This window comes from Vigna umbellata, chromosome 8, assembly GCF_029865625.1.
Source record: "Vigna umbellata cultivar VRB3 chromosome 8, Vumbellata_1.0, whole genome shotgun sequence".
In the NCBI taxonomy this organism is placed as follows: domain Eukaryota; kingdom Viridiplantae; phylum Streptophyta; class Magnoliopsida; order Fabales; family Fabaceae; genus Vigna; species Vigna umbellata.
The window spans coordinates 14996199-15067399 of record NC_142172.1 but is presented as its reverse complement, the minus strand read 5'-3'; the positions used below and the strand labels follow the sequence as shown (position 1 = coordinate 15067399).

Sequence of the window (71201 nt, the reverse complement as noted above, 5' to 3'; positions counted from 1 at the left end):
AATAATTGAAAAAGAAAATAAAATTAAAAAAAAAAAAAAAAAAAAAAAAATAGAAAACGTGGAAAAGGGGATATGGGGGACGTGTCTGGAAGGAGGGGACAAGGTGGTTAGAAGGGAATATTTTTCTAAGATTTTGGGGTGGGGGATTTGGTTGGATCAGGGAGAGAAAAAAAGAAAAAGGGAGGCCCGAGATCTTTGGAAGGAGGGGAGCGGAGAGAGGAATCAGAGGAGAAAAGAAAGGTTTTAGAGGGTGACGAGAGGAGATCATCGGAGGGAGGCAAAGGAGATCTGAAGTGACGAATACCAGAGGCATTTTCAGGTATGCAGCTTGTCCTTTATTCTCTTTCTCATGAAGTATGATAAAACACTATAATCTGTTCAAAAACATTATGGTGTGTGGTCATCATCCTTCTCCATGACCGCTTGCTATCATCATTGGTCAGCTCGATTCCATAGTTACCATATACATACATAATGTCTCGTTGGAAACCCAGTAAAAAACACTGCAAAAAAATGCTAACCCAGTAATATCCACTTTATTCATTGCACCATTTTTCGTGAAACCCTTAAGTCCCAAGACTCAAGTGGACCCTCTGAAATTCGAAGTCTCCTCCACTGGAATCGCTCTTTCGGTGAGGATGAACGGGACGATGGAGGCGATGGCTTAATACCCCTACTTTGGGCAGGCTTGAGATGAAGAGAGTGGCTGGTTGTTTCGTGGTTGGCGGGTTGGAAGTGGTAGTCTGCTGTGTGGTGGCGGCAGTGGCGTTGCTAAGGTTGTCCTGGTAGGTAATGGTGGCCGTGTAGGGGGCCGTGGAGGTGGTCGAGAAAGTGGACGAGGATAGGCACGGGGAGCCTTATCGTGGCAGTGGTTGTGGTCGTCGTGGAGGTTTTAGCAATGGTGAAGTTGATGATGATGGGTGTTGATGACATGAAGGGATCGGAGATGAAGGCGGAGGAAGACTCTCCCTGGGAATCGCTGTTTTCGAAGAGAGAAAAGTGGAGACCGTGGCGTCATGATTGGTGGTGGTTCTGGTGGCGCGGGGTGTCGCCGGCGAGGCCAAGGCTTATTCTGGTTGAGGTGACGGTGGCCGGATATGGCAGAGGTGGTGGTGAGTTCATGGTGCAGAGCTTGGGACCTTGGGTCAGAGAAGACGCGAGCTGGGGAATGGAGAATGAGGATGAACCTCCTGAACCCCTAGAAAATTCTAGGTTAGAAAGCATTGGACTGGGCCAAGCCCAGAAATGGGCGTACGTCTGGTGCATTGGGCCTTTTGTGGGGCGCTCGTTAGTTGGCGTCCGTTCACCATTCCCCCACAACGAACGCTCGTTATCCAAACAAACGAGCGTTCGTTAAAACTTAAGCTTTTTCTGACCGTTCGGTCAGCTTCTACCTAACGAGCGTTCGTTATACAAACGAACGACCGTTCGTCCTTAAGCTTCCACATTTGAACGTCCGTTCGTCATGACAATAACGAACGTTCGTCCTTAAGCATCCATTTTTGAACGTCCGTTCGCCATTTCAATAACGAACGTTCGTTCTTAAGCTTCAATTTTTGAACGTCCGTTCCTCTTTTCATACAACGAGCGTTCGTCCTTAAGCTTGCATTTTTGAACGTCCGTTCACTATCTTTACCAATGAGCGCTCGTTATTTTGCTTTCGTTCCAAGCGTTCGTTATTTTGCTTTCATTCAAAACGTCCGTTCGCTCAACCTTCTCACCAACGAGCGCTCGTTATCCAAACGAACGAGCGCTCGTTATCCAAACAAGCGAACGCTCGTTATCCAAACGAGCGAACGCTCGTTATCCTTAAGACTTTTCGACCGTTCGTTCAACATTCCAAACGAACGAGCGCTCGTTATCCAAACGAGCGAACGCTCGTTATCCAAACGAGCGAACGCTCGTTATCCTTAAGACTTTTTGACCGTTCGCTCAACCTTCTCACCAACGAGCGCTCGTTATCCAAACTAGCGAACGCTCGTTATCCAAACTAGCGAACGCTCGTTACCTTAAGCATTCTTGACCGTTCGTTCAAATCTTCTCCCTGAAGAGCGCTCGTTATCCAAACGAACGAGCGTTCGTTTCCGAACCAAAGAACGCTCGTTACTCAACCTTAATTTCCCAACGTTCGTCCTCTCTCCAAACGAACGAGCGTTCGTTTCCGAACCAAAGAACGCTCGTTACTCAACCTTAATTTCCCAACGTTCGTCCTCTCTCCAAACGAACGAGCGTTCGTTTGCGAACCAAAGAACGCTCGTTACTCAGCCTTAATTTCCCAACGTTCGTCCTCTCTCCAAACGAACGAGCGTTCGTTTCCGAACCAAAGAACGCTCGTTACTCAGCCTTAATTTCCCAACGTTCGTCCTCTCCCCAACGAACGCTCGTCATTCTGAATACTGTCCCCAACGTTCGTCCAGCCTTTCCCATTTCTTTTTTTTGTTTATTTATCTTTCTTTATTGTCTTATTTTATTCTATTTATTTATTTTAGACATTCACTTATCCTAAAATATATATTTAATAATACAATATTGATAGTTTAAATAAAAAGAATTTATAAGAAAAGTTTTAAAGGTTTAAAGCGCACGTGTGACCGCTCGCGTCGTCCTTGTGCTAAAAACCTTTTCTTCTTTTCTTAAATAAAATTTCAAAAATACGTTTTAAAGGTTTAAGCACACGTGTGACCGCTCGCGTCGTCCTTGTGCTAAAAACCTCTTCTTCTTTTCTTAAATAAATTTACAAAAATATGTTTTAAAGGTTTAAGCACACGTGTGACCGCTCGCGTCGTCCTTGTGCTAAAAACCTTTTTCTTCTTCCTTAAATAAATTTACAAAGGAAATACGTTTTGAAGGTTAAGCACACGTGTGGCCGCTCGCGTCGTCCTTGTGCTAAAAACCTTTTCTTTTCTTAAATAAAAAGAATTTCAAAAATACGTTTAAAGGTTGAACACTCGTGTGATCGTTCGCATCGTCCTAGTGTTCAATACTTTTCTCTCTTATTTACGTAATATTAAACGAGGGTGTGAGTGCTCGTGCGATCGTCCGCATCAGCCTAGCACTCAATACTCTCAAGTTTTTCTAAATAAGTAAATAATGGTATGTGTGCTCGTGCGATCGTCCGCATCAGCCTAGCACTCAATACTCTCAAGTCTTCCTAAATAAGTAAATAACGGTATGAGTGCTCGTGTGATCGTTCGCATCGGCCTAGTGCTTAATATCGTTATCTCTCTTTTCAAAAATAATTAAAAATATTTAAATATCATTTTAAAGGTATGAGTACTCGTGCGACCGTTCGCGTCGGCCTAGTACTCATTACCTTCTTTTTCTCGAAAATATTAAAAACATAAAAATCTCCTAAAAATTAAAAACATCTGCTTTTTCAAACAAACAAACAGTCTTTCAGCTAGAACTACGTAACCCTGATTTCTCATTTTGAATGAGAATACGTAGGAGCAAGGTCAATCCTTGTCGGGCCCAAAAAACTAAAAAATATATTTTGTTTATTTAGAATTTTATTTTAGGGGATAATTAAACATTTTGAAAAACCACATCATATTCGTGCATTTAGTTAAAGGTACTGCCTTAGGGCAGGCGTTGTGGGGTGCTAACACCTTCCCCACGCGTAACCGACTCCCGAACCCAATCTTTGGTTTTCGTGGACCGTGCTTTATCGTTTTGAGGTTTTTCCGTAGTTTTCCAAAATAAACTATGGTGGCGACTCCAAAATCTCTTTTCAAAACCCGTTTCTTTTTTGGATCGTCGTCCCGTCGCGATTCCGGTTGCGACACTTTTTTTTAGACCATTGTTATCATTTGTCTGTTTTTAAAACACAATACTAAAAAAAGAAAAACAATAATAAAAAATAGACAATTTTGTAATTTTTATGACTAAAATTAGCATCTATGATGGAAGAAGTTGAAAGTATGATAACATATAAAAAAAGGTCACATGAATCACTAAAACAACACTCAAAATACAAAATATCATAATCTTTTCTTTCTATTTAAATAAAAGATAAATATTAGCTTCTCACTACCAAATATATTTTATAGATTTAATTAAAGCTTTTAAGTTAGAAGTGATGCTAATATTTTATGAGTGTGTGGTTGGTATCTTATTAAAATTGTATTTTTCTAATGATTTTTTTCCGAAAAAGATCTATCAAACGTTAAGTTTAACTTGTTGACCAGTTTATACAAAGTCTCATATGGATAAAAACTCTTAATTGTAAGTATTTTTTGTGCAAAAGTCTTCATATGAGTTTGAGATAAATGTGTCATATTATTGTGATAAAACTATTGATAAGAAGGTTATAATTGAAATACATGTAGTTAATAATAGTTGTGCTTGGAGAGATTATGTTAATGTGGTGGAAGAGACTCATTTTAAAGAGAAAATTGGTGGAAATTAGTCCTATTGAAAAAATTGATGTCAATCCTTTAATAAATTATATTTAGATTTTATTGTTATTGTGTCACCTCTTAAAAAATTCAATTAAATTTTAACTATCTTTTTTATTTCCAATTAAGCTTTTATTTTCTATTAAATATTTAAAATATCTTTTTTATTTTCATCTATGTATTTTATCATTGGAATATATAATAATTTTTTTTTCATGAAAAAAAACTTACATTTTTTCTCTCCAATCTTTTATAACTTACTTGTTATTAAAAATAATAATTTTACTATATACCTACCGACCAAATCATACTAAATTAATTGTCTGCATTAAGGTGAAATTTATCGGTGTTGATCAAGATCTAATTTGACCTTTTGATTTAACTAAACAGGTTAATAATCAAATTTAACAAAATTGAATTGTAATTATGTTAATCCTAAATCAAAAATTTACCGTAATTAGGTTAATCATAATAAGAAACTCATGTAAAAACTTTTAAGTTATTGTTAAGAATTTTATAACACATATATTACAATATTAACCATCAAAATACTTTTAACAAATATATGTAATCAATTGAATAACACGAACAATAAAAGAAGAAATTAAGAAATGAGAAAAACTTTTAGAAATAAACTTGACTTAAGTTAGAAGATATTAAAAAAATTGAATTAGAAAAATAAATTGTGACGTGACTTTATTAAGAATAAAACCCAATCTGAAATACATAAAAGTAAATAAATATTTAATTAATAAATAAAAGTTTAATTAAAAATATATAAATTCATAAAATAGTTAAAATTTTATCAAGTGTTCTTTTTGTAGATATGCTTTTTTATTTCACTGAATACACTTCCGTGATCAACCTTCCTGCCTCAACAAAAGTGTATCGGCCGCCGCTGCCTCGTCCAATCACATCTCACCAACTCCAACTACACAAATTTTAACATCTATATAATTAAATCATAAAATACAAAAATTTAACTTAAGATGTATTCATAATAGATATTTGAAAATAAATAAATTTATTATTGTATTGTACAAGATGTTATTTTAAAATGTTTTAATATATGCATATTAAAAAATATATGTAAAAGATACTAACAATAAACCGATTGAAATGACATGCATAGGTAGTGGCTGCTTCAATTTAGATTGTGAAAAAGGCTGCCCTAAGAACCAGTTCTTTTATTCTTTCTCTATTAAAAAAGATACCACAAATAATAAAATTTTGGAATAATTTTTTATACTTTTAAATAACACGATATAAAAAAATGTTTGATTAGATAAATGTTCAATTGTGTCGTATGGTCAATTACAAATATACTATATAAGTATATAATGTAGTTACCTGTATAAACCATTTTCTCTTATTTCAAAACTAGCCTATTGTATATATATATCTCTATCAATATCAAAGTATGAAGACAATTATTTTTTATACAGTACCTGTTATATAAAGAGATGTAAAGTGTCCATGTTTGCTCACCAAGCATATGATAAATTTCCAAGTAAAGCAAATATCATAAGGTTTGTGAAACCATCATGTCTCTAACAAAAATTCCCCAAGTTGTGTTAAAATCCTCTTCCAACCGGTGCAGCATGCAAGTGATAGCACTTGGAACTGCAGCTGATACAAACAAAAGCAGTGCAGAAATCACAAAAGTAGCAGTAATAGAAGCTATCAAACTGGGCTATACACACTTTGATACTGCAGCATTCTATGGATCTGAAGAGGCCTTGGGAGAAGCCATAGCTGAAGCTCTTCAACTTGGTCTAATCAATTCTAGAGAGGAGCTCTTCATCACCTCTAAGCTCTGGCTCACTGACAATTTTCCTCATCTTGTTCTTCCTGCTCTGCAGAAATCTCTACAGTAAGCAAAACTCGTTCCTTTTCAACATCAAAATCGCTGTAATAACATTTTCATTTGTTGTTATGGCTGTTTTAATCAGTAATTTTCTTTTGGGGAGGTTATTTCAGTGCATCAGATTGCTCTATAGTTTATTTACCATTCAAAACAAAAAAATGTGAGGGATGCAATCAATTCTTCAATTTCTAACTCTATCTATGTTTTGTTTCGTTTTGATCAGTTACATGTGAACATAAATTAATTATTCTACCTTAAATTCTCTGTTATATTCTCGGTGATTGTACTCAATTTTCAGTTGGAAATGTTTTCCTTATGAAACATAGATATTAAGAGTTCGATGATCAAATATGTTCTACAGAATATGATGCATATGCAGTGATGCACCCAACTGTTAAGTAGTAATTTAGCTGGATGACCCAGTGGTGAATGATTAGTTTGATAGGTTGGTTCTCTAGCTTCCATGATCCTCTTCTCTGGATTCCATGAATATATTGGTTGTCCAGGTTCCATGATCAACTTCGTGAGTTCTGTTCAGGGTTACATGTATTTGCTTGAAGTTCAGATAAACACTCCTTTTTCTATTATTTTAAGCAACTTAACTAATTTTTTATTCTAACCCATCAACTGTAAATAAATAAGCTTTACATCCCACATCAGTCTTTAGTATTTGTAGTACAATAAAACACAAGATACAACTAAGAAACTTACAGGACCTGTAAAAGTTAAAAAACTGCAGTTGGGACTAACACTGGGGCTCTTATAACAATAACATCAACAAAAGTTTAAGGATAGCTACATACACAAAGATTTAGCACAATAAACCATATAGTATAATGTCCTGGCTCTTGTATGGTAAATACAGGATTATATTCAAAATTGTATATTTCTCACACATAATTATCTATAGAGTTACTAATTAAACTGCAGATGTCATTGGAGATATCCTAAAAAAAATAGCTATATTAACAAACTTTTTCTGTTTATTTGTAGATGAAAGAAGCCTAAGGATAGCTAAATGTACAAACTTTAATGTTTTATGCAGATGAAAGAGGCCACAAGCTCAAGTCAAAAGTCTGTGCAGTTTTAAAATAACTGCAGGGGACCCTCACCCTTAACTTCTTCTGCTTCTGTTTTTTCTGTTTTATGTAGAAGTAGTAAAACCTAACTAAATGTGTTGAAGAAAAATTTAGAGTCTGGATCTTAATTGCGAGAGGTGAACTTAAAAATGGGTCAATAAGAGGGCAAGCCCTGGTGTAAAAGTAAAGTTGTGCCTTGGCGACTGGTTGTGAGATTTTCATTATAGGTATAAGTATATTATCTTGGAATTTGAGTTGAAGTCTAACTCAATATCAAAAACTAGCTCAAAAGGTGTGGAGTATCCTCCATGCACTATCACGAAATTTTCATCATGCATCATGTATATTACATAAGGAATAAGAGAATACAGTGCTGAAAAGATGACACTATGCAGGAGGCTGAAATTAGAATATTTGGACCTTTACTTGATCCACTGGCCTATCAGTGTGAAACCTGGAGATTGGGAAACTCCATATAGTGAAGAGCTAATAACAACATTTGACTTAAAGGGTGTGTGGATAGCAATGGAAGAATGCCAGAAACTAGGCCTTGCAAAATCCATAGGAGTCAGCAACTTCACATGCAAGAAACTTGAAGATCTACTCTCATTTGCTACCATTCCCCCTTCTGTCAATCAAGTAGTCCAATGAATTCATCTTGGTCATTTTCTTTTTCATGTTCATTTAGTTTGATAAGTGTTAACCTATTTCTTTACACTGTTACCAAATAGGTGGAGATGAATCCTGCTTGGCATCAGAAGAAGCTAAGAGAATTCTGTGAAGCAAAGGGTATAATCATAACTGCATTTTCTCCTCTGGGAGCCAAAGGGGCCAGTTGGGGCACCAATGAAGTCATGGACAGTGAAATACTCAAGGAAATTGCACAAGCACATGTCCGAACTGTTGCTCAGGTTACACTTTTAAGATTACTTCATATTCAATCACTTGAATTCATCTTTTCTTACAGCACACAATAACTTAAATAATTAAGAATACATGATGTATATAATCACATCAAGAGACCCTTTTGAAAATAAGGCAACTGCATGAACCCAATGATCGTTGCTGCAATACTGTTTTAGTGTAGATTTTGATTCTTGAACAGATGATGAGCAAAGTTAATTAATGTTATGAGTTGTTGTCTCAGGTAAGTCTTAGATGGTTGTATGAACAAGGTGTGACTATTGCGGCAAAGAGCTACAACAAAGAGAGAATGAAGCAAAACTTGGAAATATTTGATTGGTCTCTTACAAGAGATGACCATGAAAAGATTAATCAAATCAAGCAGATTCGTACTAACAACGGACCAGTGGTGTTCTTTGATAACCTTTGGGACGGGGAAACTTAGGTTTCATGTCTGAAAAATTATTATCATCACTTTCTTGAAGTCTTGAGTACACTCTATGATGTAATTTCTATTTTATAGATATTATGTTGTTTGTCCTACTTCTCACTGGCTGTGGAATACTATACATTGATCAACAATAGCTTTTAAAATTATATTATTAGATGGAAAAATAAATTTAAAACCATTCGATATTCTTATAATTTGTTTTTGGAATTTGGATTCTATGGTGGATTTTTCTTTGTTGTTTATCTGAACTAATATTCTAAAGTAACATTATAGAATTCAAATCTTAAATTACTCTATAAAGGAAAACAATGCACATCGTTCGTGTAAACTAATATTAATAAACTAAGGAGTTTAATTGTTATTTTATTAATAAACATTATAGATACATATCCCTTTTAAAATTAGAGAAATATAAATGTGTTTTAAGAATATTTTAAGAAAGATGAGTCCAATTTTATTTGTTTTTTTTTTTTTATTATTATTATTATTATTATTATTATTATATTTTACATTATGTTATGAATATTAATAAAATGGGCAAATACGTTTATTTGATTTTTATATTTGATCATTCTTTTAAATGCGTTTTCACGGTTTTTAAATTTTAGTCAAATAAAATAATTTAAATGAATATTATAAGTGTCAATCTATTTTTTTAGAATGTTTCACATGGATATTTTAAGAAAGTTAATTTTTATTAATTATAATTATGTATTTATTGAGTTCAAATTCTGTATATTTTATTTTTATTTTTAAAGTTGTATTTTACGATTTCGTAAATTATCCGAAAGGATTTATATATATTTAATGAATATAATAAGAAAAGTAATAGAGAAATTAGTTTTTTCAAAATTTGAGATGGTATAATCTTCTGATTCTGGAAGACTCTTTGGTTGGTTTGATTGCAGTCTTTATTGTTGTATAAACTACAAAATGTAATTTTTATTGCTGTATAAACTCTCTAAAATAGATTGTTGTATAAACTCAAACACAATATTTATTGTTGTATAAATCCTAAAAAGTAGTCTTCATTGTTGAGCAAATCCTAAAAGGCAACATTCATTGCTTATCAAAATCTAAAACAAAATATTTATTATTATGCATACCCTACTTTATTATGCCTCTTTAGTCTCTATTGCAACCTTCAATGTTATATTTTAAATTCCATTGTTGTACTATTTAGATTGTGTCTAGATTAATTAATTTTGTGATTCATCTTGCATCCAAGTTAATTTTGTGTCCAGATTTATTCTTCCTCTTTGTGCCTTAATTGCACATATTTGTAATAAATGGAAAATGTTGACAAGTCGTATAATGCAAAAGAATTACAAAATTCTCTTATTCAGTTGATGGTTGAATGGGAAAAATCATCTCATATTATCACAACTCACTAAACTATTTTGAAAGGTAAAGAAAATGTTATTCATTTAATCGATAATGTCAAGATGATTCTAAATTCAAGTCAGGAAGAAAACTCCATTATGATTATTATTCAATTCTAAAAATCAATAATATATTATGTTTTTCAATTTAGCAAAAACAATATTCAATTCAACAATAAATTGAGAAAATTATACCTATAAAAATAGAAAACACATGTTCACCAGTGTCAAGATATTTTAGGAAGTTTCATATTTAATTCCTGTGGAGATGTTTTATTTTTTATATATTGTTCTTATTAATTATAATTATGTATTGGGTTAATATTTTCAAGGTCTCTATTTATGCATGATAGATCCTTTAGTGTTCACTTGGCCTGCTGAGTTTACAAATGTTAATCACGAAACAGAGTTAGGTGACATTAGGTGGTATAATATGTTTGATTTGGTGGCATTACTTCGAATGTAGTTATTTTAACTTTTAAAAAAGTAAAACTTAATTAAAAAAAATAGGTGTTATGCTTTATTGGAGATTATTTAGGGGTTTTTTCACACATTATGTTCATTGTGCGAAAGTAGCGAAATTAGGGTTTGAGTAGGTTATTGGTTTTCATTCAAAATTGGGGTTCATTGAATGAAATTAGTGTCGAAACAATCGGTACCGTTATAGAGTCGCGCAGCGGAATAAAATACTCGGAAAGCGTGTTACGGTCACAAATCAAGTTATGATGGTCCGTTTTAGAAAATCAATTTTCTTAGAGAAAATTTAACAAACAATTGATGTGCATAAAACAGTAACGAGTGTAAGGAATAGAAAAGTTGACACACTGGATTTTTATCCTGGTTCGATTCAAAAGAATCTACGTCCAGTTGTTAATCACTATAAAAAGTGATTAACGATTTCACTAAAATCAGTTTCACAAATTACAATAAGAGTGAATAAAAAACAAAGAGATAAAACCTTCCTTCGACGAACGAACCGGAAGATGACCACCTTGCCAACTCGAAGAGAACCACTCCGACTATCGACACACGAAACGCGAGCTTCTCCTATTCATGAGACCAGGCAAAGCACTTGAACTAGCTTAGAACTTCCTCAGACACACTGTATTCTCAAAAAGCTCAGAGTTGTCTTCTTAGAGTTTTTGGAAGAACCTTATATAGCCAACTATTCTAAATTCGCAGAGATGAATTATAACTGCCACAGATAATCGATTATTGTTAGTGATAATCGATTATTTGAGTCCGTTACAGGGTTTTTCAAAAGTGATAATCGATTATCCTGAGGAATAATCGATTATTCTAGAGACTTTGGTAGTTCTCATCAGAACCAGTGATAATCGATTATTTGGAGTAATAATCGATTATTCCAGACCAACAAGGTTTTCAGAAAAGCTCAAGATAATCGATTATAGCTTCTAATAATCGATTAAATGCGTAACAGTTCTGGAAGTACAAGTTTTTCTAATTATTACATGTTTAAAGCCTTTCCTAATACATTTATAATCTACAAAGTGCTTTTAAAACAATTAGAACAGTCTATCGTCTTGCAGCATCATCAAAATCATTTATCTTCAAATTTATCAATGCTCCTCATTGGTAACAATCTCCCCCTTTTGATGATGATCAAAAATCACTTTTTAAAAGCAACTTTGGGTTATCTGCAAAAGATACAAACTAACATACAACAAGAAGAGTTAGTAGTAACTACACATATTTCTCCCCCTTTTTTATCATAAGCAAAAAGATTGATAACGCTCCCCCTTAATAAAAGAATAGGTGTATTTTAAACTTTCATAACATGAAAGAACAAAGTTCATCATAGAACACAAAAATTTAGCTCTTAATCAAGAAATACAAGTAAGACTTTAAAAAGGAGGGGTTGAAGAATAATCAGGAGGTAGAAGATGTCAACCAAAATTTTCTCCCCCTAAATGTAATATTCCCCCTTTAAAAAAATTCCAAAAATTTAAGATTTATTCAGTCCAATGTAATGCATAAATTTGTAACAGTCAGTTCAGATTAGGCTTTGTAATTCCAAAAGAGTTTAACATGAAAGCATTACAGCTAGCACAATTAGTTTAAAACTAACTTTGACAGCACAATTTACAACTTTCTAGACAACAACTGTCATACATGCATTCTCATATCACAATCTGCTCAATCCCATAAATTTAGTTATGCATATCAAAACAACATATACAAAAATTCAACCACAAGAGCTGATTCAAGTTTTATCTTTCAACAGTTTTAAACAAAATAATTTACATCAAAATTATGCAAATTTGATCAATTCATTTTTTTGCATCCAGGCTCTCAATGTATATTATCATAGCTCATTCGTTATGCATTTGAACTTAAAAAGAAATCTCCATAGAACCAACTTTGAAATAGAAATGACAATTTAATTTTCACATGTCTTAATCATCCAAAATTGCTAATGAAAATCTGTCAGCCAACTTATTTAAATGACTTTTTCATAGTTTTTTATGCTTGACAGAGATTACACCAAAGGTAACTTCAAAGTACTCATGAAATTGAATACTAAGCCAGTTAAACACAAATTCAATAAACAATTATCAACAAAGCACTGAAATAACAATGCACATGGTTTTACATGACATGAGTGAAATTCAAAACATGAATATCATAAATAGATGAATTTCACTTGATCAAAATGTGTAAACAGACAAGAACGCACCACAGGATGAATGAAATAGTGATGAACATATCATTTGCCTAACCAGAAATGAATATAACAGTAATTAAATAATGGAAGATCAAGTAAAAACAAGATGCAACATCACAGTTTAAACAACACTTAGCTCAAATACTTGGTGCTTGAACGAAGGCTTTTGGATACCACTTGATGGAGTTACATCCTGGCTTGTAGCATCAATTCAAAGAGCAGAATACCATAGAGCTCTCTTATCCTTTTGAAAACTTAACCTGCAAAGTAAAAACAGTATAGTTTTTGTACCCATAATCTCATTTGGGTCCTTTGAGGTTAGAGACATATTACTTTATAACATGAATCCAAGCATATTTCCCATTTGGAACATCAAAATGTTTAATTCTACATTTTTTTGAAGTATGTCCCTTTTTCATGCAATAAAAACAACAAACATCATGCACCTTATTTTTCACAAAAGTCTCTTTCTCAACCCAAACTCTACGAGTTCTCTTAACTTTAGACTTTTTATGATGATGCATGTTTATATTTATAACATTGCTCTTTCTAAAAACATGTTGAACATGTGAGATAGGCTTGATTCCTTTAGAAAGTAAATTTTCCAGTATGTCAATGTCAAACATGTGACTCTTACAAGATAAGCACTCAACAGGTTTTTCATTTAGATTAGATTCAGACAATTTTGTTTCAAGATTACTAACTTTGTTTCTTAATATGACTTCCTCATCTAATGCATTTTCATATTTCCATTTCAATTCTTTAAATTCCTTTTTCATATTTTTATGAGCAACATTCAATGTTTCAGATTCATCAAGTAATTCAAGAAACGCCTTTTATAAATCAAATTCACTAGATTCATAGCTAGAATTACTTACTTGGCTTCCAGCATCATCAAAATTAGCTGTCAAACACAAGTTTACCTCTTCAACAAAATCACTTGAACTAGAGGTGGTTGATGCATTATCCTCCCAAGCAATGTGAACCTTCTTCTTGTTGTGAATTTTCTTTTCTTTTCTTTCTTTACTTCTTTTGTTGCTTGAACAATAAGCCTTCACATGGCCTCTTTCACCACATCCATAACATTTGAAGCTTGAAGAGGAACCTTGATAGTCCTTCTTTTCCTTCAAGATTTTGCTTTCATATGATTTATCGTTGGCCATCAAGCATAGATTTTCTTGCTCATTAGAATCGCTTGAGCTTGAGGAGTTTGATGTAGAGCATGAGTTCGAACAAGTCAACTTAGCCACATTCGATACTTCATCATGAGTGACTCTTAAAAATTTCCACATTTCCTTAGCACTTTTATAAACAAATACTTTGAAAAAATCATCAATGGTTAGTGCAGATAAAATTATATTTCGAGCCTTAATATCAAATTGGGCTCTTCTATTTTCCTCAACAGTCCAGTCAAAATATGATCTTTCTACTTCCACACCATCAACTGTACTTTTAGGAATATATGGACCATTTTGTACGGCTTCCCAGATGCCTCTGTCAATTGACTCTAAAAATATTTGCATTCTTATTTTCCAAAACGCATAATTTTCCCCCGTAAACAAAGGAGGTCTATCAATAGAAGCACCCTCAACATAAACTTGGTTATGACCGCCCATTTTCGAAAAATTTGAAAAACTATCAAAGCAAGCTCTGATACCAATTGTCGGAACAATCAGTACCGTTATAGAGTCGTGCAGCGGAATAAAATACTCGGAAAGCGTGTTACGGTCACAAATCAAGTTATGATGGTCCGTTTTAGAAAATCAATTTTCTTAGAGAAAATTTAACAAACAATTGATGTGCATAAAACAGTAACGAGTGTAAGGAATAGAAAAGTTGGCACACTGGATTTTTATCCTGGTTCGATTCAAAAGAATCTACGTCCAGTTGTTAATCACTATAAAAAGTGATTAACGATTTCACTAAAATTAGTTTCACAAATTACAATAAGAGTGAATAAAAAACAAAGAGATAAAACCTTCCTTCGACGAACGAACCAGAAGATGACCACCTTGCCAACTCGAAGAGAACCGCTCCGACTATCGACACACGAAACGCGAGCTTCTCCTATTCACGAGACCAGGCAAAGCACTTGAACTAGTTTAGAACTTCCTCAGACACACTGTATTCTCAAAAAGCTCAGAGTTGTCTTCTTAGAGTTTTTGGAAGAACCTTATATAGCCAACTATTCTAAATTCGCAGAGATGAATTATAACTGCCACAGATAATCGATTATTGTTAGTGATAATCGATTATTTGAGTCCGTTACAGGGTTTTTCAAAAGTGATAATCGATTATCCTGAGGAATAATCGATTATTCTAGAGACTTTGGTAGTTCTTATCAGAACCAGTGATAATCGATTATTTGGAGTAATAATCGATTATTCCAGACCAACAAGGTTTTCAAAAAAGCTCAAGATAATCGATTATAGCTTCTAATAATCGATTAAATGCGTAACAGTTCTGGAAGTACAAGTTTTTCTAATTATTACATGTTTAAAGCCTTTCCTAATACATTTATAATCTACAAAGTGCTTTTAAAACAATTAGAACAGTCTATCTTCTTGCAGCATCATCAAAATCATTTATCTTCAAATTTACCAATGCTCCTCATTGGTAACAATTAGTTGTTGACCTACAACATTAAAGTTTCGTTAGAAGATTTGATCATCATTTATCGGACGTTGTTCGATGGAATCACGAAGTTCTTTGAGGTCAATTATGTGTAAGGTAGACAAGGAAGTTGAAATTGGAAACAAATCGGAGGTGGCGGTGGCGGCGGCGGTGGAGGAGGACTGAAGTGGAGAAGGAGAATCCATGAAGAGGAGGAGGATGACATCAGCAATGACATCGTCGTTGAAATGGAGAGCTTCATCTGTGGAGGAAGTGGAATGGTTGTCCGCCGTGGAAAATTTTGTTCCTGGCTGTATGGGAGTAGAAACAGGTTGACATCCCAACAATCCCGCATCTTCTAGTAACTCTAGAGCATACTTCCTTTGTGACAAATTAATGCCCTATTGAGATCTTGCAATTTCTAAGCCTAGAAAATACTTGAGTTGACCTAGGTCTTTAATCTTGAACTTTGCATTCAATAGAGCCTTCACAGTTTGGATTTCCTGGATGTCATCACCTGCCAAGACTATATCATCTACATAAACAAGTAAGATAGTGATATGAGCATAATCACATTTGACAAAAAGTGAATAATCTGATTTTGATTGTATGTAGCCCAAAGAAAGTAAAGTAGTTGTCAACTTGTAATTTCATTGTCTAGAGGCCTGCTTGAGTCCATATAAAGACTTCAACAACTTGCAAACTTGCCCTGGTTTTTCTGTTTTGTAGCCAAGAGGAATAAACATGTATACTTCTTCATCTAGATCCCCATGTAAAAAAACATTATTTACATCTAGTTGATGTAAATACCAATGTTTGGAAGTTGCTAAAGCCAGAACCAATCTTACTGTTGTGAGTTTGACAACAGGTGAAAAAGTCTCAAAGTAATCTAAGTCTTGTTGTTGTGTGTAGCCTTTGGCTACTAACCTTGCCTTGTATCGTTCAATACTCCCATAAGCATGGCTCTTTATTTTGTATACCCATTTACATCTGATAGGTTGCTTTCCATAAGGTAGATCAGTCAAAACCCAAGTTTTGGTATTTTCTAAAGCTGCAATTTCTTGATCCATGACATTTCTCCAACAATCATGTTTGATGGCTTGGTTATAGGTTTTAGGTTCACTAACTTGGGAAAGATTAAGGACATATGATTTATGAAGAGATGATAATGCATCATATGAGAGATATGAAGAGATAGGATATAAGGTACCTGTGGATGACTGAGTGGCGGAAGAAGTAGATAACATGTTGCAATGATAGTCCTACAGATAAGATGGTTTATGTTTTGGCCTGGTTGATTTCCTTTGTGGAGTAGCAGTGGCAGGTTCAACAAAAACAGGTTGAGAAGGAAGAGATGTAGGTGGTAAAGAGGGTTGATCAGTAACTTCTGAGAAAAGAGGTGATGGAGAGGAAATGATTTTGGTGACAAAATCCAATGAATTTTGTGTATCAATAGGTGAGTGCTTGTCACTAGTAAGAAAAGGAAATATGTTTTCATAAAATACTACATTCCTTGATAGAAAAATCTCCCTTGAGTTGAAATCTAACAAAAGGTAGCCTTTCACTCCTGTTTTAAAACCAAGTAAAACACATTTTCTTGCACGAGGTTGAAATTTTTTTCTATGAGCTTGAAGAGTTGAAGCATAGCAAAGTGAGCCAAAAACTCGTAAGTAAGTAATGTCAGGTTTAACATTGTGTAACAGTTGAGATGGAGAAAAATATGCCAAAACTTTGGAAGGTAAAATATTAATGAGTTGCATAACATAACGAACAACAAAATACCAGAAAATTATGGGCAAATGGGATTGAAACATTAAAAATCTAGCAACATTGAAAATGTGTTGATGTTTTCTCTCAACAACTCCATTTTGTTGAGGTGTTTCAACACAAGATAATTGATTTTTGTCTATAAAAATCTGTCATTGCAAACTCATTACCATTATCTGATCTAACAACTTTTCCATCAATGCCAAATTGTGTTTTGATATAAGAAACAAAGCCAATAAGTTGTGATCTTGTATCTGACTTACTTGCCATCAATTTAATCCATGTGTATCTAGACCTATCATCCACTATAATTAAGAAATATTCGAAACCATCAACAGAAGAAGTACAATAGGGCCCCCAAATATCAACATGAATTAAATCAAAAGAAGCTTTTGAAACAGTAGTACTTAATTGAAAAGGCAATTTTCTTTGCTTAGAATAGTAACAAGTATCACAATGAATGTATTTTGTATCAGGTAAAGTGGCATACATGGTGCGTAATTTGATATAATAAGAAGAAGAAGGATGTCCTAGTTTAGAGTGCCAAATATCTATAAAGTTAGGTCTTATTGTAGAACAAACAATAGAATTCTCAAGAGTAATAGCAGATGGTGAACCAAGGGGTGTGGATGCAGGAACTATCCTGACATACAAGCCATCTCTTTCTTCAGCTTTCCCAATCATTTGCAGGGTTGGCTTGTCCTGTATTCCACATGAAAATTCAGAAATGGTAATTTTACAAGATAGAGATTTAGTTAACTTTGTGACCGAAATAAGATTGACTAAAAAATTAGGAACAAACAAGACATTATGTAAAGTAATGTGTGGGCCAAGAGAAACTGTGCCAGAAAAATGAGCAAATGAAGAGTTCTTGTTGGGTAGAGATACTGTAATTGGTGATTCTATGATAAGAAATAAAATGAGACAAAGAATTAGATATATGATCAGTAGCACATGTGTCTAGAATCCATTGGAATATATATTACCTTGATCCTGAGAAGAAGTGAAAACATTATGAGAACTCACTAGACCGGTAGAATGTGTGACTGTGGGATTAGATTGAGGAAGAAGTGTCAATAGACCATGAATTTGCTCTTGAGAAAGTCCTAGAGTTGAGGTCTATGACTGCGCCTGAGAATTATTAGAAGAAGGAACAACTGCAGAAGCCATTGAATTTCACAACCTCAAATTGGACAAAAATGTCACAACCCGAATCTCCGAAAACTCCTCTAGATTCCTCAAAAATCAATCTGGGGCTACGAGTGATTAAAACACCCAATTGTTTCTTATTGAAAACCCAAGAAAACAAAGTCAAAACATAAAACATAACGATGCAAGAGTAACAAAGGGAGTAGTCATAAAAGGAGAAGAAATTGTAGGAAAGCCAAGAACGAAAGGTAGAATATGAAGATCTTAGCACTAACAGAATTGGTTGCGGAAGAACGTGATCAATAATTAATTTTCTTCTGATACCGTGCTATGAGAAAAGAAAGGATGAAAATTGTGTATCTTCTTCCATATAAGGAGAGAGTACAATTGATATATATAGCTGTTCAAAACAATATAAAAACGAAATATAAATATAAAAACAGAATATAAATATATGAACATAAATGCACATATATAAACGGAAAATAAATTAAATCCAATAGTACCCCTCACTGGTTAGTTAATCCTACTTGTGCGCCAACTTTTATTTCTTTAAATTCTAAAATTTGGACTATATTTTATTAAACTATTTATTTTTTATTTTAATAATTATATATTTTAAATTTTAATCCTTGTTAAATGATTTTGTACTATGGATCGTCGAATAACAAAGTACCAATAATCATATGAAAATGATGTGACCAGAATTTTCTTATTTCTATTACTTAATAACTACTCAAAATGGCTATAGAAGAAACATATAACATTGACATTTTTAAAATATATAATCCTACTAAAAATGTTGCACTAATTATAAGTAAAATAACACTTCTTCTCTTTAGTATTTTGCATAATCACATATCATAAGTTTTAGATAACTTTTCTACTATACGTATTCGTCACAATAGCATGATCGATAACTCGAGTAGATAGATTTATCTTATTTATTAAACACATACATTTTTCATTATCGAATAAAAAGGTCTTCATGATTCTCAAAGTGAACTGAAACATGTATGTGTCAACTGTTCAATATAGTGATTATGATTTTTATTTGTCTCGAAACTGCTCGTTTGGACCATTTTCATCTTGGTGTTGCTTTGCTGGTATAACACAAAATCTTACCATTAATTTCTCGTCGAGTGATTGCGTTCTTAACTTGTAATGCCTTTATGTATTTTCATACTTCTTTTAAATTTTTTCTATATGCTATTGCATATTTCTTATCATTTCCCTTGTATTAATCTAATTGTTTATAACTTCCTCTAACACAATGTTTGCCATATTCCTAATAGTTACCAGGTAAGCTTTTGTTCGGTTCTACGATGGACGGTAAAATATTTTGAATATAAAATTGAATGTTCACTTAGAACAATTTTCTTGTTATGTATTCTAATGCATTCTTTTCCGTATTAGGATAATATGTTCACCAAAATGTCTTGGTGTAGGGTTGAATGTTCATTTAAAATAATTTTCTTGTCCCGTACAATTTTTTCTGTGCTAAGGTAATATGTTTACTAATCGATACATACTAAAGAGGTTTTGATGCTAAAGTCAATTTAAATTTAATCGGTAAAACAATTAATATTGTAATAAAAGTCTCACCAATCATACTTTTAGCTTATATTTATAACTGTATTTATAGTTTTATCAATAAACTTTTGATTAGATTAACATAATTATGACTTAATTCTCTTTAAATTTGATTAGTTAATTATTTAAATTAATTAGATATTTAAATTATTCTAACATGATAGTTGTCTTCCTTGCTGAACAATCAGTCGTGAATTGATATGTACCTATTCATACAATAAATTTTAATATGATTTTAAAAGATAAATTTTAAATATAATTCATTCTTATTATTGATTTCACTCAGTGTATACAACGTGAAGCCTCTAACGGAATAAACTAGTTTTAACACAAATAAGTTATTTTCTTTTTCCTGTTGAATTGAAAAGCAAAGGATTTTTTTATGGTTTGAGAAATTGAGTGGTCCATTTGAGTCCCTCCAACATTCGATAGCTAGCTCTTTCAGGATTCTTCTAATAAAATTGCATCACATAAAAAATCCACAAAACCATTGCTGCCATTTAAATTTCGTCACGCTCCTTTCATAAACTCATCACTTTCAGATTAATCCTATTCTTATTACTATTATTTTTAGATTGATGAGTTTTCTAATGTTGGAAATTAAATATGAGTATTTCCTTACATATATTGTTTTTTATAATATGTAAAGACAATATTTTGTTCCCGTATGGATACATTCACATTTAACTCAACAAAAAAAGTTTATTTTTTAATTAGATTTTCTTCGATGTAGTTAATCTATTTGGTTGAATTGAGTCGGTTTGTATAGTTTTTATTTTTTATTTTGCTAAAGGAATGTAATTTTAAGACTTTTTGTTCTAGGTTATTTTTAATGAAAAAATGGTATTAAGAAGCTTTATATTTTAAGGGTCTTCTAACACTTATTATTTAATAATTCTTCATTTATAATTTAACTTTTCAAAATCTAACAGTAATTTTTTATTCTTGCAAATCTAGATGTTAGATTTCTTGTAACACCAACTTATTTTAATGAAGGATCTTCCAAAGAATCATCCAACACGTTTTCTGAAATTTCATATTATCTATAACAATGTAGATTTTCTTATTAGTTGACGTATACAATTTTTTTTCTTTTTAAAATCACCCTTAATCGTAATTAATTTTTTCATATATTAAAAATAGTTTGGAGCTAATAATTGCTCTCTCTATTAAAAAGTTATTTACATCTATTTATCTCTTTAAACAAACTCTGAAATATCATAAATATGAAAAAGAAAAGATGAAATTGTGAAGAGATTCCAAAAAGATGATCAGTCATAATATCTTAAAGATTAATTATCACTTATGGAACGCGTATCAATAGGATATTTAACAAAATAATATATCTTCTTTATTCAATTTTCTTTGATATAAACCTACCTTCTTTTACTAAAAACGATTATTTTTGTTCAAGTGAATAAAAGCATTGTAAATGGTAAAACTTTCTTCTTTTGAACATTTAAAAGAAAAGTATAGTATATCCAAATTTTATCTCAAAACCATTTATTAAATAAAAATAATTTATCTGAGTTGATATCCACCACACTGATCCCTATGCCACCATTTACAGTTATCAATAAAAAGGACTAAAATCTCAGAAAACACAAGACAGACACAATAAACAAAGAAACCATGATGTTGTTCTTGAACCCCTGACTTTGTCTCTACTCTTAAGTTCACTTTCCCTTCAGTTTCTCTGTTGTGACTCAACCACAACACACATCCTCACCTATGCTGAATTATCAAACACCTTCCACAAGCCATGACAGAGAGGAGCAAAGCGACTACACTGATAATGAACAGCAAATCAGAGAAATTCATGCCTTGACCCCACCCCCCAGAAGAGAGCCTAACTGGGAAACACACACTCACAGCCACCACTCTTCTTCTGTGTCCATAGAAGGTGGTTCCAGCGAGAACTTCAGCGTGAGTAGGGAATTCAGTGCCCTGGTTCTAGCAGGCTCAAGTATTGATCGCAACACCACCACCCCTAGTCCCATGAGTGTGAATATGATGCATGGCAATGAAGGAGGTGGTAATAGCAGCATTAGCAACGACAACAACAATAGCAACAACTTGGGGAGGATTGGAGAGGATGAGTTGCTGATGATGGAAGAGACTAACCCTTTGGCTATTGTGGCAGATATCAACCCTTTGGGAGCTGATTCCTCATCATCACCTCCGAGGCGTGGAGGGAACTCTTCTTCTTCAGCTTCTGGTACTGCTCTGAGTGAGGTGACAGTGCAGAGGGTGAGAAAGGAGGAGGTTGAAGCAAAGATATCAGCTTGGCAAAACGCTAAGGTTGCTAAGATTAACAACAGGTTCAAGAGGGAAGATGCTGTTATAAATGGGTGGGAGAATGAGCAGGTTCAGAAAGCAACTTCGTGGATGAAGAAAGTTGAGGTATGCTATGTATGAATTATGAAATTACTTTGGATGGAGTCAGAGACTAGTTCTTCAAAATTGAAAAAATTATTAAGGGTTTAACTTCTTTTAACAAGGTGTTTTTCAGTAACTGAGTGTGGGTATATATATATAGTAACTTTAGAACTGAATTTTGGCTACTTTTTTCTTTGGTGGCTGTAAGTGGGTTGGTTAGTGATCATGATGAGTTGATTTTGATTTTTGGGTGATGGTGGTGCTTGTTTATGATGATTACTGTCTGAGACTAAAATTGAGTCGTTAGATTAGTCCATGGATGATCCAATCAATCGGTGAAGGAACTCTTACCTTAATTTCTTCTGGGTCTTCATATGAGTGGGTTTTTATTTTAACTGAAATTAAAGATTGGATATGGTTGACATGCTAGGGGGTAGGGTTGATACCCTTGATGATTGCTTAATTATTGTTGTTTAGACTCTTGGATCATGGATCAATATTCAGCATGTTTTGTGGGAATGGTTGGGGAAAATACTTACTTCTATATATGAAAGTATGAATGCTTGAAGGAGGTCTAGATTGCTTGTCAAATTTCACTTTCTTCTTTTCCCTCTTTTTTATTACTATTTTTCCGTGAGCAAAAGTGTCAGTGGTGGTAGAAGATATCCTTTGAATTTTGATGTGTTTATGGTTTTAGCATGGAATTCAAGGGCTTGATCTTGATCATACCCGGGTTTAAAATCAAAGTCTTCTCAGGTTGAAAAATATGTTAAATGAAAAGTTGAATTAGGATTTTTCTCCATCATGAGCTCTTCCTTTTCCTATCTTTGGACAGGGAGGCTGACATGCCAAATTGAAAGAAAAATATCATCATTCAGCCACAAGCTCTTTCTGCATTTTTTACCATCAAAAGTATATTGTATTGGTTAAAAAGATAATAACATGTTAATATATGAAAGGACTCATTTGGCTTGCATCCATTGCCTTATCTCCAAGGCTACTTTTACAGTGAAAACAGAAAAGAGCTGGAGATATGGTAGCCAGAAAAAAACAAGTGGACTAATGATTTGATTTTGATGCTTGCTTTTCATTTTTCAGTCTACATTACACCAACTCTATTGGACAGTAAAACAGAAGTTTGACTAATAAAGTGCACTTTGTTTGTAATTACAATTTTGTTCATCAATAAGCAAAAGTTTGCTCATTGTGCAGAGGAAGCTGGAGGAGAAAAGAGCAAGAGCACTGGAGAAAATGCAAAATGAGATAGCAAAAGCTCACAGAAAAGCTGAGGAGAGGAAGGCATCAGCAGAGGCTAAAAGGGGCACAAAAGTAGCCAGGGTTCTGGAGATTGCCAACCTCATGAGAGCAGTTGGAAGAGCACCTACCAAAAGATCTTTCTTTTAATAAATGTTATACTTTGAAACCACATTTGTAGACAAATATGACCAAAAAGAGAAACATAGAGAGGGAAAATATCATGGCATAATAGATGACATAGTGTGGTGGTGAGAGTCCCTTTTCCTTTTTAATTTAACTTAAAGGGTTAAAGAGATGCAGTATAAAGAAAAAAGAAGATATGGGGGTGTACATTATCATCTTATATTATATACAAACCAATTGGAGTGTTTCTGAGTGATTGATTAGTGCATTAGAATTTATAGACATGATGATCATTTGGGTTGGTTGTGCTGCTGATTAAACGTTTTGTACATTAATAAATTTGGTTTATTGTCATTAGTTGGCCTCCACTACTTGAAAATGCATTGCCGACACGTAACTTTGTCCAACATTTTTGCAATTTTCTCCACAATCTTGTGGCCCTCACTAATCTTTCTAATCAGTTGTTAATTTTCATATCCCATCACAGAAAAAAAAAGAAATAATTGTTTAGTTTATGACAAAATATCTTGCAGATCATGCTAACACATGCAAGGAAGCTTAAGCACTCGCGTTGCATCATCACAAATTCACGTGAAAGAGTGAAAAGCATCATTAAGTTATTTCAATCCAATAGACCATTAGATACATATCTTTTACTGGTATTATTGATGTCAAATATCCATTAACTTTACTAGAGATTAATCTATAAGAAAAACTTGATTGATTATTTTCAATGTTCTAATGTTGTTGATTTTCTCGTTACTAAAACTTGAACTTCAAATTTTCTTCAGAAGATTTAAATTTAATTTCACCTGTCACTTATCTAAACAAGCAAAAGCTACTCTTAATAAGTTCAATAAAACACACTTATGTTGGTATGTCATGCTTTTCTAAACAAATGGTAAAATATAGTTGACTCATCCAGCTTTTAATGATGGATAAAAAGTAAAACTCTAAATTTTAGTTGGAGAATAACTCTAAAAAAAGTTCTGAATCTAAATCTTATTGATTAGTAAATTAAGAATAAGTTATTTAAAAAGGGAAAAGAGTAGACATGTGACTACTTTGTAGACCAGAGAAGAAAAAAAGTAACAGAATAGTTGATGCTCAACCTTTGCACGGAAATTGCGCAGTGATGTGGCTAGTATTTGTTCACCGTAAGTAACTAAAGTTTCACGCTTTCAATCTAAAAGCAAGAGCTAAAGTTAAGAACAGTGGAAACAGTTTTCGTCTTTTAGTGTTTTTGTATTTGGAGCGTGAATCTTCAGTGGAAGGCAATTCTCACCAATACTGGTCTAGAAAAGGATTGAGTGTCTGCATGGAATGCATTGTCAATAAAGCTAGATACAGTGTCCAGTTTGATAAATTCATCACAAGCCAAAAGGAGAAGATTCTTGTCAATCAAATATGATCAAGGCATCATTCATAATGTTTCGATTTCTCCTATTACTGTGTTTGTCCAATGAGATTTTCAAGTCCTTGGTCCCACCTTTTGTTAATGTTGTACCTGTAGTGTCACTCAAGATAAATTATTATATAGTCTGATACTATCACTTGTTCATAGTCTCAGTCAATCTTTATGTGACACAACTTATTTTTGTTCTCAAATCTGTGGGTTGCCAATAAAATAATCAAATATGCTTCTTTGGGATTCTCAGATTTCTTGAAACAATACATTCATGCTTGTTTGGGTCTTTGGATCTTGGACCCTAGGCAAGGCTTCAAAGGATATATTTCTGTTTTTATGCAGAAAATGGTTTATTATTTGAAAAAGCAACTAGATCCATGATACACTGCATTCCAAAATAAATAGTAATAGTCAAGTCTACCAACTCCATAGCATCTAGAACCCTGATTTCATTTTCCTTAAGTATAATGCATGAGCTTCAGAAGTACTGGATTTTCTATGAAAATTACAAGTGTAAATGATTTTGGTTCATTTAAGAACAAAAGGAGTTGCTGTGCACCAGTTTCTAACTCAAAAACATCTGGCACTCACTGTGCAATGAACATTACAAAAGATGTTCAGGTTTTTCCAACCTTTTCTTGATTAGAAGGGGTATACAGAATCAATCTGGGGGAACCGTTACAAAATTGTTATGGAAGAGTGATCTACTTGCAAATCCTCCCTCAATCCTTAGACTATTGCTGAAATCTTACTAATGAACTATAGCAAATCTAAAGTAGTATCACAGGGAATTTGATATCAGTTCCAGATTATTTCTGTTCCCGCAGGTCCAACGAAGTTCATCTTTTAGCAGATCCAAATTTGCATAAATTTCCCTACTTTGAGGGTGTTCTTTGTCACTTGCTATAAAATAGTGAACCTCATTATCTATCTCAATCCAGCTGGAGCCTGTTTCTTTAGTTAATTTCAAGTCATTCATAGCCGTTCTCACCTTCGCAGCCTCTTCAAACATGCCTCCTTCGGCGTACATGTTTGATATAAGTATGTAAGAGGAGGCATCATGCGGGGCTAAATCAAGCAATTTTCTTGATGCCCACATTCCAAGTTGTAAATCACCACACAGCTTACAGGCATTGACAAAAGTCCTCCAAAGCAAAACTGAATCTGGAAATGGGCTTTTGTTGATGATATCAATGGCTTTGGGCAGATTTCTGGCTCGACCTAAAAGATCAATCACGCAAGAGTAGTGCTCAATCACAGGCGTGATCCCATACTTTGATTGGATTTCATTGAATAAGTATAACCCAGTTTCCCACAAACCTGAGTAACTACATGCTTGGAGAACAGCCAATATTGTAATCCCATCAGGAGCAAAACCCTGTTCCTTCATCTCCTCAAAGAGCAAAAGAACATTGTTTCCTTCACCATGAAGGGCATACGCAGAAATTATGGCATTCCAGGTAACACAATCACGATTCATGACACTAAATATTTGGTAAGCATCCTGAACAGTGCCACATTTAGCATACATAGTAATTACAGCATTTCCTACGGCGTTATCATCTTCAAGTCCCACCTTTATTGCGTAAGCATGAAGAATCTTCCCAGTTACCAAGCATGCTTGGTTAGCAGATAAACAAAAGAGCCGTGAAAATGTTACACCATCAGGTTTTACACCACTGAATCTTAGTTTGCTGAAAAAAACCATAGGGTCCTCTTCATCATCTCTTACCTTTGAATTCAAATATCCAACTAGAATGGCATTAAATGAAGCAATAGTTTTATTTCGGAGCCTGTCAAAAATGGCTCTTGCTGACTTCAAACTTCCACATTTAGCATACAAATCTACTAAAGCAGTACCACTATTTACATCAGAGACGTGACCAAGCTTTACTGTAAGTCCATGAATCTGAACCCCAAATTTCAAATTATTCCACTCTGAACACCCATCAAGAACAGTGCTGAAGCAACCAGAATCAAGAGACACACCAATCTCAATCATGTTTAAGAAAAAGTCAAAGGCCTTATTAGCATGGCCGTTCTTAACAAATACCGACAGAAGCGCAGACCACGAAATCAAAGATCTGTCCTCCAGTTCAGCAAACGCTCTCTCAGCTTCTTCGACCATTCCATGTTGCCCATACATTGTAATCATTGCATTTCTAACAGATGTTTCACACATAAAACCATAATTCACCGCAAGCCCATGTAGTTGTTTCCCTACATATAATCCTCCACTGAAATCACAAGAACTGATCAAATTCGTAAACGTATAATTACTTGGTTTCAGTCCAGACTGTAGCATATCCACAAAAATTTGAAATGCCTTATCTCCCAAACCTGCCTTTCCATATTCCAAAATCATATAATTTATGCACTGAGCATCTTTAACAGTTATGCCACCAAACACTCTTTCTGCACAACCGAAGTGGCCACTTCTACAGTACATAGAAACCAATGAAGTAGCCACAACAACATTCTCCTGAAGCCCACTTTTTACGACAAAAGCATGAACCTGCTCGCCAAAAAAACGATCTTCCGGGGACCTACATGCTTGCAGGACCACCGAACAAGTATGCTCGTTGAACTTCTCATCAACCATGCACATATCACGTGCAATACACAAAACATACTCAACATCCCCATTCTTCAAATACCCCTTCATGAGGGTAGTCCATGTGACTGTGCTCTTCACAGGCATTTCATCAAATATACTCTGTGCATCATTCATGTTGTTGAATTTTGAGTACAGATTCACGAGATTGTTGTCCACAAATAGGTCACCTTCACAACCAGATTTGATGAGATACCCATGAATTGTCTTTGCCAACATATAATCCTGTGACCCAATTGAGAATTGAAGAAGCTGAGACCAGTCATTGAGAAGAAAATTATTGTTCTGATTAGAGGGTAAAACAGCACAACACTGTGGTTTCACAAGTTTCAGGCTTAGTGAGGGGTTTGGGAAAATGGGGTGGAAGCCATTATTTGGTGGAAGGATGTACAAAGGGCATGCATAAGAAGGAAGAATGGAGAGTGGAACAAGTGGTTGGAAAATTGGGTGAACCATTGGAACAAGTAGTTGCAAACTTAACAGAATCAACTGAAAAGTGTGATTGCTTCCATAGCACTTTAAATTTCTCTAATCATTACCACAAGGTGAAATTCAAATAATAATCCGCTAGTATATAATTGCCCTTTTTTAAATAATCATATTATATGCCAAAATACTCATTAGTTCAAAATATTTACCACACTATTTATCTTTTAGGAAATTGATATTTGATTAAAATGAGAAGAACTAGATTTGAATACTTTATGTGAGATGTTAAATTGAGTTTGTAAAAGGAAAAAAATCTAATTGAAAAATAAACTTCATTTAAAATTATTAATCAAAATTTTCAATGGAATAAGCCTAGCAACATTTTATACATATGGCACATGTTAGATAATTTACACTTACCACGCATAGTGGATATTTAAAAGACTAAATGTTAACCTGAGTCATTCTTTATAAAATTTATACATAAAAATAATTGAATTTCCAAATAAACCTTTCGAATTATTTATGTAAATAGTTAGTTTAATAAAATCTAACAATGTCCTGATGATTCATCTATTCTTTGACATAGATAAAAGCTGATTGCATTATTCATACAACACAATGAAATAGGTTGTTTTGTATATCCTAGGATTACGTAAAAAATTGTTAAGGTGAATGAACTAGGTTAAGGTGGGAAGATTGGTTGGATGATGTGGAAAAAAGTGGTCCGTAGAGGCAGTGAGAGTGAAGCCTTATACGCCATTTCCCACACAGTCTTCAGTATCCATTCCTTTGCCACTCAATTGCGGAACTTCCAATAACAAAACCAATTCATTAACAGCCTCATACTCCTACTCGTTGTCTTCGTCATCTCTTTCTTCTCCTCTTCTCTTCTCTTCTCTTCTCTTCTGTGTGCGAGTGAGAATGGAGAAGATGGCTGCACTTACTAATATCCACACCTCCTTCTTCCCCACCAACACCATTCTTCCAAAGCCATCGTCTTTTCAACCATTCTTCTCTACCCGAGTTCTTGGCCTACCCTTATCTTCTTCTTTTTCCGTCTCCAAAAGATTATCTTCCTTCACTTCCAGGCCCATCAAATGTTCTGTTTCCGAAGCCACAGAGCCCAAAGCTGGTGGTAATCAATTAACACTCTCTCCCTTTCTCTGTATTTCAATATTATTATTGACAGTGTTGTTAACCAGTGATTCAAGTTCATTGGTTTAGGAATTAGAAGCATTTTTTTTATTGGGCTACCTAAAAATGTGTTCTTTTGTAGATTTTTTTCCAGCTTTTGTATGATTTCAAATTAAATTTTGCTCCTTTTAGTTTCTTAATTAGTACAGTGGTTTTAGCAAGACCCTTTGTTATAAGGTTTGGCTTTTTTAGTTTTTTTTTTTTGTGCATTTAATTTGATTATCTGGTTTTTTTTATTTGTCTCTTAGAGAAGAAGAAGCAATTGTTGAGAAGAGGGGACGTGAGAAACATAGCGATTGTTGCTCATGTTGATCATGGAAAGACTACACTCGTTGATGCCATGCTCAAACAAACTAAGGTATTGTTCATTACATGGAACATGGCTTCAATTGAAGTAAATAGAGTTTATGCTTGGCTGTACCTTTAGTGCTTGCTATCTTCATTTTGTGGATTTAGTTTCAACGGTTTTCTTTTGGAGAATTTGATTTTTTTATTTGTGTAATTTTAGTGCATTTGTTAACTTGAGCCAATTGACATCCATAATTTAATGGAAGTGTTGTGGGGTAGTGATCCTGTAGTAGAAAGTGATTTAGTGTAAATTTGTGTGTTTGGTAGAATTGATGTTTTACTATTAACGTGATTGGAACGTGCGCACAGTGTGTGGAGTTGATTTTGCAAGCAAACTAAACTAACGGATATTTTTATACAACTGCTGAAAAGTGGTAGTTTAGAGACATTTAACATCTGTTAACTGGTTTAGCCATTGTTTTGGCCATAAAGTCGATTGGTTTGTTCTTATAAAAAAGAATGAAGGGTAATATTGATATGGTATTCATCTGTTGAATTTTTTGTAGGTATTTCGTGATAATCAATTTGTGCAGGAAAGGATAATGGACTCGAATGATTTGGAGCGCGAGAGAGGGATCACAATACTGAGTAAAAATACATCTGTCACTTATAAAGACACAAAGATCAATATAATAGATACTCCAGGTCACTCTGATTTTGGGGGTGAAGTGGAGCGTATCTTAAATATGGTGGAAGGGATCCTTCTAGTGGTACTCCCTCTAATTGTAGTTTGTTTTCCTCCATTAGGAATTTTGTTACATATTCCCTTATATAAAAATGTTTCATTATCTTTTCTGGAGTGTGGCTTCTTGTAATATATAGGGTTTATCAAGCTGCCCTTTGTATTTGTAGGTAGATTCTGTTGAAGGACCAATGCCACAGACAAGATTTGTCTTGAAGAAGGCTTTGGAGTTTGGTCATTCAGTTGTTGTGGTTGTGAATAAAATAGATAGACCTTCTGCTCGCCCAGATTTTGTTGTCAATTCTACTTTTGAACTCTTCATTGAACTGAATGCCACAGACGAACAGGTATGTTGGTTATCTATAACTTAAATAGTTGTAGTTTTATGTGTTGTTTACAAATTCTTGGAAGTTTGTATGTAGTCAAAACTGTACGGTGATTTCTTTATTATCAATGATCAGTGGGAATATTATAAAAAATGTTTTAGATTCTGAATGGTGTCTGCTGGTAAATTTAAACATGTCATTGGTGTTTGAAGGATTAGAATGGTTTCAGTATTATGAAAGATAATATTGGTAAACATCATAGCTTTTTTATTTTTTTTTTTCTGCTTGCAGTGTGACTTTCAAGTAATCTATGCAAGTGGTATAAAAGGGCAAGCAGGTTTGTCTCCTGAAAATCTGGCAGAAGACCTTGGTCCATTGTTTGAATCCATAATTAGATGCATCCCTGGACCGCGCATTGACAAAGATGGTGCTCTTCAAATGCTGGTTAGTAGTTGCTAATTATATCACTTACTCTTTTTTATTCTATTTTGCTATTGATTTATGTTTTCATAATGGTTAGCTTTTTTTTCCCCAATAATATAAAAGGGAAATAGAAAATAAAGAAGCAAATGAAGATCTTGACAAGTTTATTTATGAGAAAATACACTGATAATCCTGTTTAATTTATGCTTGACTCTGATAATGCTATTTCCGTATACAAGATGTAATTGTTTTATATATGCATATTTGTCAACTAGGTGACAAATATTGAGTATGATGAACATAAAGGGCGTATAGCAATTGGGCGTGTGCAAGCTGGCGTTTTGCAAAAAGGAATGGATGTTCGAGTGAGTATTTTGTTCTTCATTGTGAATTCATTCATACTCACATGTTACCCTTTACTTCATTGAGGTTATCTTACCAGGGTAAATATCTGTACTTGCATATACCAATGAAGTTTTTAAAAAACTACATTTTAAGTCTCACATTCACTTCTCTAACACAATTTTTTTTGTTTTTAATTTTTGGGCAAATTGGAGCAGATATTATTGAGGAACACAAGTGAATGAATCCATTCAGTCCAACGTCTGATGTAGGATATAGATTGTTTTAATTTGTTAATGATAGTAAGAGACCTCCAATTAAATAAGTCTATGTCAGGAGAAGTAGGAGAGTAAGAGGGGATCATAACTTCTGAGAAACACAATACTAACTGTAATAATTAGTTTATGACAGCACTAGAGAATAAAAGTGGATACATAAAAAGAGGATTAGTGGTATTCAAGTGATATTGAGGGGGGGGTAAACGTGGGAGAGACCTAGATCTCACAAGCATTCAGGGAAATTACACTATTTCTGCACAATACTCTATTCTTTAATACTGTTCATTGGAGCAGTGATTGTGAATTAGGGATTCTATATTCTGATCCTGTTTCTATCAGCATACCACTTATTCATTGATTTTGTCCAGGTATGTACTTCAGAAGATTCGTGTAGATTTGGAAGAATTAGTGAGCTCTACGTGTATGACAAATTCAGTAGGGTTCCTGCAGATAATGTGGAGGCAGGTGATATATGTGCAGTGTGTGGAATTACTGACATTCAGGTAAAGATTGAGGGTTTTGGATAAAATGCAAAATCTTGTATTACAGTAACCTTTTTAACCTTTACAATGCTATACTCAGATTGGGGAGACAATTGCTGATAAAGTATCTGGGAAGCCACTACCTTCCATCAAGGTGGAAGAACCAACAGTGAAAATGTCTTTCTCCATAAACACTTCACCTTTTGTTGGCCGTGAGGTATATTAATGCTTTACCATAAAAATTTTCTGTATTATCTCTTTCTCTGTGTGGATATCCTGATGCTGTTAGTTAGGCACAACCATTAGCTTCTTTCTTGATAACAGTGTAGTTTGTGCTTTTCACAGCTATGTCAGAGATCAGCTAAAATGTATTTGTAATTTTTCAGGGAAAGTATGTTACTAGTAGGAACTTAAGGGATAGGCTTTATCGTGAACTTGAGCGGAATCTGGCTATGAAAGTTGAAGATGGTGAAACAGCTGATACATTTGTTGTCAGTGGGCGTGGAACTTTACATATCACTATACTCATAGAAAATATGTAAGTGTTATGAATATTCCACTTCCCATTGATTATTCTTCAAGCTCTTTAAATAATATTGCATTTGTAGGCGAAGAGAAGGCTATGAATTCATGGTTGGACCTCCCAAAGTTATCAACAAGAAGCTGAATGAAAAATTGTTGGAACCGTATGAGGTAATTTTTCAGTCAATTTTTTATTGCTTTTCAAAAGGAAAAAAAAGAAAGAAGATAAAGATTTCATATGATAACACATGCTTAAGGTCTAGGACTTTTGCCATTTTGACAGGGAGAATTTTTGTTTCGAAACTCCCAGCCAAATATCTATCCTTTGTGGTGTGGGACTTACAAATTTAATTCTCTTCTTTTTATCCTCTATTTCTTCTACTCTTCTTCCCTACATTAGAAAAAAAAATTCTTCCACATTGTTTTTTTCCTCTCACTCTTTTGTACACAGTGAGGAGAAATTTTGGTCGTTTTTCTTTTTCAATTTTATTCATATGAATAATGCATCTTTTCCACTCTTTTTTTCTTTCTTTTCTTCCTCTGCTTTTCATCATCCAAACAAAGAATGAATTTCTCTTCTCATTCGTTACATATTTTTAACAAGAGGATCTGTTGCAGATTGCAACTGTGGAGGTACCAGAAGAGCACATGGGAGCTGTTGTTGAACTTCTTGGCAAGAGACGAGGACAGATGTTTGACATGCAAGGAGTCGGGTGTGTAAATTCTTTCTTTGCTTCTATTTTGAACCTGATATAATTTAGCACCAGAGTTGTTATAGGAACAAGCCATTGAAGTTAAGCAAAATTTCCAAGAGAATCATCACCATGGAAAGGAGTTTCATTGTTGATAGTATATTGAGAGTTCTATCTTGTATTGTTTTGGATTAATAGATTAAATTCACGTAAAAGACATTGATAATATCTTTGTTGGCTATAATAATTGATGAAAATCAAAGTTCACATTTATCAACTAGACTTGCATAACATCTGATACGATACTGACAATATTATTTTTCTGTTAGATCGGAAGGAACTACACTACTCAAATATAAGATCCCAACACGTGGTCTTCTTGGATTGCGGAATTCAATTTTAACCGCATCACGAGGAACGGCTATTCTCAACACCGTCTTCGATAGCTATGGACCCTGGGCCGGTGAAATCAGTACCCGCGATCAAGGCTCATTGGTAATGTCTGCAGTGAAAGAAATCTGTAGAGCATGGTACTCCATAATTCCATTGTTTCCCTCAATCATTGATGAAGTTATGGAATTTCAGGTTGCTTTTGAGGATGGAGCAAGTACTTCTTATGCAATCTCTAGTTCACAGGAGAGGGGACAGATGTTTATTGGACCTGGTGTGGAAGTTTATAGAGGTCAAATTGTTGGCATCCATCAGCGACCTGGGGACTTGTCCTTGAATGTCTGTAAGAAGAAAGCTGCTACCAACATTCGTTCCAATAAGGAACAGACAGGTAACACTCAAGTTATGATGCACTGATACGATAAATAGAAAGAACAGTTAGTAAGTGGAGGTTGGAGGAGTTAGGAGGAGTTTTATAGCAGTTAGCAGTAGTTTCTTTGTCAGTTATGTTTTGTTTATTATGTCTTTTAAGGAGTTTGGGGTGTATTGGGTTGGGGGTGGAGTGTTTTATTTCTGAAACAGGATCTGTCCTGTGTAAGGGAAAGTTTTTCCCTTGACTGTTGTTGATTGCTTTCACTGTTTCCCATTCAATAAAACTGTTTTTCCCTTGTGAGAATTCATAAACTTGTTGTGATTATTGACTCTAAGATAGTATCTAGGTTACTTGATACCAAGAAACCTAACAGAATACATGTCGGCCAGATACATGACACAAATTGAAGTATCAATACATTATCTTATATGAAATACACATTCAAATAACATGGTTTGATGATCTTTTTATTAGTTGCTGAGTTAAACCTGTAGTACTAAACAGACTTCAAATGATATACTCTTTTGATTAGTTTTAACTTCAACGTTGTCTTGTACTATTGAAGAAATAATGCTGCTTCAATGATCTTGAAGAAATGCATGGTGGTGGTATGCTAATAGGCCAGAAAGTTTTAACTTACTTTATTCCCTTATGCAGTGATTCTTGATACACCATTAGACTATAGTCTGGATGACTGCATTGAATACATCCAAGAAGATGAACTTGTAGAGGTCACCCCAACAAGTATCCGAATGTGCAAGAATCCAAAATTAGCAAAGAAACAAAGGTAGACTTTCACTGTGAAGCAGTAACTTGAAAATGCTTTTTGAGTTAGCAGCTACTACAGCCGAAGCTGCATGACTCATTAATGCTGTTGCTGCTGAATTGATGAAGAAGTAAATCACTACCATTGATGTAGTGTCACATATTCTTCGAAAGCTGCATGCAGAATAATATAGGAGCTGCTGGAAGCCGTATTCAATATTGATTATAGGTATTGGTCACAGTTGATTTAAGGGGATAAAGTAACATTACAGAGTTTTGTTTACTTGCTTTGTAAAGTCTATTTTTTAGCAGTAAGGAACTTGAAGATATCAATTCTTCATATTGGTTGGCAAATAGCAACACAACACAACACCTTGGTTAAATTTCCAGTGAAAAGCATTTCTGAATGAATGACAAGCTAGAAAAGCATTTCATGCACACCGATGTATGTATACGCCTTTTACTTTTGGCGTTTGATAGCTACAGCCAAATGAGGTTATTGGCTAACTATAATATAATTATCATTTTATTAATATAATGACCTAATTAATTGTTTAAGATTAAAAGTGGTTTAAATGAGATGAAGTATCAATATTTTACGTAAACAACTTGTAAATATAAAAAGTTAGTTATTCAATATTTTTTTTTGTCTTCTTTCTAAATTTCTAAAAGATTTGTTCCTTATTTTTCAGAGTTCATCTAGAGTTTTTATGGAGAATAGAACACTTTTACTCGATTAGAAATTATTTTAAATAAGTTACTGTTTTTTTTAGTTGATTTTGAGAAGAGTTTTTATGCTTAAGGATACAAAATTGCATGCGGTTCTTTAAAGGAAAAGATGAATCTAGGATCATGAAAGTATGTTTAGATTGATAATAAGAGTTTTTTTATGTGCAAGTTTGAATAAAACAAGTATTTAAGAGAAGTTATTTATGCTTTTTTGATAATATCTTAGGATAAATTATCTAGATTTAAAGGTGAGATGGTTAAAGTATTTTGGTTTTCATAATGCATGATTAATGTTTTGTTTGAACATTCAATGTTTGAAATTGAATAAGAACATTATTTTAGTTATTTTGTTAATAGAATATTGTTTTGGATTACTTTAAATTCAATATCACTGAGACATTGATATGGTCAATGGATTATGCATATTAAGGTATAAATTTTGTAAAACTAAGTTCTAAATACGGTTTAAATGAGTATAGTTATATTCTCATAGTTATTTAGGGATTTATTTATGAAATTAATGTAAGTGCAATTTATATTTGAGTTTGAATAATTACGATTGAATTTAAATAAATAAATTATGACACTTAAGAAAATTATACTTCACAATTATCAAGTTTGATGAAATTGATCGTTGAGATATTTTAACTTTTGACAAAATATGGTACTGTGACTCTCAAAATATATAGAAAAGGCATACATATTATAAAGACGTCATCATGCATAATATAGGAAAACAGTCAAGAGTAATTAGGATTACAGTCATCCTTAGAATAGTGTGGAATTGAAAACTAGAGTATTAGAGTTTCTCCCTGGAAATTAGAGAGAATTTAAAACTTTAAATGCACTAAAGTTCTTCAAAATAATGAGTTCATGGAAATAAAAGCTAGCAAATCTAAGCTGCAGCACTGTCGTCCCCATCAAGAGCTGTTTCCAAAGTATTCTCCTCGCCATCTGCTCCCACCCAAGTGGATGATCATCGCAAAAGGAAACACATACAACATGCACATGCACAAGCACAAGCAAGCAAGGATGAGCTAATTATATAAAAAAAACATGCATCATGTCAAGCATAGAATCTACAAGAGTTATTCTTAAATCAAAACAGATTAAGACAGGTATCCTAACATATTGAACACTAGACTTGACTCGTCCGGACTTTAGAATGAGAGTTGAGCTATGGCGGGTCATGCACCCGTGGTGGCTTATGAAACTTGGGTTCCCCACCCTGCCACACTCACGAGGTTAGTCTGTTCCGCGCCTTGGAGCATACTGGAAGCCTCCGAGACTAAGACCTCCTGTTACTCCTCACCACATGGTTCAATCCTCTCTACGTGAGAAGAAAGACCATTGGAGCGTCAGGAAGACCCCCAAGACTGAGCTCCTACTTTCATTCTAAACCACTAAGAATCTCACCAAGAGATTCTACCCAGATAGAACTTGGTTTACCACTTGGATCATACTTTCATAACTTTGTTATCATATACTTTTTGCCACAATCAACATATACATAATCTCAACAATATACATTAACTCATTCATCACAAGTTATAAAAGTAACAGCTCCATAAATTTAATCTAAATTTATCAATACCAGAATCTTTATAATTTATTTTCAATGCCTACACTCATATACACTGAAAACATGTTTCCTTTAGTATTATTATAATAGTTATATTAACCATAATTCTATTATAATATTTATATTAAATCATTAAGTGTACCAAGCATTCCTAATTTTCATATTAAACCAACACAATAACATTCATTCATATTATAATATTATAAATTATTATGAACATCACCAACTATCCCCATTTTCTTTTATACATATCATACTTACCTATTAATTTTTCTTTTATATAATTATATTATATTAATAGAATACGTACTCTCTCTTACTGATTTTATATACATAACGATATTATATTAATATAATTTATTATCATACTTACTCTTGCATCTTGTATAAAATATAATCTATCTCATACTTTCTTTTATATATATATATATATATATATATATATATATATATCAAACTTACTCCCCTACATCTTATATATATTTCTATTATATTAATATAATATATATCACACTATATATTTCCTAACTCCAGCACTTCTTCCATAAACTAACCACTGTTGCATGGCTCCATTCTACTCACACACCCCTCCTATGCATGCAAAATTTCATACTTCCAATATTTCTTAAAGTTTCTTTTACTAACAAAAAGGATGGACCCCACCACTAACATACCTATACTATTATTATAAAGAAACCTCTTCTTCCTTTCTATTTTGTTCCTGACGCACACAACAACATTCCTCCAAGTTTCTCTCCACTCAACCTACGTAACCCACTTTTTTTTATATGAAAATGCTTAACTTACGTTCCTTTCCATTCACATACCCATATGCCAATTCTAATGCAATTAAAAATAATATTTTAATATACCCATAGACCACACGTTCATGTATCTTTTTCAGGAATAAAGTCCCTCAACCAATGTACCTCATTATTATATTTCACACATACAGTTCGGTCACACTTCCTAATTCTTATACCCCAGATCATTCAAATTTGGTAACCACATAATTTAAATATTAGATGCACAAATCTTTGATAAAACAGAAACGCATTGTAGGAAAAATATCATTTTCGAAATTAACATGCATACATATACATAAAACAGATTCAACCCAAAAATAATTAGCTCCCTTTACCTTCTTCTTTTGGGTTGCTCAATACAATTCACAGTAGATGCCCTAACAGTACCCTCCACACAGAGCGGAACTTGACAAAACCTACAGATCACCAAATTGGTGATAGAACATAGCTCTTAGAGCTCGAATAGACAGAGAATGGAAGGAAAAACATACAAGGCACGTGAACCCAGCAAAGTTGCATGCCCTAGGTTCTGGAACAGTGAAAGAGAAGGGGAAAAGGGAACTTATCGGTCGGAACAGAAAATTGTTCGGTTCAAAATGAAGCTCTTGCCACCGCGATCGTTTAGGCACCTTCAAATTAAAATTTAAACGGTTCAGTGTTTAGATCTTTTAGAGAGAAGGTAGAGCAATTATTTAGAAAAAAGAGTTTCTGTTTAGAGAGAAAGGAAAAAGCAGAAATGAAGAATATGGCTTTTGGGGAATGACCCTTGCTAAGGTCAAGTTCCCTTAGTCTGAGCCTGGCTGCCTCCAACTAGGGCCTAATAGCCCTTTTTATTTATTTAGGCTCTTACATGAATACCCTTCAAATTTAGATCAAGAAAAATGATAATTTGTATGAAAATACAAAATACACGTGACGTTAGTATTGTTCAATATCCATTAAACTTAGATCAAGTTATGTAAGTTGATATATATTGATCACAATATCATAAAAAATTAAATCATAATAATCAATAAATTCAAGAAAATACAAAATCGTAGTGATACATTTAACACATTATATGATATTTATGTCTTTATATAAAGATGATTAATCATTTTTAGTGTCTGCACTTTTGTTTTCCAGTTTTTTTTTAATTAAAATAATTACTTTATCAATTTTACTGACCACTTTTTCTCGATTTGTCTTTCTTTCAAATTGAATTATTTTTTAAACTAAAATAACTATTTATAATAAAAGAATTACTTATAAAAATACAAAATCTATCTTTATTGCACAAATTATTTATATTTTTTATTTTTCTATTATAAAAAACATATACATACTACACCTAACACATACATTTTCGCTAATATAATTTAAATTAAATTTTGTAGTGAAGCCTTACCCATGTAAGTAAATTTTTAATACCCAACTTTATAATTTTGCACAGAAATTACACTATTTTAATGAAAAAATCGAGTATAGTATGTTTAGCTCACTGTTAAGTTTTGTAAAATCTAATCATATCTATTAATTAATTTTTTGTAGGTTTACGCTATTATTCAATAAAAATCAAAGGCAAGTATTTTGACTTTTTGAGAAGTAAAAAAAAGTAAACGTTCTAGAAATGTTATTCACATTTTAAAATTATATATAAAGATTCTTACACTCATACCAAGTTTTGGAGAAATTAAGCTTGTCATACTTTTGACATGAACATCGTTTTATCGTAGAAAAAAAGATAGAAAAGTATTTTCCTGTTTTTTTTTTCCATAAATTCGACCTCACGTATTCTAGAATCAAAAGAAAATAAATTTCCTCAGGGAAACTTTTCAAACGTTAAATTCAAACAGAAAAGAGCTGTATACATCATTACTGTTTAATATTTTAATTTTAAAGTACATTTATTCATGAGATTTTTCTTTTATTGAACTTCTATTTTAAATGTTTTAATAGAAAGAAAATACGTACTCAAACTTACGTAAGGCTTTAAACTTTATCACATCCATTATTTTTTTCTATTGTAAAAGTCCATCATGTCTATAAATTCGTGTTTACGATGCAATATAGATGTAAAATTCCCCTAAACAAACAAACAAAATTAATAAATGTAATTTGTTCTTACAAAAATCATCACAAATATCTATGCATGAAAGTGATTTATATACATATGATAAATAAAAATCATTATATTTTCAAATATTAAAATATTATAAGATATATATCATTTATAAAACTCCATATTGATTATAATTTAAAAATAATGAGACTCAATATTTTAATATTAAATAGTTTATTTATAAATAGTTTTGTTATAAACGAGTTTTGTTATTTTAAAACGTATTATCTTTCTAAAAATTATTTGTTTAGAGTTATGTACCTTCTCTCTAAAAGTTCTAACTCTAAAGTCATGTCTTTGACGATCAGGAGGTGTCTAATAGACCATGGCGACAAGGTCTACATTCATATATGATTGATTTCTGTAATAGAGCAAGTAAGTTTCAACTATTTTTTGCTCTTCGCTCTTTAATTGAGTCCATGCATGGAAGTTTTCATTTGCATGTGTACTTTTGCCATTTTCTTTGAGTTTCCTTGTCAATCTAAGGTCTTAAGGATTCTTTCCCTTTTCAATTTGGTGATTCATAAGTGTGTTTAGAAATTCTTTGTGCAAGAAATAATGGGAGTGTTCTTAGAGTTTTGTATCGTTGATGTAAGGTATGTAAAGGAAGTTAGTTTTATTAGATTTTGTTTGTTAGGCAAGTTATAATCAATGTTGGTATGGTGAAATATTAATTGAATCGTGAAATTGCATTGAATTGATAAATCTCGTATGTTAAGTTGTTGGTATATGTTGTATATCAATGTAAAAACTGATGAATGATGAATGATGAGGTGAAATGAGATTTCTGATGTAAATATTGTGTGATGAGTTTGAGATACTAATTTGGATGAAATATGAGTTGTCAAACTATCATAAATCCTTGTTTTATATTCAGTAGAAGAAATATGTAATTTTAAGGCTATAAAAAGTGAGGTTTTGATGGGTGAGTTTGAGAAAGAGAAGTTGAGGTGAGAAAGTAGTTGTCTAAGAGCTGTCATGAGATAATTTGAGACTTGTTATAAATGTTTTGGGAGTGAAATCTGTTCAGGGACCTGTGTACTGTATGACTGTTTGATTAGTAGTTGACCGCGTGGTCAATCTCGACATATCTGGAGGTAGCTTCCAAAAATCAGATGACCCATCACTGACCCACTAGTAATTACTCTAATAATGGTTAAATTTACAAATTAAGTATACTTACAAGTAAAGTATATTTATCAACTTTTGGACTGTAATTAGGTCGATGTTAATTAAAAGCTTATTCTAAAACCTATAAATACATGTCTAAGATAAAGAGTCGAGGTGATTGTATTTATTACATTGTCAAAAATTAACTTTCTTACCAAATAGTCATATACTAACTTAAATATAAAAATATTTTTCACAAATAACCATACCACATGGTCTAAAAGAGAAAATAAGTAAACACTTAAATTGCTAAACAATTTAAAATTTGTTTGGAATATGGAGTACAAGATAAATGATATCCATTTCACCGTTGAAACCGAAAATAATAGTAATTTTTTATTTTTAATTAGTGTATTTATTCTTTTTTAGTTTTCTGCATTTTTTTTCTTATGTGTGTTTACATCTTTTGAAGTAAACCAAACCATGGCTACCAATAAAAAAGGGAAACTTTCATCTAGATTACTAAAACGGCAAAGTACCAATTAACTACAATGTGTCATAAAGAAAACTAATGTTAGTAATTAAAGTCAACCAAATACAAATCTATTGAAAGTTACTATATCATTAGACATCAATTTATATATTTAGAATTTGTTATGTTCATGGTACGTGAAAATCCAACGAGTCAACTATAATCATAACATTATAAGAATATTAGTTTATCCCAGTGATTTTATAAAGCTTATGATAAGACAAAAAAAAAAAGTTACTACAGGTTTTTCGTTTTTTTTAATGATTACATAAATAATAAATATAATATTAATCATATTTCTCATTTTGTGGTGCCACTTTCTAAATTGAGAAGAGTTTTGCGAGGGTATATTTTCCTTATAATAGTACTTTGATATTTCTTTTAGCACATATATAAGTTAATTTATTACAATTTTCTTATAAGTTAAAATTTTGTTAAATATGATTTTCTTTATATATAAAAGTTAGTTTATAAATTTCTTTCCATCCACACAACAGCAACAGACAAACAGAGGAAAGTTTTGTTTGGGAAGGCAATTAACACAAATTCTTCCACCACCAACACTTTTCAACAATCCCAACAATTATTAATGAATTAATTAGTTAATGAAGCTTCTTTTTGTAACAGAGACAGGTAATGTGACACGTCATCATTGCCAAAAATAAAACCCACAGGAAATAAAGGCAACTACCGCAGAGGACAAAAATGGAAATAGTCACATTTTCCACGCCATTAAAGTTAGAGAGAAAAAAAATGAACAAGAAGAACAAGCGAAAAAGAGAGGGTTAAGGAAGAAGAAGAAGAAGACGGTGACGCTGGACCCTGCGTCCCGCGTTTCATCCTTCACTCTCTCCAAAACCCTCTTTCTCCTTTTCATATTCATTCACTCCTTTCGTTCCAATTCATTCTCCCTTTTTCAAAAGGTGTAACGCATTGGAGATATGGGGAACAGTTGCGTGACTCCGGTGAGGATCAGACGGGAGAGGAGGCAGAGGAAGCGGGAGGAAGCGGCGGCCAAGAAGCTCGTCGTGCTCAAGGACCCCACCGGCCGGGACATTGGGCTGCGCTATGAATTGGGCCGAGAGCTGGGCCGAGGGGAGTTCGGCGTGACGTACCTGTGCCGTGACAAGGAGACGAAGGAGGAGTGGGCGTGCAAATCGATATCCAAGAAGAAACTGCGAACCGCCATTGATATCGAGGATGTGCGGAGGGAGGTGGAGATCATGCGACACTTGCCCAAACACCCCAACATCGTCTCGCTCAAGGACACATTCGAAGACGACAGTGCTGTTCACCTCGTCATGGAGCTCTGCGAGGGCGGCGAGCTCTTCGACCGCATTGTCGCACGCGGCCACTACACCGAGCGCGCCGCCGCAACCGTCGTCAAAACCATCGTGGAAGTCGTCCAGGTCCGCTGCCAAATCCTTTCTCTTCACCGCTTTTGCATGGTCGTTAACTCGTCTTTCTTTTTCGTGTGTAAGTTAAATTTAGTTCCAATACGCGTCGTTGGATGGTGGTTGCCGCGGTAGGGGTGTCAAATTTGTCCAAACCAATGAGCAAATCCGCTCAGCGCGCAATGGAAAAAAAAAAAAAACTTTCTTTTGAATTTTGAACAATATGAACCCAATTCACTAATCTGGGTTTGAGGTAGGTCCGGGGTGGATTAACTCCTACTCATTTATATATATGAATTTTTAATCCCTGGAGAAATGACTATTGGTTTTAGTGCATAAATAGCTGGGTAGAACCAACCAACACACACTGTTCCTTTTGGAATAAATATATAAAATAAATTAGGAGTCTATCTGCCACAACTCCAAATATATCATAATTCGAGTAGTTGGGTAGGAAATTCTCTTATTTGTTATAAAGTAAGTTGGGTTAATTTGACCCATTTTTAACTCTGAGCCAGATTAACCCATTTTCATCTCAACATACGGTGAGCCCGGTGGGCTCACTTTCTAGCTCCTATGCCATGTTACTGTATTCGGTTCAAAGTCTCGGTTTCCAACTTGCAGAAGAAAGAATTCTTAGAATGATATATGACTTATGAAATGAAAAAAAAAAAAAAAGAATTCTTCAGTAATTTGCATGATGGAGGTTTGCCTTAACTGTTGATACAGATATCAAGCATAAATTTTAACTAATTAGAGAAGAATAATAGAAGCAGTGACGCAGTTGCATTGATTTTTTTTTATAATTATAGTCAAACATTAGATTATGAATTTAATTCATTAATTAATTAATTTAAAGTAATGGTTTAGATTCTCCAGAAAAAAGTAATGATTTAGGATGTTTTAACCTCTGAAGTTTTGAAATATTGGCTGGTTTAGTGCTTGTCATGGAATTTTAAAATGGCTAAAATGAGTATTACTTGATGTTGATGTTATTAGTGATAAATATTGACTGATAATTTTGGATACTAAAATAATGTTGAGATTTTAGGTATTAAATTAGCTGATGGTTGTAGTTTTATGTTATTTCTCTTTTTTTATTCATTGTGGGATCAGGAAAAAAAATCATCTCTTTTGTTAAATTTTAAATGATGAATAATTTGAAGTAAATTGAAATTTTAATTGTGATATTAGTTTGAAATTAAAGAAAATAGCATAATAATTACGAAACTAATTGGTGTGTGCAATTCAATGTTTAAATCGGTGCAGAAGACTCAGTATTACTGTATTTTATTGTGCTGTGTTTTGTTTACTTTTTATGGAAGTTTCCACGTTTATCAGATGAATATTTAAAAGGGAATTTCCTTTTATCTCTGTTGATGAAAGAGCTCTTTTGTATATCTCACTTATCAGACCTGCAAATAAATGATATACTATGCATGAATGGCCTTTAAACCTTTGGAGTTGAAATATTGGGACTGGTTACAGTTTGTTTCTTGGTTTCTATGAAAATTATTTGCTCTTCACTGCACCTATGTGCCTAGAGTCTCTCTCTCTCTCTCTCTCTCTCTCTCTCTCTCTCTCTCTCTCTATATATATATATATATATATATATATATATATATATTATTGGTTATTCTAAATTTGATATTAAATCATTACTCTTTTGTATTTTTTATGTGGTTTAGATGTGCCACAAACATGGTGTGATGCATAGAGATCTCAAACCTGAGAACTTTTTGTTTGGAAACAAGAAGGAGTCAGCACCTCTGAAAGCAATTGACTTTGGATTGTCGGTTATCTTCAAACCAGGCAATGCTTTGGCTAGTTATTAAATCTCGATGCTGTTGTTGTTTGATCCTCAACATTTTGATGCTGCTATGCCTTTACAATAAGTTGAAGTTTGCCTTTTTCTGCAGGTGAAAAGTTTAATGAGATAGTTGGAAGTCCATATTACATGGCTCCTGAAGTATTAAAGCGTAATTATGGCCCTGAAGTAGATATTTGGAGTGCTGGAGTAATTCTTTACATCTTACTCTGTGGTGTCCCACCTTTTTGGGCAGGTTAGTTTAGTATTCTGAATGATGTTTGTGGCTTTTCCGAGAGTCTTAGATCTTAAGTAGCTCAGAATCCACTTTTGGATCACTTATTTAGGTCAGTGTGTGTGGTGGTTCGCCCTTTTGTACTAACAATAAATATTTACTATAGTAATGTTAGAAATATAGTTCTTTGCGTTGGAAGAAAAATATTATGTCATTGGTTACAAGATAGAAAAAGAATTATTTACTTGTAGTGATCTTTTAACATAGAAAAAAATTATTTGGTGCTCGTATGATATTTTTTATGTATTGTAGGTTTAATATCAGATAAAGGATGGAATTATCAATAGTGTTTCACTTATCTTCCATCGTTAAGCAAAATTTGTGTCATACAATTATTTCTTGCAGAAACTGAACAGGGCGTTGCTCAAGCAATTATTCGGTCTGTTGTTGATTTTAGAAGGGAACCATGGCCCAAGGTTTCTGATAATGCAAAAGACCTTGTGAAGAAGATGCTTGATCCTGACCCAAAGCGCCGGCTTACTGCACAAGAAGTGTTAGGTATATATATATTATGCATGTCGTATTACTGCGGAGGGAGATTAAGTGTAGAATTATTTGGTTTTTTTCCTTATAAGATGGACTACTATGATAAAATGTTTCGTGACAAAAATGTGAGGATGGTAATGTTGCTTCTTCACTAAATGCAGATCATCCATGGTTACAGAATGCAAAGAAAGCTCCTAATGTTTCATTGGGAGAAACTGTCAGATCAAAGCTCATGCAATTTTCTGTAATGAACAAGCTTAAGAAAAGAGCTTTGAGGGTAATGTTCTAAACCGTATTTGAATAATCTTATGGGAAATACTCTCCAAAATTGTTTATTAATATATCGATTTATAATTTATCTACTATGTTCTGTTGACTTTCATATGAACAGGTGATTGCAGAACATTTGTCTTCAGAAGAAGCTGCTGGAATAAAAGAGGGATTCGACCTGATGGATACAGGTAATAATGGAAAAATTAACATTGATGAGCTGCGAGAAGGGTTGCAGAAACTAGGTCACCAAATTCCTGACGGAGATGTACATATACTCATGGAAGTTGTGAGTATTTTTTCGCTTACTCTGGAATCTTCTATTTGTTCCACAATTTATGGGTGAAGAAAAAAGTGGTTTCTTCTCATGTTTTTCAAAATTATTTTCGTTGTAATATATCAAACTAAGTGTAAACTTCGGATATTATACTGCGTATGGTAATTAGTTCGTTCATTCTAACACACTGTTTTTTTTTAAGTAGGTATATTTTTAAGTAATATACTGTTACAATCAGACATTCTCTATCCTTTCGATGCTATTTCCTGTTTTATCCTGTTTTACCTTAATGGAAAAGATTATCTGAGTTGACTGTTTTAAATTATTGTTTTACAATCATACCCTTAGAAAGCTTTCTTCAGCTTTTAATCTTTGGGTGGATGCTGCTTAATACAGGGTGATTCAGACAAAGATGGGTATCTAGATTATGGAGAGTTTGTTGCCATATCTATTCATCTGAGAAAGATAGACCATGATGAGCACATTCACAAAGCCTTCCAATTTTTTGATAATAATGAAAGTGGATATATTGAAATTGAAGAGTTACATAATGCCTTAGCTGATGAGGTTGAAACAAACATCGACGAAGTCATCAATGCAATTATGCATGATGTTGACACAGATAAGGTCAGTATATTTCAATTTTTATTTATTCAATTTATTTTATATGGGTTTAAAGTTTCTACATCTTGACTGTATCAAATTCAATTTTATTGTGATAATGAACTCAGCAGAAAAGTAAATTATGCATTCTTACTAATTACATGTTTTTAACAAAAAAAACATGAAGATTGCTTTTTAAAATTTTTATAACTTATCTCTTTCCCTCTAGTTTAAAAACGTTAATTTTTGGTGTATAGACAACAACAAAGTTTGAATTTAAAACCTTGTGTAAACTACCCAAATCCTCTACTGTTAGGCTGATCCTAGTGGGTTTTAAAACGTTTATTTTGAACTTTTTCAATCAAACTAGGGAAAATGAAAACCCGTCCCTTTCCTTAATCAACCAGACAAAAGCATCTTCCACGCAATTCTCCACAGCCCAAAGACTTCCAAACATAGCATGAGTGATATTGTCCTTTTGTAAACTTTGCCTTGCAAGGGAGTTTCAAATGTCATGTGGGTGGGGTGTACAAAGAGAACAGACAACCTCATTTTCTGTTCTTTTAACCGTCTAGAAGACAAAACCAGAGCTATCAGTCGTTCTGGAACTCTTGTGGGTCCTCTCAGGAGTTGTGAACCTGGAAGATGAATCTTTACTAATGTCTATAATGTTGTCGATCTAGATCTTGATTTAAAGATCATGTCTTGTCTGGAACCAGCCTTTGAGCTTTGTATTCATGTGATTGCAGGATGGAAAAATAAGCTATGAGGAATTTGCTACAATGATGAAGGCTGGCACAGATTGGAGAAAAGCATCAAGGCAGTATTCAAGAGAGAGGTTTTCTAGCCTAAGTCAGAAGTTGATCAAGGACGGATCTTTGCAGTTAAACAATGGCGGTAGCGGACTTTAGAAATCACAACTTCTTTACCTCGAACAAAGCCAAAGGAAAACCCATCCTTTTACTGTTTTCCCTTCATCCTTATTATTTTCTCAATTTTTTTCTTATAACCATTGCCCTCAGCTTACTGCTTAAGCAATCAAAGGTCAAAACTTTTATTGAAAAGTGTAACACTATACTCTTTTGTAATTTCAATGTCTTTCTAATATTACAGATTTTCTATTTACAGATTCATTAACCTTTCCACTCTCTATATCATGTATGTATATTATACATTATTCAATTTCAATGATCAAAATATACAAATAATTATGAATATATATATTTAAATTATATATGTTAGAAAGGTAGAGAAATAGGGTTTGAATCTATTGCATCGAACCGAACAGTCTGAGAATGCCTGCACCAGACGCCTGACGAACGAACCAGTAGAGTACTATTGCACCGAACAAACGGTTTGAGAATGCCTGCACCGGACGCCTGAGAACAAACGAACCAGCAGAGTACTATTGTACCGAACGACAAAGCACTAAAGTATCGAACGACCAGATGAAGTGACTAGAGAAAGAAGACAAAACTCAATATGCGTTGAATAATCTGTGTATATTATTCACTCCACTAATCATGAAATAGGTATAGGTGTTGGGTTTTGATAATAGCAAAGTACAACTGGCCAAATACGATTAAACAACAACTGTTTTGGCTTACACACTAACACTCCCCTCTAAGACAACCACCTAGGGAGATAACACTCATCCTCTTCTTCGAGAAACACCAACCTACCTCGTGTAGCGTTGATTGCGTGCGTGCGTACGGCAACACGTTGAATTGCACTCGCCAATCCGTAGAGTAGTCATCCCAGCCAATCACACGGCAGAGGCGGACGCCAGTTTGACGCTCTTGTGCGATGCCCTGCACGGTTAAATGAATGTTGTGGTCGGGAGTTGTGGTGTACGTCGCCATGTCTCGGTTCCCCTACAACTCCCCATGCCTCATTAGAATTATTCTTTTTGGCAGCACTTCCTTCATATCTTCCTTTTCTCCTTTCAACAAAACCATGAGGCTGTTGGACATAGAACTCTTCCTCCAAGGGTCCATGAACACCCTTTGCAACCAGTCTTGCTTTGTGCTTGGATATAGATCCCTCTAGCTTAAGCTTCTGCTTGAACACCCACTTCACTCCAATGCTTTTCTTCCCAGTTGGAAGATCAACTAACTTCTAGGTTCTATTCTTCTCAATGGACTTAATTTTATTCTTTCATTGCATCCCTCCACACAGATTTCTTCAAAGCTTCTACTTCATCGATCGGTTCTGCACCTGCAAACATAGCTATGTGCACCAGATCTCCTTCATCACCAATTTGTGTATTAGTATACACCTCACATTCACTGAATCTCTGTGGCAGCACGTGTCTCCTTTGTGTTCTAGCAGCTTTAGAGTGATGCTCACTATTTTTCACACCTCCATTGCTTCCAAAGTTTGCTTCTGCTCTACTGTGTTGCCAGATTCTCCACACATTGTAGACTTCACTAAGCTGATTTGTTTTTGCTTCATTTCTAGTTGTTGCGGGCTCCTCCAATTCACATCAGACATACACTGAACATTCTCCACTACCTCCATGCTGATCTGAAATGTTTTATTCTTTGAGATCTTGCTTCTCAAGATCAGGTTTTTATTTTTATCAAACAACTCAACCTTATTGAAGCCTCTCATTACTGTTGTAAAACCCTTTTGAATCAACTGGCCAATACTCAGAAGATTGCATCTCATTGTAGGCACAAATAACACATTAGTTATAATGGCACGCGACCCATTCTTCCTTCTGATAACAACATCACCAATTCCCTCTACCTTCAAAGTATTATCATCAACACATTTCGCCCTACTCTTCTTGGTTTCATCAAAATTCATCAACAATTTTCTGTGGCAAGTCATATGATTCGAATATCCCGAATCCAAATACCATATTTGATCTTGAGAGTGTGAGTTTTATGCACATGTAGTTACCATCAATGTGAGGGGTTCTGAATCAGATTCTTCTTGAGCCATATAAGTCTCCTTTCCTTGAACCTTCTTCTGCTCTTCCTTTTCAGCATAACACTCATAAGAGTAGTGCCCGTACTTATGACAATTGAAACATTCAACATTCCTCTTGTCTTTCTTGCGGAAGTTCTTATCTGATTTGTCATTCTCCTCCTCTGTTGAAGTTTCATCTTGATCATCTTTGTTCTTATCATTTCTCCACTTCCCTTTTCCACGTTTCCCTTTCCATTTCTTGAATGTTTTCTTCTCTTCATTCTCGGAATGATGCACCTTCAATGCCTGCTCATCACTCCTGATTGGATTTCTATATCAAACATCCTCATCTCGTGTGCTACCAGGAAGCTTTGCAATTCTTCTATCTTCATCTTATCCAACTCTCTTGATTCTTCTATAGCCACAACTATGTAATCGAATTTTTGAGACAAAGACCTAATGATCTTTTCAATGACCATTAAGTCTGTGATGACTTATCCACATCCCTTCATTTGATTGGTGATGGCAATCACTTTATCAAAGTACTCTCTAACTCTATCACCCTCCATCATCTGCATCAACTCATACTGCCTCCTTAACGTCTGCAACTTGACCTTCTTGATCTTTTCTCCTCCAGTATCAGATACTCCAAGCTTGCCTCGCAGTTTTTGCATGCTGGATTTTTCAAAGTGAGTATCATCTACACATTGGTGAATAATGAACAACGCTTTATTGTCTTTCTTTCTCTCCTCGACCTTTTGATCATCAGCTGCACCCGCAGGAAATTCTTGATGATCACCTTCAACCACCTCATGCACATCTTGGTATTTGAATAGGATCCGCATCTGTGTACTCCATCTGCTCCAATTTTTCTCTGTGAGAATTGGTAGATTAGCGGATGAGATATCACTGTTGGTCATCCTTTACACCCTCAATCTTTTACCAAGAATCACAGTCTTGATCTTCTTCACGCTTCAACCACCCTTCGCCAAGCCTTGATGATTTATGAAGCTCCCAAGTCTCGAACCTGAGCTCTGGATACCATTGTTAGAAAGGTAGAGAACGAGGGTTTGAACCTATAGCACCAAACCGAACGGTCTGAGAATGCCTGCATCGAACGCTTGAGAACGAACGAACCAACATAGTACTATTGCACTGAATGAACGGTTTGAGAATGCCTACACCAGACGCTTGAGAACTAACAAACCAGCATAATACTATTGCACCAAATGGCAAAGCACTAAAGTACCAAACGACCAGATGAAGTGACCATAGAAAGAAGACAAAACTCAATATACATTGAATAATTTGTGTGTATTATTCACTCCACTAACTATGAAATAAGTACAAGTGTTGGGTTTTTATAATAGCAAAGTACAACTGGCCAAAAACGGCTAAACAACAGTTGCCTTGGCTTATACACTAACAATCTAAAGTATTAAAAATCTAAAGTATAAAAACAAAAGAACTAATTTCTTGTCATTGTTTTTGTTTGTTGCTTTTTCCTTTCTGGTTTTTAAATTTTCGCTAAAATGTTCTTTTGCTGTGAAGATAAGAGTATGTTTAGTGACCTAAATTTCATGTGGGATTTATATAGTTTTTCATTCATTATTCGAATATTCGATGATATATTTAGTCTATACAATCTCATGTTATATGACAATGAATTCAATATCTATACTCTTATATATAAAAAAAAAATCACCTTTTTAGTATATATATTTTGTTTCTTAATTTTATTTTTAGTAAACAATACTTTTAAACTAAATTAATTACTTATCAATTTTACCTTTTAAGTAATTGTGCTTTAAAATTTAATAATTTTTTCTATTTAACTATTTTTCTTTAAATTTAACTATTTTTTTAAAATTAAAATAATTATCTACAAGAAAAAATATATACAGAATAAATAAAAATTATCTTTTATTGTAAAAATTATATATATTTACTTTTATAATTATAATTTTATTATTTTTTGTTATTATAAACAAAATAACAATAAACATACATAACACATGTCTTTACTTGTGTTGATAAAATAAATTAGATTATTAAATATCCTAGCTATTTTGAATTAAAACGGAAAATAGTGATTCTAAGAAAATAAAAACTTCTAAAATTTAGGATTTACTTCTGAAAAAAATTGTGAAAAAAAAAATCTAAAAAATTTATAATTAATGTGTGTATTCTAAAAGAAAACACTTATAAGAATTTAGGATTCATTTATAAAAATTGGAATATATATATAATATGTCTATGATTTGCTTGATTTTATTTGTAAGTTGTTTTTGTTGGTTGAAGGCGTCATTTGAGATAGGAATTGGTGAAACATGTTGGTTTCAAAATGTGAGTGTAAAATTTTTCAAATAGTTGTGATTATATTATAATTATGTGGAATTTTAAACTTAGCATAATAAAGAATAGATAACGAGAATAAGAGAAAATGTATTCAAATGATTTATTATATCTTTCCACCAAATCAGAGCTTTTACTTATAGATACAAATGTAACTTAAATGAACGAACTCAAGGATTACAAACAAATTAAATGTTACTATTTACTTAACATTCTTAAACATAAAATATAGAACAAATGGACAACCAATACAATCATTATTGGTAACACCTCTCATTCATTGATGTTCATTATTTAAGAAATCATATTTTACAAAAAAATATTGAAAAAAAAGTAAGTCATTTTTTAGTCCATTATCACGTTTCTCAATAAAAATCTTTGTGTGAAAACAAGAAAAATACAATAAGGAAAGGATTTAATTGTGTTTCGAAGTTAGTAATCTTATTTAAAAAATTATTGAAGAAAAATAATTTTAACTCTTTGTCCAAAATATTTCTGATATAACGAATGAATTATTATATAAAAGTTATTTATACATTAACTAATCATAAAAATATTAATAGATGATATTGTTTTATTCTAGATTAACTTTTATTTAAGTTGTTTTTTAATTAGTTATGTTCACATCAATTAAAAATATTTCTATGATATTGTAAGTTGAGATTTTTCTACCGACTTCTTGAACGATGTTGGTTGAAAATTTTCTTCGAGTAACATTGACAACAACAAAAGTCATAGTTAATGTTTGCAAAATATTTTGTAGTTATCATTTAAAAAACTCAACTATGTTATAATTTTTAGGTGTAAAAAAAACACGTCTACGATAACATTTAAATGGTTTATACTATTCGATATATTTTTATTTTAATATTAATTAAAATGATTATATTGAATAAAATTTAAAAATAAAAATTTAAAAGTATAAAGAGATAAATTTTAATTTTACATTAAAATTTAAAAATTAAAAATGCATTTAACTTTATTTTATCAACTCTTAGCATGGACACGTAGATTTGAAGCAAACAAGTTTGTTTTTCGTTATTATTAATATTATTATTATTATTATTATTATTATTATTATTATTATTATGGCTGAGTTTTAACTTAATAAATTTGCTAGGGCAACATTAAAATTTGCATTAAAAGAGACTACAAATCTATAGAAATATTAGAAGAACCATTCATTGTTAAGGTTAGTTATGATTGTATATTGTGACATAGTAAAGAATAATTGCTACTACAAAGCTGAATAAGAACAGGTTAAACTTGGAAATTTTCTAAAACAATTAAAAGATTAAATTACGTAAAGGATAGTCATCTTTCAGTCTTTCTATTTTATCCAAAACTTTCAATATCTTTTATTTCCTTTCGTTATTTTATTATTTTGTATGCCTTGAACTAATATTGGTTTTAGTGAATCTCAAATGGAACAAAGTTTCCAATCACAAATTCTGAGTTTCAAAATATCTATCATGTGTAATGAATGATGTCATCTACAATATAAGAATGCCCACACTGGATTCTTCCCGAAAGGTAGAAACCATTTTCTTTAATGCTGTCATTATCATGTTTTTTAGTTTTTAATTTTTTTTTATAATTTGATAAAATAATATATTTTGATGTTCTCAACATTTTAAGATAAAATAAGTATATTATTATACTTATTAAGAATGACAATGAAGAATTGCTAAACGTTGGAATCAACATGCATCGATGTTAGGATGAGCACCATATTTAGTGAGGAACCTAAGAACATTTATGTCCAAATTATTTTATTTCACTATAAGTTACTTTTAATGTGATTAAATTTATGACAAGTATTAATAGAAACATAATACTGATTGAATTTAAGAATATTTTTATTGTAACTTAATGTTTGTAATGACTTAACAGAATTTTTTATTAATAGAAACATATAGAATTAGGCTTTTAGGGTATGACCTTTGAATTATATAAATTTTAATATAATATAGAAATATTCATGATAACATATGTTCCAATGAACATCATGTTCCTCTATTCATACCACTAAAAAGTAATAATTAATATATTATTAATATTAAAAATAATAATTTATTTTATTTTTGAAAACCCTAAATTTACGAAAAATAGTGTGATAACTCTAGACACGTAGTATTCATTTTTCCTACATTACAAAACAAAAATTCTCCTTATATAAATTCTCCATTCTCCAAGATCCATCTACCCTGAGTGTCACATCCACGTGTCACAATCTCGATCAATGGAGGCCTAGAAGTTGCTCGACCTTTACCCGCTCACTCCTATAAATTGCTCCCTGCAGTCTCATTCGTTTCATATTCCAATTCGAATTCAGCTAACAGTTGCAACAAACTTTGAGTTTCTGATACCAGCACTGTTTCTTCTCTTCTTCGTTATTACACACTCATTCTGATATTCTGCGTTTCACGTTCTTCTTCTGCCTCAAGGTTTCTTATATTTGAATCCTCTTCTTCGGGTGAGTTCTTCAGTTTCATTAACTCTGACCCATAATCAGTACTCTGTTTCCCTAATTCATGTTTTTATGAGTTAACTTGTGATGATTAATTTATATTTGTAATTAGTAATTTGAGATTATCTATAATTATAAATGTTTGTCTAAAATTATCTTCAGATAACTTACTTATAAAACTAGACCTTAAGGTAAGATATAATTATAAAAAAAGTATGATCAAGAGAAAAAAAATTATGGAATGGATTTTATTTACATAATTTTTTTTATTTTTTTAAATTCTCGTTAAAATTAACTTAAGTACAAAATAAAAAATAATAATTTAAAAGAAGTTATATAAACAATTTTTTAACATATGGAAGTTAGTATTAACTCATAGAAAGTATTATTCTCCTAATTATCTTTGTGTTAAAACATATCTTACTGAAGAAAGATAAATCAGTATAATTACTGTGATGCCTTTGTATATAACATTTTTTTTTATTATTATTAAACTTTCATACGTGTTTATATCATGTAATATTGATTGAGTTGAGTGCTAATAATATTATAGTTTATTTTTATACATGATCAGTGTAAAACCTTTTATGTTGTTAATAAATTAAAAATTATTATTAACATATTTTAATGTAATTTTTAGAAAATTAAATAAATTTATCAGGTAATTTTTTAAAATTAAATTAATATATTAATCTTTATGCAGTAAAAACCAAGTGACTAAACAAATATATTAATTCATTAAAAAAATATAAAAAGTGTTTCACTCATCGACATGGTTTTCAATTTAACCTTGTTGGGTTTTCTGATCGTTTTAAACTTTTTATTATTAGTTCTTAAAAAATAAAACATAACGGTGTTTGAAAGTTTTTAAAAAAAAAAACAAAAAGAATAGTATAAAATGTAATATTTTACCGACAAAATCATATTTAGATACCGTCACTTGAAACTACATGTAGTGGTCAAAGTTATTCATTAAGAGTACCTTCAATGAAAATCTCATTTTCGATTAGAATGGTTTATATTAGTTATTTATAAATAAAAATGTATATTTTAATGTGATTTCTACAAATAAATTATTTTATAAGTTAAATGAAAATATTAATATAAAAACTCTTTACACTTCATAAATAAATCTTTTAATTTAAACAAATTAGTATTAGATTTAAATTAAAGTAATTTTTGTTTATAAATAGTTTTTTAATTTTAAATAAATCAATGTAGGGCTTATATTAAAATAAATAAAATTAAACACTTAATTACATGGCATAAAATAAATAAAAATTGTAATCCGGACCATCTAATAATTATTTGTTTTATATTACTCATGCATCACCCTATTTCAATTATAATTAATATTCATATCACATCAATATAATATATATGGGGTAGTTCTTCCTCTCTCAAATTTACCCCTATATTTACTTTGAAACATCTAGAGCATTCAAGTATCAATTGTTGTTACCGTACTTTCTTAAGTTAATAATACTAATTTACTGCTTCTAAATGTTTGATATGGTGGTGTTGTTTCAATAGTTGAGTGTTCCAAACATGACGGTTACTCCTATGATCTCTATCAATGATGGGAACCTGGTGGTTCATGGCAAGATTATACTGAGTGGAGTGCCAGACAACATTGTCCTAACTCCAGGAACTGGGAAGGGCCTTGTGACAGGCGCATTTATTGGTGCCACTGCTTCCAACAGCAAAAGTCTGCATGTCTTTCCCATGGGTGTCTTAGAGTTAGTCCCTTTACCATTTACCACTTTATCACTTATTCTTATATACGATATGTTGTAGTGATTTGTAGTTGTGATCATGGACATGGGTGAGATAAATAAACTTGCTCTGTAAAATTTAGTTCTATTCTTGATGAATTAGCATTCTACCTAGTTTAATAAATTGCTTTATACAATATAGACCTGCTTGATGAATCAGTATGCTATCTACATTCCTAAACTTTAGTTGGTTTATACAATTTAAACTTGCTTGATGAAATAGCATGGTATCTAGTTTCCAAAGCTTTAGGTGCTTTATACAATCTAAACTTGTTTGACCCTTGATGAATTAGCTTGCTATCTATCTTCTTTACTAAAGTTTAGCTTACTTGTGAATAGGGATCTTCGGTTCTTGAGTTGTTTCCGGTTTAAGTTATGGTGGATGACTCACAGAGTGGGAACCTGCGGGAGGGATGTCCCATTGGAGACTCAATTCATGCTTATAGAGAGCAAAGACAGTAAAGATTATCAAGAGAATTCTCCAACAGTTTACACTGTTCTGCTTCCTCTCCTGGAAGGCCAGTTCCGTGCTGTTCTACAAGGCAATGATAAAAACGAGATAGAGATTTGCCTTGAGAGTGGTGAGTTGCTTCTTGGCCATGAAAATTGATTTGGTGTTAGCTATGACAAACTCTGCTACTGGGTTGAAATTAAGCTCCCCCAAGTTTGTAGAGAAGCTGAGGTGGAGCTACCATATGTGAATATACTAATGGGATGAAGAAACCTCTCAATGGCTTCCTACCAATCAATTAAATCAATCAAATGGAGTTTATAGCTTTGGACAAAATGTATATGTAAGGAGGAGTCCCAAAGAACCGAAACGATATGTTTCCTTTTGGTGTATGGTTTGGTTTTGCAGGAGATCCTGCTGTTCAGACCAATCACGGCCTTCACTTGGTCTACATGCATGCTGGCACCAACCCCTTTGAAGTCATCAACCAAGCTGTCAAGTAAGGCAACTTTCCCTTCTTGTCTCTGTAATATGTTATGTCTCTGAGTACCTTACACAATCAGTGAAGCTCAAGTTACATAAATTGCATTGACTTGAATTTGTCATTTTTTTGGTGAACAATGGAATTGGTTTGTTGTCTACTGAAATGTTACTGATTCCTTTTCTAATGTCACTCAAGGGCTGTAGAAAAACATATGCAAACTTTCCGTCACCGTGAGAAGAAAAAAGTAAGAATCTCCTCTTAGCTGTATACAAAAGATTCAATTGTTTCTTACTTTTAGTTGGTCTTTTACAGTTGCCATCTTTTCTTGACTGGTTTGGCTGGTGCACATGGGATGCTTTCTATACTGATGTCACAGCTGAAGGTGTTGAGGAAGGCCTCAAAAGGTAATTTAAGGGAAATAGTATAGTGTGCTAGTTTGTTTATGTCGTGAAGAAGAGTCAAGTTTCCATGAAGAACAGTCAAGTTACCGAATTCTGAAACACTGAACTTTGTTTAATATTACTTCAGCCTATCAGAGGGAGGTACAAGTCCAAGGTTCCTCATCATTGATGATGGTTGGCAACAGATTGAAAGTAAACCAAAAAGTGATGATGATTGTCTTCTACAAGAAGGAGCACAGTAAGATTTACTAAGTTTTGATAGCTACTAACAGTTTTCCGTTATAATTTTAAAGCACTTGAATTTATATTTTGGAGAATTTTGATGACGGCAGGTTTGCTACTAGGTTAACTGGTATTAAAGAAATACTAAATTTCAAAAGAATGGACAGAGCAATGACACAATTTCTGGTTTGAAGCATGTTGTAGATGAAGCAAAGCGATGTCACAATGTGAAGTATGGTCTTAGACCTTGAAACTGGAGTGCTTTTGGATATTTAAATTTTATGTAAGAGGAGAATTATGAGATGTCGCTTACCGAATTTAAGTTTGTGAATTATGGACAGATATGTTTATGTTTGGCATGCTCTGGCTGGTTATTGGGGAGGAGTGAAGCCTGCAGCAAGTGGCATGGAACATTACGACACTTCCTTGGCATATCCAGTACAGTCTCCTGGTGTGCTAGGAAACCAACCAGACATTGTCATGGACAGCTTGTCTGTACATGGCTTGGGACTGGTGCACCCGAAGAAGGTTTTTAATTTCTACAATGAGCTTCATGCTTACTTAGCGTCATGTGGAGTAGATGGAGTGAAGGTTGATGTGCAAAACATTATTGAGACCCTAGGGAGTGGACACGGTGGTAGGGTCACACTCACGCGCAGCTATATTCAGGCACTTGAGGCCTCTGTTGCTCTGAATTTTCGTGACAATGGATGTATTGCCTGTATGTGCCATAACACTGATGGCCTTTATAGTTCAAAGCAGACTGCTGTTGTGAGAGCATCTGATGACTTTTATCCCGGTGATCCTGCTTCCCACACAATTCACATTTCATCTGTTGCATATAACACACTTTTTCTGGGAGAGTTTATGCAAGCTGACTGGGACATGTTTCATGTAAGTTGAAGTTATAGTAATTTAGTTAATGAATATGCATTTTTATATTTTACATTTCCTGGATCTTGACAAAAGAATTTTTATGTTAGAGTTTACATCCAGCAGCAGAGTACCATGCTGCAGCCCGTGCAGTTAGTGGAGGTCCAATTTATGTTAGGTACGTCACAGATATTGTCCTGCTTTAGGCCATACATGAAATTAGCACATTTGTGACGTGTAGATTTGTTGCTTTTATAGTGATAAGCCAGGAAGGCACAATTTTAATCTTCTCAAGAGACTGGTTCTGTATGATGGTTCAGTTCTCCGTGCTCAGTTACCAGGCAGGCCTACCGTTGACACACTCTTTCTTGATCCAGCAAGAGATGGAACAAGGTTCGTTTAATTTTCTACCAATGCACTTCTCATGCAATGTTTTTGGGACATTCTGATGGTTCATATGCCTAAGTTGTCATGTCCAGCTTGCTCAAGATATGGAACTTGAACAAATGCTCTGGCGTGGTTGGTGTGTTTAATTGCCAAGGTGCTGGGTGGTGCAAGGTACAAAAGAAAACCCGAATTCATTGTCCATCACCTGGGACTCTCACTGGCTCAGTTTGTGCCTCTGATGTTGACCTCATTGCTCAAGTAGCCGGTGCTGATTGGCATGGTGACACTGTTGTTTATGCCTACAGATCAGGTAACTTAGTTTCACATATGAATTAAAAAGTTGTATTGTAAGTAAAAAAGGCTCCAATTCAACTTCATTGAAACTATCAATATGTTTCCATGTTTTAGGTGAGGTGATTCGGCTGCCAAAAGGTGCTTCGGTTCCTGTGACATTGAAAGTTCTGGAGTATGAACTTTTCCATTTTTGTCCAATCAAGGTGAGGCTTTATTAGTTTTTGGTTTTGTACCATTGGGCTATTACTGAAATTGCAGCATGATTTATACTAAGTGAAGTGGTGTTGTTGAACAGGAAATTGAGGCAAGTATTTCATTTGCACCTATAGGGTTATTGGATATGTTAAACGTTGGAGGTGCTGTGGAACATTTTGATGTCCATAAAGAATCTGAAGTCCCTAATGAAGATAAATCAGGAAAAGCAACTTTTATTGTGAAAGTGAGGGGAAATGGCAGATTTGGAGCTTATTCTTCTGAGTGTCCTGTGAAGTGTCTGGTAGCTGGCAATCAAACAGATTTCAACTATGACTCAGAGAATGGATTGACAACTTTTTACATCCCTGTGCCTGAAAGGGACATGCAGCTATGCCAGATAGAGATCCATTTTTGAGTCTTGATTCTTATCCTTTTGTAGGACACACATTTTGCTTTAATAGCTTCACATGCAATGGTAGCAGAAAAGTTTATCTCTAAAGAAAATAACTTTTTATATTGTAACTGATTTTGACAAATGAATAAAATAATAATATTATCAGCTAAAAGTTAACCAGAATTATAAAATCTATAATTATATCATAAAATGTATGTGTAATATAAGTAATAAGAAAATACATTGTCGGTATGATTTTGGCGGTTTTATAAATGACAAATATTTGATTGGTTTCATTGAAGCTGAATTTTAAGAAGTTATCAATTTAATTGGTTTGACAAGAACACATCTCTCGACAATGGTCTCATTTACAAATGTATAACACGGGATTGTCAAATGATGGAAGAAGTTTTCAAACAACTTTACCCATTCTGACCAGATTTTTAAGGTTCAAATACTAAGTTTCATTTTTTCAATCAAAAGAAGCAACAGTTTTCAACTGAACCAATAAATCCCATTCCAGTAATTAGAACTAACTCCTATTTATCATAAAATTCTTTATCATTTGGTAGAATAATTGATGCAATTCCTATTTAATTTTTACCTAAATAAATCATAGGATTAATTCTTGAAATGATTTTTCTTAAACCTTGTCCCAATTAAAAACTATAATAATATCTTTTAACTATTTTAGTTAAAGACGACAATTGTGTTAACACCTTTCACAAACGGTTATAGAAATTTTAAATAAACTTATGTTAAGTATTATAGAAATTAGCACAATTCATTCCAATGATACATTTTTTCTTGTTTACATTAATGTTTCTTTTTCAAGAATTTTAAGCAAATTCTTAATATGTTATAGAAGTTCATCCATAATCAAACTGTATATTAAAATATAATCAAAATAAACCACAACAAATCATTAAGCTTATAATGTACTTGAAACGTTAATTAAACTAATAGACATAACCAACTGTATAATATGCAAACAAGTCATCTATGTGTTTCTAATAGCACTGTTGAAATAGGTGAGTGAGTTTAAGTCTTGAGTATCTTTTTATAATAAATTTTAGAAAAAAAAAAAGAAATTTATGTAAAATTAAATAAGTCTGCACTTAATTTTATAAAGTCCTTTTATAGTATTCCCTCTTTAAAATATTTAATAACTTATAAATAAGTTAATAATAATTCATAAATAAACTTTTTTTTTGTAGAACTAATAGCTGAGAAATCTATCTATTCATACTAATAATATACCCTAACTAATTTTAGATGCCAAACAAATTTACATCCTTTTCATTATTTATTACCTCCAAACTCAAATATATAAACAATCAAATTACTATGTGCGGTGAACTTAAACAAAAACAGAAATATAAGTTTTATTTCTTTAATGGTATCATTTAATTGTATCAAATTCTAACAAGAAGTATTTAGAAAAATAATATTTTAAAATTGCGATTGGTAAAATTAAATAGTATTAACTATTTTTCTTAATTGGTGTAAATGAATTCTATTCAGAAATTTCTACTCATCGCATTTTGTCTTCTTGTGTCTTAAAATAGTGAATACATGTACATCCAAATGCCCTTAATAAGTTTTGCCATCACTTTTACATTGTTTTTTAGTTTGAATTCTAAACTATGTTTAAAAAAACCTAACCTAGTTAATTTTATTTTGTTTCATTTTATTTAATCTAAATAGAGAGTGTCTTTTAAAAGAAAGTGTTTTATTCGTAACTTAAAATAAAATAAAAAAGAAAGAGAGAATTTATTGGTTATTCATTAAGTTATAAAGTCATTAAGTCATACCAGTAAAATGGTGATTCTCACTTTTTTATAGAGTTGAATCATAATTAAATTTTGACTACATGGTATATTCGTTTTTATTTTTACAGTTAGAATTTTCAATTAGAGATTTAGGGTTAGAGAAATTAGTCTCACATATTGATGCTTTATTTTAGATTTTTTTTTAAATTGAAGCATTATTATTTTGATGTTCACTTATAATATATACTTATTTGTGTTTTTAATTTGATTCTCTTATACTCACATTTCATTCTAATGTCAGAATTTATATTGAAATTATAACAAAATTAATCTTTGTTTAACTGTCCATAAAATATAAAAATAACATAAAAATATTAAAGAACGGTGGAGAAGACATGATTAGGTCTCTTGAAGGGTTTTTATACTCTTCTAATGTGTTTTCTAAGTCTGTTGAACTAGGTTTTGTTTTGAGCTTCTTTTTTTTATGTTGTTGTAACCTTATTTTTTATAACGTAATATTCTTTAATTATCTTGTAACTATATAATTTAATATTTTAAAGATACATTTGATAGATATATAAATATATTTAGAAAGATCTTGTCATATTAAAAAATATTTGATAAATATTATCTTTTGATATTTACTAACATAATTAAATAAGATAATTATTTAAAAATATCAAATAAAATATATAAAATATATCTTTCTAAATAATATTTTATTATAAAGATTTATCAATTATCAAAGCATAAAGTTCTTTTTTGCAAAAAAGATAAAGAAAATCACAAGGTTTAATTTTTGTTACCTGTTCCCTCCTCTTGTCTTAGCTAAATATCTTCACTTTTTTATGTCTTGTCTTGCCTTTTTCATGACATGCTTAACTTAGATTTTTGTTATTTTGATTATTTGTGATTCTTTGTTTAGTTACATTAATAAACCTCAAAATATATACAAAGAACATTCACGCAATCCAAAAAGTTATTTTAACATATTTTTATATATCATGCTCAATAAATCAAATTATAACAAACCCTAATTAAAACAATCTTTTAAAACACAAAACCAAACAGGAATCCAAGATTAAAAACTAAATGAAGACATAAATATACATTCACACTTGACAATCAAGACTACATGGGTGCATAACATTGTCTAATATAGAGACAAAGTCCATTGTCATCACAAAAGCATGCAAGGAGTTGCTACATATGGCTGAAGAAATTATTGCAGGGTCTTAGTTTTGTGCAAAACAACTATCCATTAGTTGTGGAAAGTCAAAGTATTATCCATCTTAGTAAGAATCAAACATTTTATTTTAGGTTCAAACATATTGATGTGAAGTCTCATTAGATACATGCTGTTTTGGATGCTAAGTTGTTGAAGTTGGATAAAGTCAAAACTAACGACAATGGTGTTGAAATGATAACTAAGGAAGAAGTTTATTATGAGATTATTGGATTGGTAGTCACTTAACATAATTGTGAGGGGAAAAATATATTGGGTTGACATTCAACTATGTGTCTAAAAATTCCAACCTAGTTAAGTCTATTTTATGTCACTTAACCTAAGTGGAGACGAGCCTTAAGTAAAGAGAGAGTGTTTTGCAACCTTTGAAAAAGAGAAAAATTATTGACATATTCATTAAGTCGTCTCACTAAATTTTCCTTTTTTTTTTTGTTAAATTGAGCTAAAATTTTGACAAAAAGTTAGTGACATACGCTTCTTCATTTTGATCATTGGGGTTGTTAGTTGGAGAGATGTGGTTAGAGAAATTCATCTCACACCGTTGCTCAATTTTATTTTATTTTTCTTTCGTTCTTCAAATTTGGAAACATTATTGCTTTGACATATTGATGATAGTTGTTTGTACTTTTTATTTGACTCTCTTGTAATTATATTTGATCTTAATGAAATTTAATTGACTAATTTATCTTCAGTCAAATTTTAATTTTCACATTGAAAAAAAATTCAGTTAAAAATATTATCCTCCTTTTATGATTATTTCTACCATTTTCTATTTTTGTATTATTATCGTTTCCCATGACTTTTTATCAACATGAAAGAATAAAAAATTTATCATCTATTTTTGGACTTGCCCTAACTATATATATGTACGTCACCAAATCTCATTTTCAAACATGTTTACCTGATTTTGAACAATGTATATGATTTATTGCACAATAATGGAACATATAATTATGATTATGTTGTGTCCATAAAATATTCAAAGTAAAATACAAAAAGAATACGTTACGATAGTAAGATGAAGAGCACAAGTTCACAATAACTTAGTCAAACTTTAGAATTCGACATAAACTATATAACCTTTTATGTTTTCTAAGATTCACCTTCTCCTCCATACCTTCATCATCTTACAAGTCAAATTTGGAGTATATCTTCTCATTGCATATCTCTCACCAAAACTTGCCTTTTTTTCCTTTATCATCCTCTATTATAATTAGGTAGCATCACCAAAATATGTTTGTGGAGGAAATTTTTTTAGAGAATACTTCATTTTTTTTATAGAGAATTTGAAATTTTCTACGGAAAAAATAGTTTGTTTATAATTTTTTTAAAGAAAGAATTTGAAAATTAAAAAATCTAAGAAATAATTTGATTTTTAAATTAAAAAAATTCGTAAAAAGTAAGAATTTAACTTTTTTTATTACATTTCTCTTCTCTTATATTTGTTTATTTTCTTCATATTCTCTCCTTGGTTTGTCATTAAAGTGTAACCTAATTAGTTTGAGATTAACAAGGCTTCTTCATAGTTATCTCTTTGTTCTTGCAAATCAGTGTTATTTTTCATTTAGCAATTATTTAATATTTTATTGATCAACGATGAAGGAAAACATTACCCACTAATATTTTTGAAACAAATATTACTTAATTGGTAATTGAAATATTCTATCTATATAAATAAAATTTAAATTTAATAAATTTAATTTACATTAAAAAACAAAATAAATTAATGTAAATTTATTATATTTTCGTTTCTTTAAATTTATAAAACTTTCTGCCAAAACATTTTATTAGTTATCCTAAATTTGCCTGGCATGTGTAGGATGACATTTACTATAGCATGTGATGAAGCATTAGATATGTCAAAACACAGAAAATTAATTCAACTAAAATTTTTGATAGTTTATCATGAACATACATACGCATAAATAAAAACAAAAAGAATAGAAATACATGTGTACAAAATAATTGTTCTAGAATGAAACTTCAAGGTTAATGTTAATTAGAAAATTTGGAAACAATACCTATTCTTTAAAATCATGATGTAGATGATTTTTCAAATGAAGATGAAAAGGAAAAAGGTTTGATTAATATACAATCATAGTTTACAACAAAAGAAAAAGGTTTTGTTAATAATAATGTTGTTCCTAACCATCCTAATTATAATATTCGACACGCATAAGATGAACCAAACTTTCAGTCTGATGTCATCAGTGATTATGGGAATGTCTATATACCCTCCTTCTAAGTATAAACAATGCATGAAAGAACTAATCTCACGAAACCCTATTACTTAAATATAATTAGTATAATCTTTTAGATAATTATCATAAAAATATAAATTATAATTTACCTTTCATGTTGGTTAATTTTTAGATGATAATGTAAAATTAATATACAACGTGAACTTGTATTTCTCTGGTAATTCATCGAAAAACAACTGCAATATTTTACTGTTCATCAACATGATAAAGTAAAAGATTTGTTCTTTTATAACTAGGAATATATATAACTCCCATATGTTTTTTAAAGTAAAAATTATATGATATTTTTAATTAATGGCTTAAATTATCCATAAGACAACATCATTAGCTAGCTATATGGAGTATACGGTTAATCAACCCACTAATTATGATTAAAATATCATAAAAATAATGAATATCATGGGAATTAATGACTTGTCCATATGTTCTCTAAAATAAAATGTGAAGGATATCTATTTAGAATTATGTCTACAGAAAGTTCATGATTTCTTCTACGCAAAGTGATTTTTTTTTTTTGCCCTTTCAATGAAAGTTTTAAAAGTTCTCCTATTAACTTCAAGGTCTGGGGATGCAGCAAGTTTTGGTAATGATTTTGCACTCACCTTTCCGAAAGTATAAATTAATTGACACATTATATTATATTTTAATTTAATCAATATTTTTTAAGTTCGTGTCCTAAATACGTTTAGTTACGTTTAATAGTTAATTTTTTTATTTAACTATTTTATTTTGTTAGACTATGATATACACCAATAAAAAATTAATACCATCCAATTTATATTTAGTTTTAGTTTTTAACATGTAAAAATGCAATATTGTACATCTTTAATATAATTTTATGTATTTTTAGTTTTTAAAAATTATGTTCAGTTCGAAAACCATTAAACCTTACGTTGATTGGTTTAATAACTAATTAAGTTTTAAAAACATTGGTTTAAAAGTGTTTTATCTTTGTCTTTTCTTTACATATTTTTTGTTTTGTTCTCCTCAGTTCAATAAGATAACATTAGGATCATTGATTCCACTCTATTTTGTCTTTTTAAAACGTATCTCAAATAATTAAAAAAAAATTATTTAAATTATTTTTAATCTTAACTTGTAAGTGATATCAATCCATTATTACATTTTAAAATAAGCTTGTCACCCTGTAATAATCTCCTTAGTATTTAGTCTATAAGAAAATAAAAACTAAATACCATAAAAATGAGACTTATATTACAATCGGGCTTTTACCGCAATAAGTACAATATAAATTAATATGTTAATATTTATCAAGTTCTCTTATTTGGTATTATCAAATTCTCGTATTGTTGGAACCATAATAGAAGTTTAGAAAGAAAAAATATAAAATTGGGGTTTATTTAAAAGATATATAATATTAACTTTTATTTATAATATAAATATGTATTTTTTAAAACAATAACAGAATATATAATAGAAAATAATAATTAAATAGAAAAAATAAGTATCTTTCTTAAAACTAAAATTTACATATATGAATTATCAATTTTACAAGTTAATAAAAAATTTCATAAATTTATAATGAAAATAATATCTATTTAATTTTATTTTTTTGAAAAATTATATTATTTGGGTCATAAAACTCTACCCAATCAAATAACTTATACCACTTAATACTATGGGTTTTAGTAAATAATAATCAACAATTATTTAGAGGACCTTTCTATAAAAAAAAGTTAAACAATGATATATTTTGAATAATCTTTCCAACAAAAATATAAAAAAATATTGGTTGATGTATCACAATATTCAACTTGTGACTCGTGTAAGTTTTATCCTGTTAACAAAGATTAAATAACATTTAATTGTTACGTCAATGTAATGAAAAAAGTTAATAAATTCATTTGATGGTAAATTTAACTATATGTAGCTTTTAAAATGACAATGGCAAAGCAAAACAAATATTAAAAAAAATGGTACTAAAATATTTTATCCAATGAAAATAAATATTCTATCGACAATAAAATATGAAAATAAAAAAAAAAGTTCTCAAAATTAAAAAACAAATAACTTTTAAATATATAAATTCCCCATCACATGTTTTAAATATATAAATTATCTATATAATAATAGTTATTATTTTAATAAATAAAATAATTCTTTTAAGGTTGAGTTGGTTAGAGAAATAAGTAAGACATTTTTTAAATAACTTTTGAGTGTTACGGAACCTTTTCAATCAAAAAATTGTTTCCAACAATCAAAGCAAGACAAAATCTAACTCAAAAGTAACTGAGATTGTAATAGCCCATTCATGTAATATAGATTAACAAATCCAACATTATTAATGAGTGAAACCTAATAAACTATGTCTTTTCTATGTCCTATTCCTCTCCTTGTCGTTTTTCTAACATATTACTTTAAGAAAAAAAAAAGATAAGAAAAGGACAACTAAAAGAGAAAATTTCTGCTTACCTCCTCTTAAAAGATATATCTACTTTTAAAGTAGAAATTTATCTCTTTTATATTTTAATGATAAAATGATATTCATATTTTCTATACACTTATTTTCCTTTTTATTTTATTTGTAATTTTTTTAACCTTTTCCTATAAAACATACACAATTTTTATTTTAAAACTTTTAAATTTTAATTATCATAAATTTAATTTAAGTTTTGGTCCAAATTTTTTAAATAAATTAATATTAAAAAAATAGATATTTAACATTGACCTCAAGTTTATGCTAATTATCTAATAGTGTTGGATTTGCATTTCATTCACCAAGACCTCTAAAATCATATATGTGATAACTTAATTTTTATATTCTCATATTGAAGCTTATTACAATCTTTCTAACATTTTTGATTCAAGTTCGTTTTTAATTCCATATGTTTTAAACTCTTCTTTTCATCGTTAAATTTCTTCTTATTTATTTCTCTTTCATCTATTTTAGTTTCTGTATTTTAATAACGAAGTTTTAGTTACAACGTTCTGGTTGGAGCTGTTTGAATTTTTTATTTGGTGATTGGGGCGACCAAGTTGTTTAATTTATGTCTTTTAGTTTAAGTTTAACATATTACATTTAATTAGTTGTTTATTATATTTTGTTTTTTCTGTTTACTTTCTGAACTTGCAAGATAATGTTCCTTATACTAGATTAGACTAGCCTTTATATTACATTGTTAAGGGAGAAACTTAATTTTATTTTATAGGCTTGTACAACACAAAAAGTTTCTTCTATCAATATGTTAATTTATTAGTATAGATTTTTTAAAAGTGACTCTAATAAGTCAACATTAATTCCTCAATAATTATTTTTTTATTAAAATACATTAGCATAGCTAATATTAATTATTGTTTATTTTAAAAATTATTTAATTTGTTGTCTTCCAAATCATTTCTAAGTGAAATTTATTTTTAGTATTAATTTAGTTTACACTTATTGATGACAATAATTTAAGAAAAAAAATTTGTCGTACAAAGTCTCTATCTTTAACTAAATAAAATACAAATGAAAAATAAATTATAATGAACGAAGGAATGAGTATGAATAAAGAAAATGAGTTTGAATGAAGAAGATAAATATAAACAAAAGAGATGTGTCTGAATAAAAAAATGAGTATAAAAGATTTTATATATAGAGAGAGAAAATTACAGAGAATAAAAGAAAAAAAATGTGTGAATGAAAAAAATTGTCATAAAAACCTTTAATTTAAATATAATTTATTGTTCATTTTTATTGTCATCAATACATACAAAATGATAACATATAAATTAATTAGCGTCAATTTAATCAACACTAACATAAATAAATATTAAAAAATTATTTTAGTCAATACTAGCTTATTAAATAAATAATAAAATAAATAAAATTAGTGTCAACTTAACCAATATTAATTTAAATAAATATAAATACGAAAAAATAAATAAGACTAATATCAACTAAGCATTTTCTATTCTTATTTTTATAATATTTATTTCAATTAGACCTTAATTTCATAATAGTTTGTATGACAATTTTAACATTAACTCATTGTTATTTTATATTGATTTTGCAATTAATCAGATCAATTATTCAAAAGTACTTTGTGTGAGGGCCTGTAAGAAAATAAATGAGCTATTGGGCCTTATGTGAGGCAGTCAAGCCCATCAAACTAAGGACAATTTAACCTTAGGAAAGACTTTTCAGAAGTCTGATTCAGTTGCTTGAACTCTCTCTCTCTAAAACTCTTTTGCCCTAAATTCTCTCTGCCTTCTCTCTAAAAATTTCCATTCACTGAACCATTCAATCTTGGATTTGAAGGTGCTCAGGCGTTCACCACACCGAAGGTTTCCTTTTCACCCGATCATATTTTCGTTTGGACCGGTAAGTGATTTTCCCCTTTCCTTCGTTGTTTCTGGAGCCTAGGGCATGCAACGTTACTGGTTACATGTTGGTAGTGGGGTTTTGTCTTCATATTTTATGTCAAATCAAGCTCTAAGAGTTGTTGCTGTCACCACTTTGGTGGTTTGTAGGGTCAGGTTGAGTTCTCGTGCTGTGAATGGTACTGTTAGGGCAGTTTCAATTAGTTGTGCTTGGAGAAACCCAAGTAAGGGGAGCTAGTTATATTTTTTTTAGGAGCTGTATGATGTGCATGTTTGATAAATTGTGAATTGTCTTACTGTTATACTATATTTTTGGTGGTGAGCATGTTGAGTTGCATTTGTTGAAAATGTGAAATTTGTGTAACCATGGTGTGCTGATTACTATTTGACTTGGATGAGTTTGTTGGCTATACTTAATTTTATTGGAGAGGTTTGGAGTAAGAATTCTGTAATATCGTTAATATGGATAGTAAGTAGGTGCACATGTACTGTTTTAGGTTACTGTAAGGGAAGTGAGGTAGTAAATTTGAGAATAGGTGGTCTTGAGTGCAATTGGGCAGTTTGGCTAGCTTGGGTGAGTCAATTAGAACTGGTTAGGGTCATAAAACTGAGTAAAGTCATGTTCAAAATGGTAGAATTGAAATTGGGTTATTGGGTTAATGAAATCAGAGTTTTAAGTTAAAAGTTGGGTATTGATCACTTCAAAATCATGTTAATAATGTTTATAATCAAATAGACAAGTTTAATTAGGCTTATACTACGACCTAGGATCATTAGAAGTTAAGGAAGAGGTATAGAACGAGTTCTGGGGTGTTGAGTGCTTGAAATTTGCAGAATTTCGTTCTGCAGATTGTTCAGAGCCACCATGTGCGCTATGCGAATTTTAGCTGACAGGCTCCCCCGTCAGGAAAATTCGCTCAGTGCACCAAGGGTGGTGCGCTGTGCGAATTTTTGCTGTCTTGCCTTGCACCTTGGTGCGCTGCGCGACCTGGTTCAGTGAGTTTCACATTTTTCCTCATCTGTTTGAGCTGTTTGATGTTGTTTGACTGCCAGGGTGTATGTATGTCTATATAACTGATTTGGGTGGCTAGATTTTGCAACATGATTGAGGGTATGTTGTATTGTGTGTGAATTATAGTTTAGAAGTATGTATGAAACAAAGTTGTGATTGGCGTAAGTGTAACAAGTATGGTTCATGGACGTAATTCCATGATTCTCAAGGAGAGATACATGGCAGTGCCCTAGTAGTGTGTAGAATGATTGCATGACAGCTCAGTCTTGGGGGTTTTCCTAAAACTACAATGATCAATCATTCTCAAGTAGAGAGGATTGAATCATGTGGTGAGTAGTAGCAGGAGGTCCTAGTCTTGAAGGATTCGAGTATGCTTCAAGGCACGAAACGGACTAACCTCGTGAGTGTGGTAGGGTGGAACCCATTGGCAATGACTTTGCAAAGCAGTAGAGGCCACCACG

General features: G+C 32.0%; 7 protein-coding genes across 8 annotated transcripts; 6 read left to right on the top strand and 1 right to left on the bottom strand.

The window, feature by feature from the left end:
- Positions 1 to 5836: 5836 nt before the first annotated feature.
- On the top strand, positions 5837 to 8789 carry LOC124847694 (NAD(P)H-dependent 6'-deoxychalcone synthase-like). Its single transcript, XM_047325243.2, has 4 exons — positions 5837 to 6270; positions 7739 to 7982; positions 8075 to 8254; positions 8491 to 8789. The coding sequence occupies exons 1-4, from the start codon at positions 5942 to 5944 to the stop codon at positions 8689 to 8691; spliced, it is 954 nt and encodes a 317-aa protein (XP_047181199.2). The 5' UTR covers positions 5837 to 5941; the 3' UTR covers positions 8692 to 8789.
- Positions 8790 to 21475: 12686 nt separating this feature from the next.
- LOC124845952 (remorin 4.1-like) lies at positions 21476 to 24017 on the top strand. Its single transcript, XM_047323140.2, has 2 exons — positions 21476 to 22290; positions 23479 to 24017. Exons 1-2 carry the CDS (start codon positions 21619 to 21621, stop codon positions 23668 to 23670), a joined length of 864 nt encoding a protein of 287 aa, XP_047179096.1. The 5' UTR covers positions 21476 to 21618; the 3' UTR covers positions 23671 to 24017.
- Positions 24018 to 25488: 1471 nt separating this feature from the next.
- LOC124845951 (pentatricopeptide repeat-containing protein At5g27110-like) lies at positions 25489 to 28203 on the bottom strand. The gene has a single exon (XM_047323139.2). The coding sequence runs from the start codon at positions 28122 to 28124 to the stop codon at positions 25836 to 25838; it is 2289 nt and encodes a 762-aa protein (XP_047179095.1). The 5' UTR covers positions 28125 to 28203; the 3' UTR covers positions 25489 to 25835.
- A 686-nt stretch (positions 28204 to 28889) lies between these two features.
- On the top strand, positions 28890 to 35355 carry LOC124845953 (putative elongation factor TypA-like SVR3, chloroplastic). Its single transcript, XM_047323141.2, has 14 exons — positions 28890 to 29235; positions 29543 to 29652; positions 30149 to 30352; positions 30495 to 30671; positions 30942 to 31094; positions 31349 to 31438; positions 32062 to 32196; positions 32276 to 32392; positions 32562 to 32713; positions 32784 to 32868; positions 33316 to 33410; positions 33719 to 33884; positions 33975 to 34170; positions 34810 to 35355. Exons 1-14 carry the CDS (start codon positions 29022 to 29024, stop codon positions 34941 to 34943), a joined length of 2028 nt encoding a protein of 675 aa, XP_047179097.1. The 5' UTR covers positions 28890 to 29021; the 3' UTR covers positions 34944 to 35355.
- A 7153-nt stretch (positions 35356 to 42508) lies between these two features.
- LOC124836332 (calcium-dependent protein kinase 32-like) lies at positions 42509 to 48042 on the top strand. Its single transcript, XM_047311481.2, has 8 exons — positions 42509 to 43186; positions 44860 to 44983; positions 45091 to 45234; positions 45619 to 45771; positions 45921 to 46036; positions 46151 to 46318; positions 46703 to 46933; positions 47659 to 48042. Exons 1-8 carry the CDS (start codon positions 42719 to 42721, stop codon positions 47818 to 47820), a joined length of 1566 nt encoding a protein of 521 aa, XP_047167437.2. The 5' UTR covers positions 42509 to 42718; the 3' UTR covers positions 47821 to 48042.
- Positions 48043 to 54514: 6472 nt separating this feature from the next.
- Positions 54515 to 60298, top strand: LOC124821951 (putative galactinol--sucrose galactosyltransferase 2). 2 transcript variants are annotated; one of them, XM_088097022.1, is made up of 14 exons: positions 54515 to 54656; positions 56184 to 56389; positions 56765 to 57006; positions 57285 to 57375; positions 57556 to 57604; positions 57673 to 57764; positions 57889 to 57999; positions 58094 to 58215; positions 58325 to 58877; positions 58967 to 59034; positions 59115 to 59249; positions 59336 to 59553; positions 59652 to 59740; positions 59833 to 60298. In XM_088097022.1, exons 9-14 carry the CDS (start codon positions 58389 to 58391, stop codon positions 60145 to 60147), a joined length of 1314 nt encoding a protein of 437 aa, XP_087953148.1. In that variant the 5' UTR covers positions 54515 to 54656; positions 56184 to 56389; positions 56765 to 57006; positions 57285 to 57375; positions 57556 to 57604; positions 57673 to 57764; positions 57889 to 57999; positions 58094 to 58215; positions 58325 to 58388; the 3' UTR covers positions 60148 to 60298. The 2 variants fall into 2 exon arrangements, with proteins under 2 accessions (XP_087953148.1, XP_087953149.1); XM_088097023.1 differs by lacking the exons at positions 54515 to 54656; positions 56184 to 56389 and having other exon boundaries at positions 56992 to 57006; positions 57091 to 57375.
- LOC148194101 (putative galactinol--sucrose galactosyltransferase 2) lies at positions 56199 to 58003 on the top strand. The gene is made up of 6 exons (XM_088097108.1): positions 56199 to 56389; positions 56765 to 57006; positions 57285 to 57375; positions 57556 to 57604; positions 57673 to 57764; positions 57889 to 58003. The coding sequence occupies exons 1-6, from the start codon at positions 56199 to 56201 to the stop codon at positions 58001 to 58003; spliced, it is 780 nt and encodes a 259-aa protein (XP_087953234.1).
- Positions 60299 to 71201: the final 10903 nt, after the last annotated feature.

Excerpts from the sequence above, each read along its gene's own strand:
- LOC124845952 (XM_047323140.2), top strand. The coding sequence starts at position 21,619 with ATGCTGAATTATCAAACACCTTCCACAAGCCATGACAGAGAGGAGCAA. Across the intron at positions 22,291-23,478 it reads CGTGGATGAAGAAAGTTGAG|AGGAAGCTGGAGGAGAAAAG; the intron begins GTATGCTATGTA and ends CTCATTGTGCAG.
- LOC148194101 (XM_088097108.1), top strand. The coding sequence starts at position 56,199 with ATGACGGTTACTCCTATGATCTCTATCAATGATGGGAACCTGGTGGTT. Across the intron at positions 57,376-57,555 it reads GTCATCAACCAAGCTGTCAA|GGCTGTAGAAAAACATATGC; the intron begins GTAAGGCAACTT and ends ATGTCACTCAAG. Across the intron at positions 57,765-57,888 it reads GTTGAGGAAGGCCTCAAAAG|CCTATCAGAGGGAGGTACAA; the intron begins GTAATTTAAGGG and ends ATATTACTTCAG.
- LOC124845951 (XM_047323139.2), bottom strand. The coding sequence starts at position 28,124 with ATGGTTCACCCAATTTTCCAACCACTTGTTCCACTCTCCATTCTTCCT.
- LOC124836332 (XM_047311481.2), top strand. The coding sequence starts at position 42,719 with ATGGGGAACAGTTGCGTGACTCCGGTGAGGATCAGACGGGAGAGGAGG. Across the intron at positions 44,984-45,090 it reads GTCGGTTATCTTCAAACCAG|GTGAAAAGTTTAATGAGATA; the intron begins GCAATGCTTTGG and ends CTTTTTCTGCAG. Across the intron at positions 46,319-46,702 it reads TACATATACTCATGGAAGTT|GGTGATTCAGACAAAGATGG; the intron begins GTGAGTATTTTT and ends TGCTTAATACAG.
- LOC124845953 (XM_047323141.2), top strand. The coding sequence starts at position 29,022 with ATGGAGAAGATGGCTGCACTTACTAATATCCACACCTCCTTCTTCCCC. Across the intron at positions 29,236-29,542 it reads CACAGAGCCCAAAGCTGGTG|AGAAGAAGAAGCAATTGTTG; the intron begins GTAATCAATTAA and ends TTTGTCTCTTAG. Across the intron at positions 32,869-33,315 it reads AATTGTTGGAACCGTATGAG|ATTGCAACTGTGGAGGTACC; the intron begins GTAATTTTTCAG and ends GATCTGTTGCAG.
- LOC124821951 (XM_088097022.1), top strand. The coding sequence starts at position 58,389 with ATGGAACATTACGACACTTCCTTGGCATATCCAGTACAGTCTCCTGGT. Across the intron at positions 59,554-59,651 it reads TGTTTATGCCTACAGATCAG|GTGAGGTGATTCGGCTGCCA; the intron begins GTAACTTAGTTT and ends TCCATGTTTTAG. Across the intron at positions 59,741-59,832 it reads TCCATTTTTGTCCAATCAAG|GAAATTGAGGCAAGTATTTC; the intron begins GTGAGGCTTTAT and ends GTTGTTGAACAG.
- LOC124847694 (XM_047325243.2), top strand. The coding sequence starts at position 5,942 with ATGTCTCTAACAAAAATTCCCCAAGTTGTGTTAAAATCCTCTTCCAAC. Across the intron at positions 6,271-7,738 it reads GCTCTGCAGAAATCTCTACA|GAGGCTGAAATTAGAATATT; the intron begins GTAAGCAAAACT and ends GACACTATGCAG. Across the intron at positions 7,983-8,074 it reads TTCCCCCTTCTGTCAATCAA|GTGGAGATGAATCCTGCTTG; the intron begins GTAGTCCAATGA and ends GTTACCAAATAG.